The following is a 72089-nucleotide window of genomic DNA, read 5'->3' on the forward strand; positions in this document are numbered from 1 at the left end:
CTCGTTGCTGGAGGATAAAGCCTACTAGGGCTTTACGTAGAGTAGATGCAGAGAGGATCTTTTGAACTGCAAACCTTGGATCATCCTGTAGCTTAACTAAACAAAAGCCTTTGTCCAGGATATGGATGATGGGAGGCTTTTCTCTTCCCGTATTTTCTCTTCATGTTTTCATCCTAGCTCAAGAATTTATTGTAGCCATTAGTCTTCCGAATGAAAAATTCTCTCTCCAGTTTTGATTTTATGATAAATCTGGGGAAGTATATTGCTAACATATGAAAGGATGTATTAAAAGTTGTTTGTATCAAGAAAGAAAATAGCTACAGGCCTTACAATGGAAAGGTGATGATATATTTGTTGTCACCGAGGGAATTGTTGGATCATAGGCACTGCAGATAAAAATCTCATCTAGATCAGAAATGCTATTTCCTCCTTGCAATAGTGAGTTTTACCCAGAATGCTGGATAGTTTCCAAAAAAACAACAACCCTAAACCTGACCGAGAAAAAAACAAAGACCAAACCAAAAGTAAGTGTGTTGAAATTTTGCAAGTATTCTTTTTTATAATAATAATAATAATAATAATAATAATAATAATAATAATAATTCATTCTACTCATTTATTTATTCTAGAATACGTTTCTAGTTACACAAAAGATTAATATATTTCAGGGATCCATTTTAAATGTGATAGGACTATGGCAGGCATGTACAAAGTCCGTCTTGGGGGCTTAATCTGGCCCACCGGTTGGTTTAATCTGGCTCCTGTGGCAGTTTATTTCCCAAAAGCTCAACAACTTCAATCCTAAAAAAGCTCAACAACTTTGGGGTAAAATCCTTAAAAAAAGCTCAACAGCTTCAATCCTAAAATTTGGTTGGCCCTCATGCACGTTCACTTCATCAAATCTGGCCCTCTTTGACAAAAGTTTGGGCACCCCTGGACTATGGGAAAGATGTCTTCTGATCCATCTACTTATTTATATATTAAAACATTGGCACGCCACTTTTCTGGATGTTTGGAGCAGTTTACAATAAATACTTTCAAAAAAATACAGATAAAACAAACACTGAGAACATCCAACATCATATTAAGTAGCCACAGAACCCAAAACCAGTTGCATCGTTTTGAGCAAGAGAAGAAGAGTAGAAGAGTTTGGATTTGATATCCCGCTTTATCACTACCCGAAGGAGTCTCAAAGCAGCTAACATTCTCCTTTCCCTTCCTCCCCCACAACAAACACTCTGTGAGGTGAGTGGGGCTGAGAGACTTCAAAGGAGTGTGACTAGCCCAAGGTCACCCAGCAGCTGCATGTGGAGGAGCGGGGACGCGAACCCGGTTCACCAGATTACGAGTCTACCGCTCTTAACCACTACACCACACTGAAGGAGAAGGAGAAGCCACCAGCCATTGAAACCATATGGCCAACACATTTGCTCTGCCCTCGGCTCCTCCCGACATCCCCCAGTTGCCCTCACAAGCTGGCGCCTCGGCAAGCAAATAACACTAATACAGTGGTACCTTGGTTCTCAAACTTAATCCGTTCCGGAAGTCTGTTCCAAAACCAAAGCGTTCCAAAACCAAGGCGCGCTTTCCCATAGAAAGTAATGCAAAATGGATTAATCCGTTCCAGACTTTTAAGAACAACCCCTAAAACAGCAATTTAACACGAATTTTACTATCTAACGAGACCACATCCATAAAATGAAAGCAATAATCAATGTACTGTACTATAAAAGACAGTATTATTTTTTCTTCTTACCTGCACTGATGATAGTCGTTTGGATGGGGGGCTTTTATCCATTTCCGCAGTCACATAATCAATCAATCATTAGCTGAACTGGGTTCCACACAGTCACGAAAACAAAGTAACTGAAAAAACCTCAAAAACAAAAAACGCAAAATAAATAGCAAAAACAAAAGCACCAAACTTAATGAGTTCTCAAGTCCGTTGGACTTCCGAAATGTTCAAAAACCAAGGCGCAGCTTCTGTATGGTGCAGGCACCCTGGTAACAATAGCCGACAGCCGCATCGGATGTTCAGCTTCCAAAAAACGTCCGAAAACCGGAACACTTACTTCCGGGTTTTCAGCATTTGGGAACCAAGGCGTTTGAGAACCAAGGTTACCACTGTATTGTAAAGTGGAATCAGTTCACACATTCAGCTGCTAGACATTGAGCGATCAACTGCAGAGAAATCGAGTGATACACATGCGCCTGTGAATGAGACCTAAACGTGTCCTACCTTAGGAGCTGAAGCTATGAAAAGCCATGAATGAGGACTTAAAACAAATCATTTTAGGCACCTTTCGCAGCGGGTGTCTGTGGCGGAATAATGCCTGCTGATGATTCAGGTTAATCATGGGTTAACCTATCACTCCCATGTTAGGTAGGTGTTCCCTGGGAGGCGGAGCTAGTTGGCATTCTAAAAGGAGGGGGAACAGCCTTGAAAGGCAGTTGGGGGTTTGGCAGTTGGGGGTGGAGGGTTAGAGAGAGAAAATGCAAGGTTAGGCTTTGGGGAATGGGAGGAAAGGTCATTACCATTGCTAAAGGGATGCAGGAAATATTATAACAAAGCTGAATTACATGAGAAGAAGATTTGTACCAGTAATAACCCGAGACATCCATGTTTTCAAGTTACCTAATAAAGTTAAATGTGCTTAAACGTTCGTTGACTCTGGCAGTGTATCAGTACCTTAAGAGGTGTGACTAAGAGGAGAGAACAAAGCTTTCCTGTGGAAGAGGAAACTGTTTGCTTATTCTCCTGTCATACAGAGGGCTGGACAGTGAAGCCAAGTGTGCCACTTATTTGCCTAAAGGGAAGGCAAACTGCAGTAGTTGGGAACCCTGGTAGGGAGATCCCATAGGTGGCAAGAGGTTTTCAAACGTAGAGGTACCCCAGAGACAACTTCCATATGAACACTGAAGGATTCATCCTAGTTGCCAGTGAAACTTAGGGAGAGTCACTGTTGGGGAAGTATTGAAGGGGAGGGAATAGGATCCCTCACAGTGTCATTGCCAGTTCAGCCTTGAAAAAGAATCCCAAACAGTCATTAGCCTACTTTAATGAAAACTGCCTGTGAAGGCGGCCACTTGTGTATTAAAATCATTATTTTTTTCATAATTTGATACTAATCCAGCATTCTGTTTTTTTAAAAGAGAGGAAGAAAGAAGCAGCTATCATTACTCGGTGATTATATTTTATGCGTTCACAAATGTGCAGAATGACAAAGTGTGTTTTCATGCCGGATTCACTTGTTATGCCCTTGTGCTTTTGTAGTAGTAGAATGGTTTTGTAGTATCCTTTTCAGAAGGAATTAGAGCAATTGCATTTTTTAAAAATAGCATTTCTGCCTAAGAAGCAACCGATAGCAGGGCAGCCACGGCTTTCTACACAAAGGCTGGAGAAATATAATAATCTTAAATGGAAGAAGCAATAATACGATAGTGAGACATTCTGAGTAGCAGGGCTTAAGCTGCTGATTACTGAGGATGCTAATTTCGTGGCAGTGCCAGGATTTTATGTTAATGCTATTGAACAAAAGGCTAAAGCATTTTTTAATTTAAAATTACTGAACTATAAAATTGAAGTATTCGATTAGGTGGACAAAGGGAAAATACGATGTCAAAAGTGCATTTCTGTCACCTTCACTGGAGCTGAACTTTCGAAAGGTGGCACCTCGTTGTACTCAAACAGAATTCTGCCCTTGCTGTTTTGAGTGGTGCCCATAAAAAAATGATTTGTGTTCAGTTATCTGATCCAAAGCATCACCTGTATATGGGTAACATTGTGTGACTCCACCCACGTTTAATGGTGGGTGGCTTTGCGGCCAGACCATGGGGCCTGGGGTGATCCAGCAGGGGTCTGACATTGGCTGTCCTGCTGACACTTGGCTGTGCCAGGCAGCAGTGGAGCAGGACGATCGGGCGCCTAGGGTGGCACATGTGCCCCACACCCAGAGGTGGGGCCAGCCTCCCATGGGGCAAGCCAGGGCAGGACGCTCCGTGGGGCCTCTGAGGAGTCTGCCTGCCTCCTCCCACTCAGCCGCCCTCCAGTTGAGGGAGAGGCGGCGGGTGGACCGTTTGGGGCAGCACAGAGCCTGCAGGAGAGACGCGTGGCTCGGGCACGCTGCAGACCCCGCGGTGAGTGCCGCCCGCCATTTTGTTACCCCCCTCCAAGGTGACACCCGGGGCGGACCACCCCCACTGCCCTCTTCCTCTGCTTCTGGTGCCAGGCTGTCCTCTGGGAGCAGGCTTGGCTGACCAATCAGCACTGGCTGGGCATGCTCCTGGAGGGAATTTAAAGGGCGGCACAGGAAGGCGGCCACCCTCGTCAGTTCTCCCGCCCTCCCACCCTCTAATTTTGCTTTTGCTTGGACCTTTCCATGGACTACGCCAGCCGCCGTTTTTGGGGCCAAGCAGGATTTTTTTCCCACTTGGCAAACTGGCACAGGCCATTTGGTTTTCTTTTCTTTTTTCTTTTTTTTGCAAATAATTTTTTATTAATTTTGACTATGTACAAACCAAAAATTGTAACAATAAATTTTACAAAGAGGAATTGTAAAAAAAATATAAATTATATCACACAAAACATTTAAATTTCAATTCCATGCACTTCCCTTCTTTCATATTATGTCTTCCTTATATCTTACGTCTATATTTCGCACGTCAAGTTCCTTTCCACACATTTAAATTTTCCCCTCTACACCATTCTCTTAATTTTACCAATCCCACTTCAAAATTATATATCTTCCCATGTTACTTATTTTCACCTTCTGACATTATTTATAATACCTTCTTCGTTCTTATACGCCGTGAGTTATATGTCAATATTCACGTCTTGCATATCTTATCCAAGTATTCTGTAAACTTTCCCCATTCTTTTCTAAAAATTTCATCCCCCTGCTGTCTGACTCTCATTGTCATTTTTGCAATTTCCATATATTCTGTGATTTTCTGTTGCCATTGCTGCACAGTTGGTATTGTTTTTTGTTTCCAGACCTGTGCCAGCAGTAGTCTCGCCCCTGTTGTGGCATATAGAAAGAACTTTTGATCACAATTCTTAATTTCTGGCCCTACCATTCCTAGGAGGAATGCCTCTGGTAATTTCTTGAAAGTATATTTAAATATTTTTTTGAGTTCGTTGTAGATATTTTCCCAATACTGCTTTACTAAGTCACATGTCCACCACATATGGAAAAACTCCCCGTCCTTCACCTCACATTTCCATCAATATTTACTTCCTGTTTTGTACAATTTCGCTAGTTTAATTGGCGTGAGATGCCAACGGTACATCATTTTATACAAGTTTTCCTTCAATGATGTACACGCCGTTTATTTCATACTGATGTTCCAAAGTCTTGTCCATTTAGCAAATTCGATGTTATGTCCAATATCCATAGCCCACCTTATCATCACACTCTTAACCTCCTCATCTTTCAAATTCCATTCCAGCAAGTAGTCATAGACCTTAGATAGCGTTTTGGTATTATTTTGGACAACCTCCTTTTCTAACCATGACCTGTCTTGTTTGAAACCTTGCATTTTCTTATCTTTTACAAATACGCTATTCAATTGATGGTACTCTAGCCAGCCTGTTACCCTGTCTTTAATTTCTTCGCATGGCTTTATCGTCAGTGTGTTATTTTCCATTAACAGTAATTCTCCATATGTTAACCAATTAGCTTCCATGTTGGGTTTTTTAATTGTGAAAGCTTCTTGTGGTGACACCCAACCTGGCGTCTTCCCCTCAAACCAAGCTTTATATCGGCTCCAAACCTGGTATAATGGTTTCCTGATTGTGTGGTTTAAGAAACCTTTATGTACCTCTACCTTGTTATACCATAGGTAGGCGTGCCACCGAAATCTATTTTCCACCCCCTCCAAATCTAGTAAATCTGTATTCTTTAATCTAAGCCATTCTCCCAGCCAATCAATACATGCCACCTCGTAATAGATCTTAAGGTCAGGTAACGAAAATCCACCTCTTGTCTTTTTGTCCGTTAATAGTCTAAATGCAATCCTCAGCTTCCTCCCTTGCCAAACGAATTTCAAAATAATCTTCTGCCAGTCTCTAAAATACTTCTGGTTAGTTATGATAGGTATATTTTGGTAAAGAAAAAGTACCTTTGGTAGGATCAATGTCTTAATAGCGGCTATCCTTCCCAGAAAGGATAAATTCAATCTGTGAGGGCAATCTGGCTGTGACATCTGTCACCCCATTGATTGCCAGGGTTGATTTGGCTGATCTGGCTGGCTAGGCGGGTGTCCCCTTCCTCCCTCATCGCTCCATGTGCGTCCCTCCCGAAGCTGCGTGCTCGGTGGAAGAGGACGACCATCCCAGATAGAAGGAGTGTACCGTTCTTCGGTCAAGGGTATACGATAGCTGCGCTCCCCTGCTAGAACCTCCATTTGGTTTTCACCTACCTAATAGCAATCATCACAACTTTGTGAGGTTATGGCCAAGCCTTTGTTTGGTTGGAGGGGAGGTTGTACCCTCTGCCTGCCCCTCTTTGTTAAGGGTGTGCTGCTAAATTAATCCGGAGAGACTGGCTTCTGTCCGATGCCCAGATGGGGGCTAGGGCCATACTACTCCCTCCAATGGGGACCCCTGAGGGGAGTATCCCTATTTGATGTGGGTCATAGGGCTCCCCCTAATGGTGGTATACCCTTAGATGCTCGCCCAGCAGACGGACAGGAATGAAATAGTCTGGCTCCATCCAATGCATATGCCAAACCGCTCACATCTGTAACCAATAAAGTTGCAGACTATTTGGACCCATAAACCAAACACCATTGTCTCTGTGTTTACTCATCGCCTAGGGAACTGCGGGTCACAGGGTCTTGACACATAAATGTCATCTCAACATCATAGTAAGTACTTTACATATCTTGGTACAGCAGTACCTCAGGTTACATACGCTTCAGGTTACATACTCCACTAACCCAGAAATAACGCTTCAGGTTAAGAACTTTGCTTCAGGATAAGAACAGAAATCGTGCTCTGGCGGCACAGCGGCGGCAGGAGGCCCCATTAGCTAAAGAGGTGCTTCAGGTTAAGAACAGTTTCAGGTTAAGAACGGACCTTCGGAACGAATGAAGTTCTTAACCCGAGGTACCACTGTATAGGTGTGTTATATAAATAACAAGTATATTAACAATCTGTGGGCCGGGAAAGCGGGAATATCATCCATTGATGTGGAGAACATGGTCCCATAGCCTGCCACAGGTACACCAAATGTGAAAGAGGTGGAATTATCCACAAACAGGCCTTAAATTTATTCTGAATGCTCTCTGGTTCTCTTGATTTCTTATGATTGTGATACTACCATAAACCTTTATAATCATACCCTCCAACATTTGTCAGATGAAAATAGGGACATTCTACCCTACACCAGGAAGCTTCTCCTGTGTTTGATCTCTCCACACACATTTACGCCATGTACACATCTACATTGGTCAGACCCTTGAGCCAATTGTAGCCTCTCCACCTCACCTACCTCGCAAGATTGTTGTAAAGAAAAAAAATGAAAGGGATCATATACAATACCTTCCATGGATAAATGGAAGGTAATAAAATTTTAGCTGTAAGCTTTCTTGAATAAGGGAAAAAGATGGGTAATAATAATAATAATAATAATAATAATAATAATAATAATACTGTGAAAATGATCAGGAACATACAAGAGACTAAATCCTATTGAACTCAGTGGGGCTTACCTCTGAGTAAAAATGCTTAGGATTGTAGTGTAAGACTTCACAGTCTTTACCCAGTTATCTGGGAGTAAGCTCCATTGAATGCAGTGGGACTTACTTCAGAGTAGACATGTAAAGACTTGCAGTATAAGGCTCAATTAAACACCACACATTTCCTTTAAAAATTGCTGACTTCTGAATCATTGGAATTAAGGAATCTAAAGCGGATTCGTTACATTTTCCATCATATTTACTCAGAATTGATTTCCGCCATGTTCAATAGGGCTAACTCCCAGGTAAGGCTATGTTAGGGCTGCCATATCCAAAATACTGAAGTTGGCAGAAATTTCAGGGCAGAAATTGGGGAAATGCCCGGGAAAATCCGGACGTATGGTAGCCTATGTCAGCAGTGCCATTTTTGCCGTTTTCCCATAAAAATAGCTCCAAAACTGCATTTATTTTTTGTGATTTCACCCATAAAGCTCAACAACTTTTCTGCCCAGATTTTCACTGTTTGAAATACAGCAACCTTAGGCTATGTAGAAATCCAGACCATTCATTCATGCTCTATTGGGACTGCCAGTTGGTTTCTCTCTTTATTCATTGGTTTATCAAAATCTTTTTTCCAATTGCTTTCATACCTACCAGAGACTTGATAGTACTACTGCACACAAAGTTGTAACATCATATTTGAAGATACAATTTTCCCCCAGCTTTCTGTTTCAAAGCTGATTGAATATTTTTTTTCCTCATACTTCCATTCTCTTTTCCCTCTCCCTTGAGGTCCAAATGAACAAAGGACCTCTGAAATGAGCTGGATACATGTTGCATCCCAAGAGCTAGTGTCAGATGTAGAGGTTTAGATGTAATTAAATTAGCCAGCACAAAGATAAAGGATGCAGAACGGAACTGGTGGCATTTATATCAAGAACAGGGTGGCTTCTCTCTTATGTATTAGCAAACTGTAGAACACATCCCACTTGGATGAATTCTTGCAGTTCATTAAAACACAGTTGCATTGAACGTTAACCTGTGCAAAGCAGGTTATTGGGCCAAGAAGAAACCAGAGCTGTCTTTCCCATAGGGCTTAGTGGTGCATTGTGCCAGGGTGCCGGCCTCTCAGGGGCACCCCAGCCAGTGGGGGAGATGTACAGCTTTGCTGGTGGCCTACCCTTTCCCTGCGCACCCACCAGCTGCGCCCCGCCAACCATAACGCTGGCGGGCAAGCAACTTCCCTCCCAAGCCTCCCAAGCCTCTGCGGGGATCGCTCTCCTCCTGAGGAGGCTTGGGAGGGGCGCAACTTCACCCCCAAGCCTCTGCGAGGATCGCTCTCCTCCCGAGGAGGCTTGGGAGGGGCACAACTTCACCCCCAAGCCTCTGCAGGGATTGCTCTCCCGCAGTGGCATGGGCGAGAGTTGCGCCCCCCCAGATGGCTGGCAGTGCCACTGTTGTTGTTGTTCAGTCGTTCAGTCGTGTCCGACTCTTCGTGACCCCATGGACCAGAGCACGCCAGGCACCCCTATCCTCCACTGCCTCCCGCAGTTTGGCCAAACTCATGCTAGTCGCTTCGAGAACACTGTCCAACCATCTCACCCTCTGTCGTCCCCTTCTCCTTGTGCCCTCCATCTTTCCCAACACCAGGGTCTTTTCCAGGGAGTCTTCTCTTCTCATGAGGTGGCCAAAGTACTATCCGTGGTAATTTGGGGGGCGCTGGGCAGATATTTGCACCCCGGCACCGCATCTGCTAAAGATGGCACTGGAAGAAACTCAGCATCATTTTGCTTTGGGGTGGGTAGCTTAAAGTGCTTGAGGTGGTAGAAGTTATGACATCAACATGGTAAATAAGCCTTTTTTTGGGGGGGGGAATGCGCTATATTCTGATCCATCACTTTGATAATGCCCAGTCTCCAGTCACTGCAGTGCTAAACATCCCTGGTGTAGCCTGATGCTGCTGGTGTTGCTGAGACTCATATATTCTTATTTATTAAATATGTATACTCAGTCAGATGGGCGGCGTAAATGATAATAATGATATATCATAATCATCATCATAATTACTACCTTTCATCTGAAGTTCACGGGGTGGTTCACAACATAAAAAGGCAAAATGAGAACACAAAATACGTAATAAGAACCAGAACCAAAACAAAACCAATAAGCCCCACTCACAAACAAATTTCAAAAGGACACATGCTAGCAATTAGTAAGACAGATTTCACTCTTACGTGACAGTGCCCATAAATTTTGGTGGCTCCTTTGTTAAATGTCCTGATTCAGTAGAGGACAGTAAAGCTCACCTGTCAAGGAAGTGTTCAGGTTTTTTAATGGAAATATTCATGGAAGGCTTGACTGCTGGATGGTTTGGGGGAGAAGGTGTCCATGAAAACCCCCTTTCAAATATGCTCCCCCCCTCACGAATATCATCAAGCCTAGGGCATCCCCATCAGGGATCACAGAGACAGTGCGAAAACGAGTAATTCACAGCATCCTGTAGTCAATCAGATGGGCAGAGCAATATTGGCTGGGCAGGAGAGAGACATGAATGAGTGGCATCGCAGTCATTGCATCTGCAGCCCCACCAGTCATGCCAGCCAAGATGGAAGGCAGAGTGGGCAGGCAAAACACTGGAGCTGGCTCACCGACCAGACCCACGTTGGGCCTCATGTTGCCAAGTGATGGCAATGGAGGTGACTCAAGATCCAGTGGATCCTGGGCTGATCTAGTCCCTCCCCACCCACAGAACACTCCATTTGGGGGCTTTCCATGGACTACCACTTGTAGGAATCCTGCTGGCAGTACTTCTGCCCACCTGTACTTTCAGTGAGCAGAACAGGCAGCTCCATGCTGATGGCGTGACGTTGGCATCACTCCATGGACAGAGGCTGGGTGCAGGGGCGTCGCTAGGGGGGGGCGCTGGGGGCGGTACGCCCCCGGGCGACAGGGGCCACAAGCGGCGGGTGGGGGCGACAAGCGGCGGGTGGGGGCGACAAGCGGCGGGTGGGGCGACAAGCGGCGCCCCTCCCGCCACTCCCCAGGCAACGCCGGTCACCCCGGGAGCAGCAGCGCTGCACGGATGGGGTGCTCCCTCGGCCGTGCGCTGTTGCTCCTGGGGCGACCGGAGCGAGCGGCGGCGCATGGGGGTGACAAGCGGCAGCCCCTCCCGCCATTCCCAAGCGCTGCCGCTCCCTCCGTCACCCCAGGAGCAACAGCGCACGGCCGAGGGAGCACCCCGTCCGTGCAGCGCTGCTGCTCCCGGGGTGACCGGCAGCGTGGGGAGTGGCAGGAGGGGCCGGCGCTTGTCAGCCCCACGCGCTGCCGCTGGCTCCGTCCCCCCCGGGAGCAGCAGCGCACAGTGTGTGCGGTGCTGCTGCTCCTGGGGCAACGGAGCGAACGGCGGCACGTGGGGGTGGCAGGAGGCAGCCCCTCCCACCATTCCCACGCGCTGCCGCTCCCTCCGTCACCCTGGGAGCGGCAGCGCACGGCCCGACGACGGAGTGCGCCTGCGCGCGCAGGCGCACTCTGTCATCGGATCGCCGCTTCCACAGCCTCCTTTTGAGCCGGAGAGCTTAAAAGCGAGCTCTTCGGCTTAAAAGAGGGCTGCAGAAGCGGCGCCGGCACCCCCGGAAACGCCCTGGGGGCGGAGCGTCATGACGTCACAATGTGATGTCACGACGCCCCGCCCCCCGGGCGTTTCCTTTGCCGCCCCGGGTACCGCGGAGCCTTACTCCGCCACTGGCTGGGTGGAGGGAGGCCTCTGGTGGATCAGTGGTTCAGATTACAGTCTATGCAATGATGATGGCATGTTCTCTATTCATGGACACCAAAATGGAAAGACTCCATCTGGAAATGTGGCATGTCCCACCTAGCTGTAGCTTCTTACAGATGTCTGAGTTGCAGTTATCTGTGATAAAGTAAGTCCAGAACTACAATTACCAATGTATGGAGCAGAGGTGGGAAACCCTCTAGATCAGGGGTCAGCAAGGCTTAACGGCCATGGGCTGGATCACTCCCACAGAGATCCTCCGTGGGCCGGGCCGGCGCAGTGCGATGCTGGAAATTGCGTCTGCGCATGTCCATGGCACCAGAAATCGCTTCTGCGCATGCCCAGACACTGAAAATTGTGCCTGCGCAGAAGCAATTTTCAGTGTCTGGGCATGGCCAGACACGATTTCCGGCACCACTCTGCGAGTCCCCGCACCATGCTGTGCTGGTTTAGCGCAGCATGCAGGGGACTCACAGAGCAGGCAGCTCGGTTCGGTGGTGGCTCGTGGGCTAGTAAAATGGTCTTCGTGGGCCGCATCCAGCCCATGGGCTGCACATTGCCGACCCTTGCTCTAGATGTTGTTGGATTCCCATCAGCCTCAGCTACTGTTGGCAAAAGTCAAGGATGATGGGAGTTGTAGTCCAACAACACCTGGTTCCCAATCCCTGCTATAGAACATTTCTGAATTAGTGAAGACCTGTACTCATACACACACACACACACACACACACACACTATATAATTAAGGATACGAAAGAATGTATAGCATTATAGCAGGGCTTTAAACCTTATTCCTTTATAATGAAATATTTCACTTCAGCTGGCTCAGCAGTTTACCTTCAGACAAGGGCAGGGAGGGGGGAGTTTAAATTATCCGGGTTCATGAATGGGTGAAAGACTGGAGCCATTCTTTTCATTCTAGTGAAACATTTACAGTGCCCCCGGAAAACATATTCTTGTTAAACGAGATCAAGGGAAAATTGGTGTCAGGCCTTTAAACCCAGCTGAGCTTCCCCAGCGGAAATGGCAAATAGCTCCAGCTGGACTGCGAATGAGCTTCGGGTCATCAGCTGACAGAACAATGCCACGCCAAGCTCGACGGGCCATTCCGTAAACTACTCTGTTCCTAAGCACGAGTATAGACTAGGCTCCTCCTTCCCAGAAAGAACGTCCTATATAACAAGGGAAAGAAAGCCCAGTCTGGCCCAGGAGGAAAAGCTGCAGAGAACTTGCTTGCTTGTTTTGGACCCGCCACAAAGACCTTTGTTCCAACTGCCTTGGGACTGCAGTGCTATCATTGTTGAAGTAAGAGTAGTGAAAACACAGCTAAGAAGCTGAAATCATATATATGACGGACACCCTTCTTTGGAAATTAAACCAATGTCCAGGCTTTAACATTCAAAAACTTTACTTGCAGAAATTTACAGTTATAGATGAATTAAAACCTAATATTTACAGTCACATGCTTCACCAAGCATGGGCTTGCTGTCTCTTCTTCTAACTTTCAAACAGCTGTATTTTCCTCCCTTTCCAGCTCAGTACTCAGCCTTCTGTATCTCAATTCGGCCATGCCCTGCAGTTCCTAGGAGAGATTTCCACTTTTACCTTCTCCTCCAGCTTTGCTCTATTTCAAGCAGAGAAGAAGCACTCTGACACTCTATTCAACATGGCAGTGTTCACAGTGGATTCTAAAAACCGTCACCTTGCTTCACGTAAAATGCAGCCTCTCCTTCACTGCATACCTTCCATGTGACCAACGTTAGCCAGTCACATGAGAGCTCTAGAATTCAGTCACCAACCAATCAAATTTAAACACATAGTAATGCATACAAACATTTACAATTTCAGGGAAATGTGAGTTGTAGTTGTGAAGCAGTCTTGAGTGGGGGGATGAGGTAAGATGGGGGGGGGCTGATCCTGACCTTCTGTGCTGCAGTCCCAACAAAAATTATGGGCAAATTGAATTCACACAATCAATGCCATATCTAGTTTGACTGTAAGGACCAGAAGGTAGCGGCACGGCTTCTAGCAAAGCAAGGACAACGCAAGGAAAAATGAACTTGGCCATTGCTTATCACTTTGGGCTGGGGTTTATAAAACTGGTATTCATCCTCTGCAGTTTCCCTTCATACATGTTCCCTTCAGGGAACCTTAGTCTACAGCAGAGCCACCAACTCCATGGGGTTCAGGCCTCTATAACCCCCCAATGTCCGCTGGGATGGGACTCAGTCTCCCCCAATCTTCAGGGGGCTGAGAAGGCCTGGTGGTAAGTCTCCCCAGCCCGTGCGGTGTCTCCCGATGGCACACAACCTGGCAGGATGTCACCCCCGGCCGTGAGATGTCTCCCAATGTGATGCAGCCTGGCAGGAAGTCGCATCAGGAGAAGGTCGGATCAGCCTCTCCCAATGCAGCAGTGACGTCAACACGCCCAATGTTGTGTGCAACTTGATGCCTACTGGCCAAATGCAGCCCTCCAGGCCACTCTGTCTAGTCCTTGGGATGCTCTCTGTCCCAGGACCCTTATCTGTTAGCAGGAGTGTCCTACTCTCGTGTAGGACCCTGGCAGAGACACATGTCTGGCTGGCATGTTCTCTCCCTCCTGGTCGTTCGTTTGGGAGCTTCAAAAGCTTTCTTCTGCCTGAACATCACAGCGACTGATACCAAGAAGTCTTCACAGCATGCGTAAACAGACCTCAGCAACTCAGCATTGTGGCTAATCTATTTTATTTACATATAAACACACACGGAGCGCTGCAACATGGCTCCCTCTCTCTCTAGCATCAGACAGCAAAGAGAAAGGACAATAGTCCCACTTCACGGAACACAGTAACACAAGCATCTCCGTCACTTCCCATTCTGTGGAATGAAAACACATACCGTCATGTGATAGACAACAATCCCATGACTGCAGACACGGGGAATGAATCTCCAACATTATCAACCACCTCAAGAGCTTTTCCCTGGTTGGAATGCTTCCTGAAACTATGCTGATACTTCTCGCTTAACTAGATTGAGAGGGATTTTGGGGGGGGCGGAGGGAGGGGGGATAAAAAAACTTCTGATTTTAGCACAGCTGGGATGGAGCCTACTGTATAAAGATAAGAGTCACATACATTGTTCCTCTTCCCTTTGCCTCTGCCCCTGCTCAACACTAGCACAAGGCTCCTGGAAGGTTACTTACAAAGGAATGTGGCCTGTGTGCTTAAAAATGTCCCCTACATTAGGTTTATGGTGTGGCCTGTCCTGGTATCAGCTCAGATGAAGGGTGGGTTAAAATAACATTTTGGAAAGCCTCACAATTGTGGGTGCAAAAGTAAATCCCTGCTCAGTTGCACACACAATTGTAAGGCTTTCCTAGCCAAAATGTTACCATTGGCTATGAACTACCTGTGATGTCACAAAAGCACATGGCAGCTGATTGGATATAAAGGTGGGCCTTCTTCCTCAGCAGAACTCAGTGGGCAACAGCTGTGACATTCAGCATTGCTCAGTCTTCTTCCATCTTCAGGAGGCAAACTGGCAGACGGAGGTGACCATCTAATCAGGTAACTTCATTTGCTGAGCAGAATTGCGGCTTGAAGGCAGCTGATATCCATGGTCGGAAGCTGGCCAATGTCTAGTGATGGACCTAGTGGAGAGTGGCAGATGTTGGTGGATGGAAGCTGGTGGAGTTTGCATTTAGAAACTGGTAGATTCTTCAAGGCTGAAATAGGCTGATGTTTGTGGATGGAAGCTAGTTGAAACTCGCCTTCGGAAGCTGGCCAGAAGCTGGTGGCTATTTGGGGGTTGAAGGCTGGTAATGAATGGAGAGGAATGAATGAATGTGCCTTTTGGTGTTCTTCATAGGTGTTGGCTGGTGTATGCCTGTGGGAGATTTCAAATGGTGTTTGTATGTGCATGAATATGATATGTGAAAGGAATCAAGTGGATATTTATGAATAGGTGAAGACTGTGAAAGTGGACAGGATGAAGTTAGTGGATGAAGTCTCCAGGCTGAAGCCGGTGGAGGTGGCTGGGTGATGTTGTTGGATGGTAGTCACCTCGCTCATTGTCTTTGCCTTTCCCACCAAGGGATGTCTGAAGGTGGTGAGATTTTCTCAAGACCACCCCGAAAGCAAAGAAGAGAACTTAAGCGAGTCAGGTTACATTTCTCAACAAATGGCTTTCTAAACACACCTAGCTGTAGCACCCACTCTATCTTTTTATTCAAAGACAGATAATAGAAGATGAAATACCTGAGCTTTATGGTGTGCCCCTCCCATACCAGTAAACATGAAGGGTGGGGTGAGTGAGAAATAAATAATAAACACATTTGTGCTGAGGTGCCCCACAACTGTCTGGCCTGGGCAGGTTGTGCTGATGTCCCTCCAGCTGTTGCCATTGGCTGCCATCTGCTTGTGATGTCACAAAAGGACATGGTGGCTGAGGGGAAAGAGTGATGTGACATCACTGGCTGCCTACTGTAGGTCTCAGGCTTGGGCCCTGAAATCTGAGGTGCTCCTGACCTGGCAATCCTATTTCCACATGTGTCTTGGATTTTTAGTTCATAGGCCTGAAGACAGAACTTAGGGCTCTCTTTGGAATGATGGGGATCACTTTGGGATACGATATTTGCCTGTCAGGTGGGATAAGAATACAACTGAATACGTTAAATGGACAAAAATGGTTTTCGCATGCTGCAGAAAGTGCTGAGACAGCAAGTGTTTTCATAGCGCTTATGCCAGTTTCAAAATGAGAACATCAGCACCTGCCATATTGGTGACATGCATGTGTTCCACATAAGGGGACAGAACATGGTTTTGTTCTTTGTTTTTGTTTTAATTGCATCAGGGGACAGAACATTGTTTTTTTCTAATTGCACTTCTTTTTTAACTATGTCATTTTAAATTGTGATTGATATTAATGCTGTATTCTTAGTTTTAGATTTTATGATTTATGTGGGAATTGTTTTCCATTTGGTTGTGTACTTTTTGATGTGTTTTATTTGTTGTTTACGACTTTTGTTATGTTGGTAATTATGTATATCTCTTGTCATGTTGTAAGCCGCCTTGAGCACTGTTTTAACTATGGAAAGGCGGCATACAAATAAAATGGTGGTACTGATGATGATCTATTTATAAGGACACTTTCTCCACTCAAGAAAATGAAATTCGCAACCAAGTTAATTAGTGATGGAGAGGTGATGGTTTATTAATACATACCTTTTAGCTAAATTGATTGTCAGGGCTGGATTTAGGTTTGATGAGGCCCTAAGCTACTGAAGGCAATGGGGCCCTTTATATGTCCAGCTGTCCTTTGTCAACAACAAATTGTCACTGTTTTTTTGTGTTGAATATATGCTATATGGTAATTTATGGACCTAATAGGTATCTAAAGCCATTTGCACATAACAAAATATTTACTGTATCAAAGTAGCTGTTGAAAAGAAAAACAGTTAAGAAGAAGTATATTAATAGTGAAATACATTTAAGAAGCATATTAATAGTGATAGTGATATTTTAGGGAGCAGGCTAGCAGGCGGGACCCATTACTTACATCATAGGAGCCAACACAACACAAAACACTGTTGCTGGATGTAGGTTTTATTTTATTTGTTTTTTATCTTATATTTTGGAAATGTACATCCAGGTTTTTTTTCCTTTATTTTTTTTTGGGGGGGGGGCCAAGAGAGTGGGGCCCTAAGCTATAGCTTGTTTAGCTTATACGTAAATCCGGCACTGTTGATTGTCCATGTTCAGAAGTGTGCATTTCAATACAGAAGGATGGGGGCTGCTTTCCTGTCCTGTCCTGCTTGTGAGCCAAAGGCATTTGCCTCACTGTTTTGGAATCAGAAAACTGGGGCAGATGGTCCTTGATCTTATTTAGCAAGGTAAGTTATGTTCTCCTAAAACCTGTGCATTGACTGATGCAGCATATGCTAGTATTTGTTTTTAAGACTTCCTGCCCTATGGGCTGTCTTGCTTCTGTTTGGTTCAGGGTTCAGTACATAGTGCATCTAGGGGACGCGGGTGGTGCTGTGGGTTAAACCACAGAGCCTAGGGCTTACTGATTAATAGGTCGGCGGTTCGAATCCCCATGACAGGGTGAGCTCCCGTTGCTCGGTCCCTGCTCCCGCCCACCTAGCAGTTCGAAAGCACGTCAAAGTGCAAGTAGATAAATAGGTACCGCTCTGGCGGGAAGGTAAACGGCGTTTCCGTGCGCTGCTCTGGTTCACCAGAAGCGGCTTAGTCATGCCGGCCACATGACCGGAAGCTGTACGCCGGCTCCCTCAGCCAGTAATGCGAGATGAGTGCCGCAACCCCAGAGTCGGACACGACTGTACCTAATGGTCAGGGGTCCCTTTACCTTTACATAGTACATCTATATCTGATCATTTGTTCTTCCCAGCCCACCAGTACGTTTCCTTGCATTTCTTCGTATCTGCTAATACTCCCCAAGCAATATGCGACACAGTTTGATTTCAGTGGATCTCGCTGGGTCTTCCATTTCTCTTTACAAACAAATAAATCTGTGGTTACAGTTTTATATTTATACTTGGCCATCAACAGTGACTGTGTGTGTGATTTCAATCAGGCTCAGCTGCGTAATTTCCCATTTTAATTCTGTAACACAAATAGTGCTTTCAGTGTGTCTCTGTGTGCAAATATTTGCAGTGGTACCTCGGGTTACGTATGCTTCGGGTTGCGTACTTTTCGGGTTACGAGCTCCGCTAACCCAGAAGCGCAACCCGGTACGCGAGCGATGTGCGCATGCACAGAGCGTTTTTCACATTTCCCCCGTTTTTTCCGGGTTTTTTGGTCTGCGCATGTGCACAACGAATTGTTCGGGTTACGTCCTTTTCGGGTTACATACTGTAACCTGGAATGGATTAAGTACGTAACCCGGGGTACCATTTTGTTTTTGAGGCTTTTTCGGTTAATTTGTTTTTGTGACTGTGTGGAACCCAGTTCAGCTACTGATTGAGTGATTGTGTGGCAGAGGAAATGGATAAAAGCTCCCCCATCCAAACAACGACTATCATCAGTGCAGGTAAGAAGAAAAAATTAATTTACATTTTTATCATCTACAATACTGTCTTATTTATTTTATAGTACCAATACATTGATTACTGCTTTCATTTTATGGATCAATGGTCTCGTTAGATAGTAAGATTCATGTTAAATTGCTCTTTTAGGGGTTGTTTTTAAAAGCCTGGAACGGATTAATCCGTTTTGCATTACTTTCTATGGGAAAGCGCGCCTTGGTTTTGGAACGCCTTGGTTTTGGAACGGACTTCCGGAACGGATTAAGTTTGAGAACCAAGGTACCACTGTACTAGTGTTAGGGACTGACTGGATGTGAAAGAGTGGTGGGAGCCCCCCAGGGAGGGCACAGAAGATGACAACTTTGATCCCAGATCCTGATGGTGGGACATTGAGGAGCAACAAATCTCCTTCCCTCAAAGATCTGATGAGACCATGCACTGGGTAGTGTACAACTATAACTTGTTTGATGAAAGTTCATGTAAGCTCCCTTAAAACCATATGAAGAAGTGAAAGAATATGTAAATAATTGGTTGCAGTACCATCAAATTAATGAAATGTTTAAAAGCAACATGAAAAAGACAGGTTTTAGCGAGAATGAATCAAAATTTGAAGTTGAAATACTAAATAGTGACTTTAAAGTACTTGCTAAGATGTATAAAATGCTGTTGGAATGGAACTTGAAAGATGAAGAAGTAAAGTTGGTGATGATTCATTGGGCAAAAGACTTTGGACATAACATCATGCTAGAGGACTGGGAAAAACTTTGGAAGGAAGGAATGAAATTTACGGCATGCACTTCAATAAAAGGAAATATGTTAAAAATGATGTATAGATGGCATATTACCCCAGTTAAACTAGCAAAGATGTATAAGTCTGATAATAAGTGTTGGAAATGTAAGGAAAATGTCAGTACCTTTTATCATATGTGGTGGGAGTGTAAGAAGGTGAGAATATATTGGGATATGATACATCATGAGTTAAGAAAAATGCTGAAATATAACTTTGTTAAGAAGCCTGAAGCTTTCTTACTAGGTATTGTAGGTACAGACATTGAAAAAAAGGACATTAAACTTTTCCAATACGCAGTGACTGCAGCTAGGATTTTGCTAGCACAACTGATGGAATATGCAGAACTGGATAAAATGACGGGAAGAATCCGGGAACAGCGGGACCAGAAATTCATCAAAGACTGGTTAAAGTTTACGAATTATTTAAAAGACAATTTACCATTGAATACGCTAATAGGACTTCAAGAAGTTTTGTAGTTAATGTGTAGAAATATTATTGTAAGTATGGTAGTTAGAGTAAGCAGGAATTTTATGACAATGTAAGCAATGGTTGATTAAAGAAGTATAATACTAAGATATAATTTTGAAAGCCATGTGGAAGGTCTGAGGGAAGTCATGGCTATGTTAGCCAAAATTGAAAAATGTATGAGAATGTATGTTGGATTTGTTCTGTTGTAGTATAGTATAAAAAATAATAATTATTATTATAAAAAAGAAAGTTCATGTAAGCTCCCTGCAAACAAATCAGAATGAATGCTCATTAAATTGCCAACATTGTCTAATTTTCTTGCAAACAGACAAGGATCGATGCTCAATAAACAGATTGGCTGGTAGAACCCAGTAAACGGAGCTTCCCCACCCCAAGCTGACTGTAGCCTGTGCAGTTTTTATGCAAGCCTATTCCAAAAAAGTACCAGTGAGTTAAATATGTCTTGCCTTCAGGTAAATGTGAGTAATATTGCAGGCTAAGGTTGAAATACTGTATCTACTTATCTGGGGAATAAATCCTATTAAACTCAATGGGACTTCTTTTCTGAGTATATATTCTACAGGATCGCACTGTAAATCACTCTTAGACATTGTATGGGGTTGCATCATAAGTCGCTCTTTGTTCCTGGATCCTGAATTAGCCAAATGTATGATCCAAGCCAAGTGGGGATCACATTGTGAACCTGGTGCCATTATAATGCAGGCAACTCCCCAGGTGTTCCGAGTCACTTTTTCTATTCACCCCACCTCGGTCCTCGAGGTCCGTCTGAGTGGATAATCTCCTTTTATTATAACTAGGGATGACTTAGTAACAGGGTTCTCCTGTCCAGCTGCCGTGGTCTGTTAGATATATATTTTGCTCTGGGCTCTTGGGTTAAGAATACCTCTCAGCTCTATCAGTTCTGGGGCTCTCTCTCATTACATTCCCCCCACTGCGTCAGTTAGCTAAACCCTTTTAGTAACTGTGTAGCCTTACCAAAGTTTCTGCCCTTTTGCCCCTCCTGAGTGAAACTCCAAGACACAAACTATCACCCTGCAGGTCAGTTTTGTCTTTTCCCTGAGTTCACCTCCTCATGAGCATCCATATATCGCTGGACCAAATAAATGCCTCTTTTCTCTTGGCTCAACAGAAACAAGTCTTTATTTATTTCAGAACATCATGGTTCAAGTACTTCAATAGTTCATCAGCTTAGTTACATCTAAAGTATAAACTCTTTCAATGTAACTGACTGATCTTCATCCTATCCTAGCCTAACCACCACTATCCTGGCCCCACACTCCTCTTCTTCCCTGTCTCCACACACACCCTCCCTCTTCTCAACTGCCAAAACGGCTGTTCCCTCCTTTTAAACTGGGGATCGCCCCGCCCCCAAAGGATGAACTGTCTGTCAACATGAAGGTGGCTTAACTCTTTCTGCTCTGGGATGTCATACCTCCTCCACCCTAGGGCCAATCCGTCACAGGATCACATTGTGAACCTGGTGCCATTATAATACAGGCAACTCCCCATTTATGCAGGGGTTACATTCCAAGGCACTGCCTGTGCCAGCTTTCATAGCCAAAGTGTTATCATTGGCTATGAACTACCTGTGATGTCACAAAAGCACATGGCAGCTGATTGGATATAAAGGTGGGTTGTACTAATTGGACCAATTTCATTTATCTGTGGTGGTATTGCTGAGGGGAAGCAAAGCCAATGGAGAGAGATGGCACTAGAGCAGTGTGTGTTTTTTCTGGCGGGATGCAGGGGGGACACATACCCCTAAGCATTCTGTGAATCTAATGGGAGAAGAATCTTTTTTTTTTTTTTAAAAAAAAATCTTCTCTAGCATGGTAAATCGTCAGTTCCGTTGCTACCTCCAATGGCAGACTCATTTCCTGTCACGGTGTTTCCCGAGTCTCAGATGGAAGCGAGCGTTTAATGTGTGAAGCAGTGTGGAATGTGGATGTGTGGTGTTTTGCTGGTGAAAGTTTGGCCTCATTGAGGGGCAGTATTTCAATATGAGCAGGAAGATGTTAGTGCACACAACCTCATGCCAATGTGGAAGTTACTGTGAGCTGTCAGCTGTGTAATATGAGGTAATGCATGTTCTTTGTATTTTTGTCCATTTACAGTATTTATTTTCCCCGATTTGAACTATAAAATGGTGGTTTTTCTTGAGTCAAAATGAGAGTACCCCTAAACACTGCACGAGAGCAATGTTAACACAAATGTATGTATTCATTTAGAAGTTTTGAAAGATACCTTTCAGAGCACACTGCCCTCACAAATAGGCAATTATGTTTGCATTGCTGGAAAATCATTGAAAAGGGAAAGTTCCCTTTCAATGCTGCAACTTGTTTTTGTTTTGTTTTGTTTTTTTTAACAATTCAGCCCTAATTTTGGTGTAGCCCTAATTTTCTATGTTTTCCCCCTCAACGTGAAGAATATCTGGGTGAATTCGTATAATTGCTCAAAGTAAAGATCAATTCTCTTCCGAAGTGTGCAGGTAAACAAAGGCAATAGACGTGAAGGCAAATATTTGCATGCATTTTTGGATTTTAGAGAAAAGCCAGTCACAACAATGGCTACTGCCTCCTCTGCTGTATTACCTTAATGATAAGCTGCTATGGCTTGGTATTTTTTTTAAAAATGCACTCTGGAATTAAAACAGCTGTGCAGTGATGCACAGAATGAGCATTGAAATGTGAAAATTAAACTGTAAGCTTTTACAGAAAGTGGATTTTGCTAAACCCTGGCAAGCTGCAGGTGATTACAAATGGCTCTACTCCCCTCTCACAAACAAATATTTGAATGCACTTAACACTTAATTGCTGACTTCATTCCACTTTCACAGAGTATGCTCATGACTATTCTGAAACAGGCTTGGAACCAATGCCCAGTACCAAGTGACTATTGCTTGGCCAGTGTGGTGTAGTGGTTAAGAGTGGTAGACTCGTAATCTGGTGAACCGGGTTCGCGTCTCTGCTCCTCCACATGCAGCTGCTGGGTGTGACCTTGGGCCAGTCACACTTCTTTGAAGACTCTCAGCCCCACTCACCTCAGAGTGTTTGTTGTGGGGGAGGAAGGGAAAGGAGATTGTTAGCTGCTTTGAGACTCCTTCGGGTAGTGATAAAACAGGATATCAAATCCAAACTCCTCCTCCTCCTCCCCCTCCTCCTCCTCCTCCTCCTCCTCCTCTTCTTCTTCTTCTTCTTCCCTCCTTCGTGCTTACTTCCTTACTTCATTTTATTTGTATGCTGCCTTTCAATATGAAAACATAACATAGCCTATAAAAGCTGTAGCTATTACTATTAGAAGAAGAAGGATTCCAATATTTCAGATTTCAGCATAGGTGTAGGAGCCGTAATATAGCCCATGTCTGATATGGAGGTAAATACAGATAAAGAATATGGATGTGCAGTTAGCATGTAGGTTACGAATAAGCCATCCGTATTTTTCTGTGTATAACATGCCGCCGTGTATAAAATGCCTCCTATTTTGAGTTTCTCCAAATTAAGAAAAGGGGGGAGATTGCCCAGGGTTGTTGAGTTTATTTTAGGGGGGAGATTGCAGAAAATCGCTCACCCACATGCATTGCAAAAACCACCTATTGCCTTCCCCTGGCCGGCAGAAGCCGCCAATCACCCGCCCAATTGTTGCAGCAACAGCCAATCAACACCAGCCCTTGCCACAGCCACCAATAACACGCCCAATAGCCGCTGACAATCTCCAGTTCACAGCAGCAAAAAATCACACGTCCCCCCATGCACTGTCCGTGTATAAGACGACCCCCAGTTTTTAATGTAATTTTTAAATTAAAATAAACCTCGTCTTGTACACGGAAAAGTACGGTAATTACAAATGTAACCAAAAGTAGTCATCCACAGTCAGGAAAAGATCAAAAAGTACACAACAAAATTCAACAATTTGAACGTAACTCATGATATCTAAAATAAAATAAAATTTTGTGTGTGCAAAATTAAATGTGGGGAAGTCATAGAATCATGAGATCTAAAATGATACAAACAATAATATCAATAACAGCAACAACCCACCCCGCAACAACCCCCACCCCTAAAGAACACCCCAGCCCAAATTCATGTAGAAAGAATTTCAGATGCATAATGAACTGATCGATGCTATACTTTGCTCAACAGATGGGGTATGTGGATGTTTTATGCAGCAGTGTCCTCAAACATGATGGGCAAGAAGCACATCTCTAAATGCCTAAGGCCAAGCAGTGGAACCTAAGGTTGACTAGAGATCACATCCACTGCATATTTACAAGGGGTATTACATAATTGTAGAGTTGGAAGGTGACCCCAAGGATCATCTAGTCCAACCCCCTGCAATGCAGGATTATGCAGCTGTCCTTACGGAGATCGAACCTGCAACCTTGGTGTTATCAGCACCACCCTCTAACCAACTGAGCTATGTTATAGTGGATATAATATATTTTAAACGGAAGGAAACGAACAGAAATAATGAAAACTTGGTATGCTTAAGGCACTAACATGGAATGTATCCTGTATTTTAAACCAGTCTTGCAAAGCAGATAGAATAGTAGGCATTATGATCAAAAATATCCTGTTAATTACGTCTGCCTTCCCTCAGTGAGTGTGCTATCACAGTTAGGATTCTTGTGAGTGGCCAATGATGCGCTACAGCACAATCCTAACCATGTCTACCCAGAAGTTAAGTCCAATTGAATTCTTTTGGGCTTCAAGGTAACTAGGGCTAGGATTCCACCCTGAGTTCCTCCCCCTCTCCCATGTAACTTTATGACAGCGACAACATACTTTGGAGGGTTAAAAAGAAGCCTCTTATATATTCTTGGCTACAAAACAAAGTGGATTATCAGTGTCCAATGCAAAAATACTGCTCATATAAGATGGGCGGCAAAAAATGACCATCTGTCATATATTATTTTAGTGTTAACCTCTGCCTCATAAAGTAAGCTCTCCTCGTGTCTCCCGTTGCAATGTAGAACTATTTTCAATTCTGTTCATGCCCTCTGGGCATCAGCATGATTTGGAAACCTAATAAAGAAAGTCATCAAAGAACAACTCATGTGCCCAGAATTTGTATTACTACACTACGGGGAACCCAACTGGTGTGTTATCCTTTGACCATATGTCTTCTAAATCTCCATTTATTGCCAGAAAATCAATACGATCTTTTTTTTCTAGTAGAAAGTTCCACTAAACATGAAATGCTGTACCAAATAGGCATATGGTGCTGAAGTGCTTTCTCCCAGGAAACATCTGTATAGCTCGCCATTAAGGTTATTTTTATTTATTTATTTAGTACTTTCGTATCTTACCTTTCCTCCAATGAATTTAGAATTTAGTGTTTTAGCCTCTCTACGATTCTGCGAGTAGGTTAGGCTATAAGGGTAGGCAATTGTCCAAGGCTACTCGGAGATCCTCATTGAGGAATGCGGTTTTCAAACTTGGTTTCTCACATCCAAACCTAAGGCTGCGATCCTATCCCCATTTACCTGGGAGCATTCTCCTTAGAATTCAACCCCAACTCCAGTCCTGGTTAGAAGAGCAACTGCATAGATCCATTTTCCACTGTGTGGTTTTGTCGTTTTGAGGCTTAAATGATGCATGTGCATTTTGTGAGACTAAAGACGGATAAGGCTAAATTGCAATTGTATGGATGATATGCAGGACATAAAGAAGGGGATGGATAGACTGGAAAGAGAAGTTGCTGAATTGCAACTAATTTGTTGTTGTTGTTGTTGTTGTTGTTGTTGTTGTTCAGCCGTTCAGTTGTGTCCGACTCTTCGTGACCCCATGGACAAGAGCACGCCAGGCACCCCTATTCTCCACTGCCTCCCGCAGTTTGGTCAAACTCATGCTAGTCGCTTCGAGAACACTGTCCAATCATCTCATCCTCTGTCATCCCCTTCTCCTTGTGCCCTCCATCTTTCCCAACATCAGGGTCTTTTCCAGGAAGTCTTCTCTTCTCATGAGGTGGCCAAAGTACTGGAGCCTCAACTTCAACTAATTACCAAACTAATTACCAAACTTAAAACCACGGAGACACCTGGTCTGAACAAAGACATTGGATTCTTATCTCATTATACATGACAAAGCTATCTTTAGCCATCTCACCCCTTGCCTTTTCCTGTAAGCCCAATTGCAGTCGTTAACCGTCATCAATAGGTTTTCCACACCTATCAGCCTATCACCCATTCCCACCACCCTTCTGAGTAATACCCCTCCCCACTCTCTCACTATATATAAAGGTCTGGTGACTTCTGTTTCAGTGTATCTGAAGAAGTGTGCATGCACACGAAAGCTCATACCAAGAAGAAACTTAGTTGGTCTCTAAGGTGCTACTGGAAGGATTTTTTTAAATTTTGTTTTGACTATGGCAGACCAACACAGCTACCTACCTGTAACTGGGGATGGAAGAAGTTCACCTCATGGTGAAAAGAATAGCTGGGTTATGTGTCCCTGGGCTAAGGTGCGTTGAACCCCCTTCTGCAAGAAGAGAGGGATGCTCCCAGGTGAGAGCTGAGAAGACTCACCTTTTCCCGTAGAGGATAAAAGCTAAGATATAGCAGTGACAGAAGTTTTTGTAGTTTCCTATCTCTCTTCTTCTAGCTTCTTTCTTGCTATTACCTCTACTTATGTATCCTTCTGGATACGGAATCTTTGGGTTACAGTCACGGCCAACCTGGAAGTGTATACTTCTGGGTTTCGCTGCACACGCATGCACAGAAGGGCCCTGCACGCCTTGCGCATGTGCAGAAATGCACCCCTATCTACGTAATTTCCAGGGTGCGAATGGACCCCTGGAATGAATTAAGTTCGTATCTGGAGGGTCCACTGTATTCTGTGCGGATTGGTTCGTGGTTTTTTTTTAATTGTACTATGAAAAATTTCAATAAAACTTTTCAAACTCCCCATGGGCGTAGCTGGGGGGCAGTTGCCCCCCCATTAATAAAAATCAATATAAATACATAGCTAACTGAGGTTCTGACCCCCCCCAACAAAAATCCTGGCTACGCCCATAGCCTGCCCCCCAAAGCAATAATTAAGAATGAAAAATGCATCCTTGAGAGCCAGATTCATGAACAGTAAACAGAATTAAGCCAAGTGAGCTGTTAGATCAGGATTTCTGTGGGATATGTAACATGGTAGTAGTACTTTGTAATGGCTTTCTCCCCCATGAATTTGCCTCCCAGGGTGTATGTGCACAGAGGGCATCTATGAAACTCAAGCATATTTTTGCTGCTCTGAAATGAGGAACTGCTGGGGATGAATGAATAATCCAGCAGGGACAATATTAATTTTAATATAGAAGGGGTTTTCCAGCATCTAATCCCTGTGGAGTAGTTCAGCCTTTGAGAGAAGAATCTGTGAGCCATGCCAGTGATCTTCCAGCTGAACGCTGCAGCTTGATCTCTGACTTTCCAGCTGGATCGCCTCTGCAAAATAAGAGAGCTCTTTCACACTTGACTGGCCAGACAACTGTGAAATCGCACTATTCTGAAGGCGCACGTGTTATACAATAGATGTTAAAATGCAAACAATCCCGGAATGATCTCTGGGGTCCAATAATCAGAAGTGCAATTTTGTAAAGGGGAAGATTACGTTCCTCAGTTGCAAGATAAATTGGAAAACTCTGTAAGGAATGAGTGATTGAGAAAGAATGCCAATGAGTGTTCCCCACATCAAACGGGGTGCGCATGTTGCGAGGTTGTGGGGAGGCCCGTTGAATCATGGTGGCAGCTCCGGGCAGTTGGTCTGGCTTCGCCTTCCCCAGGTTGGGTTACCTGTGGACTCCACCTACTCTAGCAGCCACCCAATCCCGGCTAGGGAGGTGTTGCCAGGGGGATTGGCCAGGTAGAGGGAGGGATTATACAGTACACACAATAGAACTTGAGTCATACCTGGGAAGCGGCCATTGGATTCAGAGCTTCCCCACCCTCCACTCCCTCAATTGATGCTTACTTTGCAGGTTTAACCACCTTTTTTCCACAGCCACACAGCCACGCAGGCGCAGCTATGACAAGGTCGCTGTTGAAGGGCCGGAAAGGAATTTCCCTGCATTGGCAGGTTTCGCGTTTCCCGTAGCAATTCGTCACAACTTTGGCAGTTGCAGGCCTTGGGCGGAATCCTATAGTCATTTACAGGATTGGGGGGCGTGGGGCGGTGACCCCCGCCCCCATTGCTGTGGCAATAATAGGGTTCCCGTTAAAGGGGTCTCAGGGGGAGGCATTGACCAAACACCCAGGGTCGTCACTGCCCTCCCCTTGTTTTCTATTTAAGTTACATTATAGTCCAAAGGCTACTCATAAGGAAATAAGGATTTGTTTTAAGTTTTTCATGTGTGCTAAAACTCAGTCTAAGGTTATTTATTATTTCCCTGCTTCTAGACTTTTGGCAGTAAGTGAGAATGAGGGAACAAGTACCGCCGTTGCAGAATCACGAGGAGAAAAAAAGGGATAACCTCTCACCGTCAGTGTAAAACATATGGCTGTGCAGGTCATTTCCGCGAGATCCGTAATTAAAGCTTTCTCAGGGGAGATGACAGAACATTTTAAATACCAATGACTGTTTCCTGAATTGTTTTGGCGATCTTTTCATTTCACTTTAATATTCCTGGGAAATATCATGTCCGAGGCAAGCATGGGACAAATTATTGATAGCTACCTGTCTGCTTACCTGTGTATGGAAAAGGGAAACTTAGCACAGTCATTTAGAGGTGGGATGGGGTTCAGTCAGATGTAATTTTAGACTTACTGCTGATTCCCTCAGGATGAGGCACCTGCTGCTGTGTATAGTGAATGTGACCCCTTGAATGTGTGCGTGTGTGATTTCTGTAATAGACAACAAAAGAGATTAAGGCCGAGTGAGGTCTAAGAGAGGGCAAGAACCAGAATTTTGAACAGATGGCGTACAGGGACCCACTGGCCTGCTGAAAGGCAGGAAGTGCGGAGAAATGGCAGGCAGTAATTAGCAGGAGATGTTAAAAAAAGGAAAGTGTCCATGATCTCCCAGAACATCTGCTGAAAAAGAAAAAAAGGGGGGGGGAAGGAGGCTCTCTGACCCTGATTCTTAATGAGCACAATAAAAAGATACAGTTTAATGACAAAGTGAGCACTGTGGTGTACAGAATTATACAGTAGTGGGTTTTGAAAGTATTTATTTGGTTTGGTTTAAGGAGGGTCTGGGCGCAGTATTGAACACATATATATTCACAACAGGAAGGAAAACACTAGTTGTCTTGTTACAGAGCTGATACGTTTTCTTCTTCTTTAAAGGGGGAAAATGTTGCGTGGCTATATCCCTCCCTCCCAAGTGAATAATGACACAGGACACATTGAATCGAATTAAATGGGCGAAAAGGCCACAACTTTATTGGTTATGGATGTTGAGCGATATTGGCTTAGGCATTGGATCCTAACCACTATATCTGACCCCCAACCCGAGTGTTGGAAGTCCGTGAAGGGTTAACCACCAAGGACAGCACCCCTGATGTTGATCAAGGGGAACTGCCCCCGTGATCACCGTTGGGGCGTGGCTTAGGCCCTAACCTCCCTAGGCTTCAGATGGGACCATGCCCCCGGAAACCTTTAAAGGAATACCCTTCCAATGAGGGGCAGGTGATGGTGCTACCTCCCCTTTTCACCTCTGTTGATGTTATCCAATGCCTAACCGCCAAAACCAAAGTTGTGACAAATTGCTACGAGGTAGGTGAAAAAACCCGATTTGGCTAGTCCAATGGGAAAAAAGTCCTACCCGCCCCCCCCCCCCAGCCAAGTGAGGCGACCAACCAGAGTCCATAGCAAAGTCAATACCTAACCTAAAGGGTGGGTGGGCAGGAGAACCGATGCGGCTGAGGGCAGCAAAAAGAGAGGGGGAAGGATTCCCACCGTCTCCAGTTAAAGGTCTGCTGGCCCCTCCCCTCGGCCGACCGGATTGGTCGGCCGCTGGGGAGAAGCCCCCGGGAATCCTCCAATCGTGCAGGGGCTGTGTATCAGCCCCTGCACGCATGCTCGGGTCGTGATGCCCGCAACGGCACCTCCTGCCGATAGGCGGAAGTGGCTTTATCAGCCTATGAGCGTTTCCAAAGGCTGTGCTAGGGTCTGGTGACTTCTGTTTCAGTGTATCTGAAGAAGTGTGCATGCACACGAAAGCTCATACCAAGAACAAACTTAGTTGGTCTCTAAGGTGCTACTGGAAGGGATTTTTTTTATATTTTTATTTTGTTTTGACTATGGCAGACCAACACGGTTACCTACCTGTAACTGGATCTTTGCATATTTGGGCTTGGGGAAATAATTTGGTCACAGTTTTGGCACGTGGTAGGTTTGCACACAATACTATCCAAATCAGAAGACTTAAAAAAGCCAATTGCTGGAGGCATCGTTTGCTTGAGATCTGGGAAGGTCAGCCTTGGGGCTGGACAGCAAACTGAAGATAATTGCAGAATTGCATGGAGATTCGTTAGTGTATTCTAGATGTGTTGAACCCATTAACAGTCCCTCATCAAAGTAATGTGGAAAACCACAGTTACGGCAATAGTTAAAAATAAGCTAGTAGTTATTATATTTTAGTTCCCAGACACACACACAAAAATGGGTTGATAGCACTGCATAAACTACAGTTGAGCAATGTTAAACAGTGAGGTGTAAGGACATTAGGCTCTATTTGTTTGCTAGAGGAAGTTAAATGAATCGGTGAGGTAAGGATTCTACTAAAGATAATTCTTAACTCCTAGGCAGTGCTCTTTTTTTTTCAGCCGGCACCTCTCACGTTGGCGCCATTGTGGGCTGGTGCTCCCCCTGCTTGCTTCTAGCATTTATGTACTTCAGAGAAGCCCAGAACGAACATTTCAAGTCAAAACAGAAGCTGGCCAGCATGTGTGAGTCTGCACTTTTTAAAAAAAGATCTAGCTCCTAGCTGCCCCCAACCACGATTAGTCAAGCTACAGGGCAGGGCGAATTCATATTTCCTTTTCTTCTATCTGTCTCCCTTGTAGCGGTGAAAGTCTTTAAGCTTTTCAGCCAGGCCCCTACTATTGCACTAGCCATCTTCCTGAATCTAAGAGAACGAGGTAGGTGGGGTCACATTTATTTGACCTGCATCAGAACCAGGGGCAACTTCCAAACCAGTAAGGGAGACAACTTGCTGTAGCTTTTAGCACCTCCTGGGCTGTGAACGCTGCTGTTGTCAAACCAGAATCTGTTCAGGGCTTCCCCGAGTTGCCCGGCGACTTACGGTAACAACTTCACTTGGGTCCTCTCCCCTGGGAATATAAAGGATCTGTTCCCTGATCTCTGGGACAGGGGCGTCGCTGGGGAGGGGCGCTAGGGGCGGTACGCCCCCAGTGACAGGGTGAAAAGTGGCGGGTTGGGGTGACAGGCGGGGGCCCCTCCCACGCGCCGCCGCTCCCTCCGTCACCCCGGGAGCAGCAGCGCTGCACGGACGGGGTGCTCGCTCGGCCGAGCGAGCACCCCGTCCATGCAGCGCTGCTCCTCCCGGGGTGACCGGTGGGGAGTGGGGGGAGGGGCCGCCGCTTGTCACCCCACGCACCGCCGCTCGCTCTGTCGCCGAGGGAGCAGCAGCGCACAGTGTGTGCGGTGCTGCTACTCCCGGGGCGATGGAATGAACGGCGGCACGTGGGGTGACAAGCGGCGGCCCCTCCCACCACTCCCACGCGCCGCCGCTCCCTCCGTCACCCGGGAGCAGCAGCACATGGCCCGCCTCCGTCCAGCCAGTGGCGAAAAAGCCGCTGAAAGAGGGGGCTTTCCCCCTTTCAGCGGCTTTTTTCATCGCTCCGCTCCCTGTCCGCTGTGCTCAGGGAGCGGAGCCCGGGGGGAAAGGACAGGGGCTGGCCCCTCTCCTTTCCCCGGGACGGCTCCGCTCACGGAGCGCAGCGGGAGAGGGGCGGGGCGTCGTTCCGTGCGCATGCGTTATGACGTCATGCGCACGGAGCGACGCCCCGCCCCCATGGGTGCCGCTTGGCTTGCCGCCCCCGGCAGCCCGGCGGCTAGCTACGCGTCTGCTCTGGGACATGTGATCTGGGGCTGATGGGAACTGAAGTCCAACAACATCTGGAATCCCTTAGGGTTCCCAGCCATGCCTTAAGGCAGGCATGGCCAAACTTGGCCCTCCAGCTGTTTTGGGACTACAACTCCTATCATCCCTGGCTAACAGGACCAGTGGTCAGGGATGATGGGAATTGTAGTCCCAAAATAGCTGGAGGGCCAAGTTTGGCCATGCCTGCCTTAAGGAAATGGAGTACATATATCACGCACCCAATCCGTACTGCTTTGTTGCTTTCCCTGGATATCAGAGGATGGCTCTCATTGGAACATCAGCAACACAGTTACCAGCAACACGCAACAGATCCTTCTCAAGTCATCACTGATGATGAGTAACATGACGTCCCCACCATTTCTCCCCTATGTTGAGCAGGTCAGGTGTTTTCCTGGCCATGCGCTCTCTCTCTCTCTCTCTCTCTCCTTCCCTCTCCCTCCCTCCCCCCTCCCTCCCTCCCTTCCTGAATGCATCTGGAAGCACAATGAGATAAACTGCTTCTGGCAGCATAATGAAATGAATTAGACCTTTGACCTAGAGAAGACCGGGAGAGACATATGGGATCTTTGAATTTCCTTTCCTTTCATCCTCACTTGGACATCCTGCTCACCTGATGCAGATCAGCAGATTTAAACACTCTCCTGCATGCTCACACCAGGCTTTCCTTGGCTGGTCCATTTATAGTCTTTGCGAAAGACTATCGAATTTCAGTGAAAGGATGGAGGAGAATTAACTCTAATTAGGAAAGACTGGCTCAGTGAGCCAGGGACCACCCTCTCCTCCAAATTCCACAAAGAGGCAGATCTCTCTCAGTGCTGAAGGAAATGCTGTGATCGCCTGTGTTCCAGAAGCCCAACTTGTTTTAACTAGAAGTCAGAGATTCAATGTCGTTGCTCCCATTCTGTGGACCCCTCTTCCAGCAAAGATTCAACAGGCATCCTCACAGTTGTCTCTTGAAGACCTTTGTATGCCAACAGGCCTATGAAGCTGTTTAAGCTTTTGTAAGATGAGTGGGTTGTATTTATAATTTTTCATATATTTGTATTGTACTGGAATAGTTTGCTATATAATGCCTTGAAAGTTTCATGAAGGGTCGGTCTGTAAATATTAACAACAACAACAACAACAACAACAACAATTATTTGTAACCCGCCCATCTGCCTGTGTTACATTCAGATGTCTTCTAAAAGTGGTGTGGTCCTTTATCTCCTTGACATCTGATGGGAGGGCATTCCACAGGGTGGGCGCCACCACCGAGAAGGCCCTCTGTCTGGTTCCCTGTATCTTCACTTCTCGCTGTGAGGGAACCACCAGAAGGCCTTTGGGAGTGGAGCTTAGTGTCTGGGCTGAACAATGGGACAATAAATAGATAATTGTCAAACTCTTTTTTTTGTATAATCCCTCCAAATTTGTGTTTTTACAATCATGCATTTTGATAAGGAATGCCTGATGAATATAGATGATATTCACCTAAGTCAGGCTACCTCAACCTCAGCCCTCCAAATGTTTTGAGACTACAATTCCCATCAACCCTGACTACTGGTCCTGCTAGCTAGGGATCATGGGAGTTGTAGGCCAAAAACATCTGGAGGGCCGAGGTTGAGGAAGCCTGCCCTAAGTTATACTCAGAGAAGGCCCACAGGAATTTATGAACATGACTCAGTTAAGTCCATTAACTTCAACAGACTTGAGCAAGACTTGAATCTGTAATCTTTGTGAACCCTGACATGAACTGCCTTGGAGCTTCATTATTCACCAGCTTTCGCACTTCCTGAATATTTCAGTGCAGACCTCAGCTTAAAAAGAAATGTCAAAATACATTTTTAGATGTCCTAAACTGTCGCACTGCTACTAAAGGTGTAATAAAGATGCACGTGGCTTCACCATCAGCCATCTTTAGTGCTCGCCCTGTTTGTTTGCCCTGACAAAAGGCTCTGGAGAACTTGAAAACTTGCATGCTTTTCGTGCCATTTTGGTTGACCTAATAAATACTGCTCTACTGTGGATTTTTTAAATTTTTTAAAATGGCATTTTAAAATAGAAATGGGTATTTTGAAAGAAAAGCTGTTTTCTGTTTCGTGTTTTAAATTACACATTAAAATGTGAATTTTTGCATGAATTAAAATAACGCAGATTAATGTGGAAATGGGTGAATGTATGTGGAGGTGAGATGTCGTAGAAATAGACTGATTTGCCCATCCATAGTTTCATCTCAAGTACAATCACTTTGGAGGCAGCTGTTTTGGTGGTCTCTTGAATGACTTCAGTCGTCTTCTGGAGAACTCAGGAGATAACGGACTCTTGCCTCTGTAGAAGAATTTCGGAACTCAAAATGTATTAGGCGAAACAACCAACCATATATTAGGTGGTATTTTTTTGGAGGGGGGTGGGTGGGTATAAATTTTATATTTGTATTTATTGCAAGCCACTTTGTGAGAGCTTGCCCTGAGGCTGGGGTAGAAGTAAGTAAATAAGGTCATCAGATTAAATCATGCCGTTTTATTCAGCGCCTTGTAAGTTTTGCTTCTGTGTATGTGTGTGTGTGTTGAAAGTGGGGCTCCCCTCCCTTTTTTTCATGCTGGCCTGAAGCCACCCTACATGCCGTCTCTGAGCTGAATCCAATATAACCTTTTTAAACACACACACACACACACACACACACACACACACGAAACATTTCCCTCTGAGAAATGGCCCTTTCACTTTAATGAACACAAGCCAATCAGCACCGACTGTGTTAGCACAAGGTAGCGCTTGTTTGTGTTCTGTACTCTGGAGATGCTTAATGAGATTGAGAGTAAAGGAACTGCTCCAGTGGGGCTCCAGCTCATAAGGCAAGGGAGACATGATTTATGCAACGGACGTAGGCGAACATAAAGAAAACAAATTGATTCTATCCTTTCTCGAGCTTATTGGAAAGTTAGTACAATTTATTTCGTTTCATTTATTTTTTTTAAATAAAGGAAACATTACACTTCCGTGAACGAATATTTCGTATCAAGACTTATGAACCATTTAAGATTGTGCATAGCTATGCATACAGAAGCAGGACACGTTGCTTTGGTCTGGGGCGGCCCCACACCATTTGTGACCCACTGATCAACGCGAGTCTTTCATAGATGGTGATATGAAGCATTGCAAACTTGTTAGTTGCTTTTCTCACCGAAGCTCAAAGTGACTTTCAACAAATACAACTGGTGAATGCTGGTTGAGGAGTGAGCGATGGCATTTGGAAGCAGTGAATGCAAAGTGACTGGGGCAGCACGATATGGCCGAGGAGTGCCTAGCAAGGTCTAGTTCAGGCTGATGATGTCATCACTGCAAGACCATGGAATCCCTTTGGCTTGTCCGTCATTCAGCTCGGGGGGGGGGGAACTTACTGCCACTCATCCATCTTCAGAAGCCATCACTGTGGCCATGTATCTCACAGCCCAACAAGCCTTACTCCCTTTTAACAGGCAGGAAGCAAAAAGAGGTTTATCAAGTATCTTGGGAGCTACCATGAAGCTGGCTGGCAGGTGGGCTGTGTTCAGTTTGAGGGGGGTCAGGGTTAAGCCATGGGCTTTTCACCAGCACTCTTGGTGCTGAATGATGAGCATTAATCAGTTTTGACTGGACAACCAGGAATTCATGCAGCCTTAGCAAGAAACACAATGACTAAGCACCATGTAAAAGTCTTTGATATGGAAGACTCTACGCAGGGGTGTCCAAACTTTTTTCAAAGAGGGCCAGATTTGATGAAGTGCGGACCGACCAAAGTTGTTGACCTTTTTTAAGGGTTAAAGTTGTTGACCTTTTTTTTTTCCATTTTACCCCAAAGAATTGAAATAAACTGTTGCAGGGGCCGAATTAGGCCCCCAGGCCACACTTTCGACATGCCTGCTCTATGGTAAGTGAAATGGAAAGTGCAGCTTAATATTATCAGTCTAACAATGTCACCAGGCTTCATTTATTTCTCATGCCCAAGGTGAACCAGAAATGGAATAGAATGGAATCCAATAAAATTTGGTTTCTCAGCACAAAAAAACAATCACCTATCAGCATTTCCTGGGACTTCCTGGCTATCAAAAAAGCCCCCTCCCAATTCATTTCTACAAATATTTGTCAGAACCTACAAATGTGTGCCATTAGGGGTTCAGGATGGCAGTCATAAACACTGTAGAAGGATGTATTTGCTTGCATTCTCAAGGTCAAGGGTACGGATGTTGTAACCATGGGTATCTACAGGACAGGGAAAGGGAGAACCCCTTCAATGAACCATAATTTCTAGAGTCCCTTCTTTCTTTCTTTCTTTCTTTCTTTCTTTCTTTCTTTCTTTCTTTCTTTCTTTCTTTCTAGAGTAACTTTGATGGTAGACAAAATAAACAGGCACTGTTCTCCTCAAACTAACTACTACAAGAGAAATTAGCCTGCTCTCCCCTGACAGTGTTTTACTTTGCGGTTCATCCACCTCCCCCCCCCCCCCGGTCGATGCCTGTAGATTAGACTAAACTTGGGTCTCCAGCTGTTTTGGGATTACAACTCCCATCATCCCTAGCTAGCAGAACCAGTGGTCAGGGATGATGGGAATTGTAGTCCCCAAACAGCTGGAGACCCAAGTTTGGGAAGCCCTGCTAGATGTTGTTGGACAAGAACTCTCATCAAACACATCTAGCATGGCAAATGAGCAGAGTTGTATTCCAGCCACATCTGGAGGACACCCAAACTTTAAATAGATAGATAGTAAAACCAACCAACCAACCAACCAACCAACCCATGTTCACCAGGGTCTCAAAAGCCAGCTCCATGAATGTGCTTCTGAAGGTGTGAACTAACAAACAACTAACAATATGCTCCATTCTGTTGAACATGGTGCCTTATGCATGCAAATACAGTCATACCTTGTGTTACGTTTGCTTCACGTTGCGGCTTTTCAGGTTACGAACACGGCAAACCTGGAAGTGTTTACTTCCGGGTTCGCCCCCGTGCGCACGCGCATGCAAAGCGCGCACGCGCAGTAGCGGCACTCTACTTATGGACTTTTTGGGGTGCGAATGGCACCCTGAAATGGATCGCGTTTTTAAGTAGAGGTACCACTGTAAGACCAGGCTGCTGCTATAGAGGTAGCTTTCTGCCCACCTTTCCAACAGGAGCTGCATTTGTGTGCGAGCTTGTGTGACCTTTTGTCATTTTAAGCATCTTGCGCAATAAACCCAGCTTGAAAAGTGCCCTTGTGAATGGTGAAGAAAGTAAAAATACATGACAGCCGCTTAGAAATTGAACTTGGGCCTCTGTTCTGTTTACATTTGCATTAAGCAGCGGAGGAAAAGGAGGCCCTGTGCCCAGGATAGAAGGGGAACCCCTCTCTTTGGGGAGGCAGTGTAGACACCATGGCTCCGTTTAAACCTCATTATGACATCAATTCATGTTTTCTTAAGTCACAGGTTTGTGGTTCAGAACTGTAATAAGCCCTTTAGAAACAAGCTGCCTTGGAAATGTAACTTAATCCATGCAACTTCCAGGATTAAAAATAATAATAATTATATACTTTCTACACTGGCTTGTTGTGAATAAGTTTGCCCTGTAACTCTTTCATTTCGGTGAAGAACTCACACTTGTTCTTTTAGCTTGATGATTCCTCTGTAATTTAAGGTGATTACATTTAGCAGCCTATTTAATTTGGCTTCTTTGGTTCTGTTCTCTCTCCACTGCCCCCCCTTTTCTGCATTGAGTGGAGAAGTTTGGAGAATGGTTTCCAATCCATTTGCAGACATTCCTTCAAGAGGCTCATTGGGCCGATATCACAGGAATACAGAAAATTGTACCAAGGTTGATTTGATAATTTTATATTCCATCATTTAAATCACTCAAGTCTTGAAGAAAAGGAATCCTTCCAAGAGAAATTATTCTTTATAATTTTCACCATTTGGCTCTCCAACCTCTCTGAGTGTCTTCTTTTCTATATTGTTCTGCCATGAAATAGGAGGGATTGATCACACATCAGATGCACATGTGTGATAAAATGGTCATTTGTACCATTCCTGATTCCCAATGAAATTGTTGGTAAAACTCCTATTAATTTTACTTACTAGACCTCTTTTGAAGCCAATGATCTTGCACAATGACCTTCCATTTGGAAAGTCTACAGTAGATGAATCCTGAATCCCAAAATGAGAGACCATTTCAAGGGTTGGAAGGATCTGTCCATTTCAGTTTCCTCAGTTCCTTATTAGACCGACCTTAAATTCAGTTCTCTACATATCGCAAAGAAATTTTAACATCCTCCTGTAAATTCACCAGATTTTAATGCAAATATCTCCTAATAAGTGGGTGACGCGGTGGTCTAAACCACAGAGCCTGGGGCTTGCCGATCAGAAGGTCGGCGGTTTGAATCCCCATGATGGGGTGAGCTCCCATTGCTCGTTCCCAGCTCCTGCCAACCTAGCAGTTCGAAAGCACGTCAAAGTGCAAGTAGATAAATAGGTACCGCTCCAGCGGGAAGGTAAACGGCATTTCTGTGCACTGCTCTGGTTCGCCAGAAGCAGCTTAGTCATGCTGACCCGGAAAGTGTCTGGGGACGAAACACCAGGTCCCTCAGCCAGTAAAGCGAGATGAGCGCTGCAACCCCAGAGTCGCTGAACTTAACGGTCAGGGGTCCCTTTACCTTTATCTAAGGTATACATTTCTGCAAGCAATTTCCTCTAACAAAATGCAGTTTTGTATGTTTTCCTTAGTACATTCATTTTAGGCACACTCGTGCTTTTTAGATACATTTTTGTAAACATTGCTTGGATGGAAAACTCCATCACAAAACTCAGATGAGTGAGAATTTCAAAGGATGACGTTCTTTTGGTTCTTGTTATTCTTTTGGAAAGTGAAAATTTGATAGATTCACCTCACTCATCCCATTGTGCCAACAGGGGTGCCAACTTGGATAAAATATTGGGGGGGGGCAGATAAGCCAAGGCCCACAAAATTGATCACAAGACACTGCGTACACCCAGGGTCACTGTCTCTCTGGTTGTTTCTTTGACCAACTGTCGTAGGGTACAGGCATTTAGATTCCAGTCATGACTGGATTCTCATAGGAAGCTTACAGAAATGTCAGAAATCATTCCTTGATGGCTAGTTTGTGCACGCAACATGCACAGATATTCAACATACATTTGGCCTTGAGAGCTGAAAGCAATAGCTCTGGCTTGGTGTATTTAAAAAGAAGATCCCTCAGGATGCACGGCTAGGAGCTGCAATGTTGTTGTTTTTACTGCACATTTTATTACAAAATAGCTATACCTACAAATTTCCCCTCTAGAAATTCAACATGATCTATTGAGGACAGTGATGTGCTTGCCGCTTGCAATCTAATAAAAGTCTCTTGTGGAATCCTCTTCCCGTTTTGGCCTAACAGAGCTTAAGTGACATTCAATAACAAGAGATATCATTTACTAAACCAAACAATCACTCTTAATATTTGCTAACTCTTCTTACAGCAAACATTTTGATATCAGACAAATTGGAGACAAATGTGTATGTTTTGTTCTCGAAAAGGAGAGCAAAGTTTGGTGCTGGAGGTAATATGTCACACATTGCAGCCTATTATTTGAGAATCCCAGCTATTATCATCATCATCATTATTATTAAAATGACTGATTTTCTAGACCTCATGATGCTAGAGAAAAGCTCAGAAATAGGTGTCTGGTAACCTTTAGCAACTAGGGTAGGATTTCAAGAACGTGGAGTTTGAGGCGTTGCATGCATTTAGTGCCAACTGCTACTATTATTAACACCCCCATTGGGTACCACTAAGTTTGTTATTGGTATGAGCTTTCTTGTGCATGCACACTTCTTCAGATACACTGAAACAGAAGTCACCAGACCCTTATATATAATGAGAGGGTGGGGAGGGGTATTACTCAGAAGGGTGGTGGGAATGGGTGATTGGCTGATAGGTGTGATAAACCTGTTGGCGACTGTTAACAACTGCAATTGGTCTTACAGGAAAAAAGCAAGGGGTGAGATGGCTAAAAATAGCTTTGTCATGTATAATGAGATAAGAATCCAATGTCTTTGTTCAGACCAGGTCTCTCCATGGTTTTAAGTTTGGTAATAAGTTGCAATTCACTTCAATCCCCCAGGACATTCTATACAAGATCTTGAAGTAGCTGGTTTATTACAAAAGAATTTCAGAAATAGACTGGAAAGAGAAGTTGCTGAATTGCAACTTATTACCAAACTTAAAACCATGGAGAGACCTGAGTAATACCCCTCCCCACCCTCTCACTATATATAAGCTTAGTTGGCCTCTAAGGTGCTACTGTAAGGATTTTTTTAAAAAAAAATTGTTTCGACTACCGCAGACCGACACGGCTACCTACCTGTAATTGGGTCTCACTGTTCTATTTCTATTGCTGGTTCATATGACTAGTTATTGGCATCCTTCTGTCTCGAGAGACAATGAAGCATGCCTCTGGGGGTGAAGTCAAACTGCTGTGTTAGCAGCACCAAAGTGACCACCCTGGGTGCAAGCCTGGGCAGTGTGAATGGAGGTCCTGGGCTGCCCAGATGACCTAACCCACCCTCAGCCTCATGGATGTGGTCCAAAAGAAAGCAGAGCAATACATTTGGTGTGGGAATGTTTAGGAGTGTGGATGAGTATATATTAACTTATATATCTCATCCCAGCTTGAGTTAACTTAGCAGAGTTCCATTCCCTTTCTAAAGCACAGCAGAAAACGGTTGCATAGGGTTGCTAAAGCCTCTATAAGAAATATATATTCCTGGTATATTCCCCTTCTTCCCTCTTAAAAGTAAAGACACAGCACAGTACTGTTTATAAGATATAAAAGAGTTTACTTACAGGCATCCTGAGTTATAATACAGGCTCAGAAAGGCAGGCTGGCTTAGATAAATGTATTTACATGTAGAAGCTAACTCCATAAAGAAGCAGGCTTCACTAGGCCTCTCTTGGCTGGAAGCCAAGAGGGCATTCTGTCCCTGAGATGCTCTTCCTTGAAGAAGCAAATCCAAAAAGAGAGAGATGGGGTCTGGTTCCTGTGGTTTTGTGTAAACCTCCACAGGTGAAACCACACCCATCTCCAGTTACATAGAGGAAGTTGTCTCAGTCCAGGTAAACAGGACGTTAAGGCTGGAGGACTGAGACACCTTCATGTCCACTCTAGCAATGTTGTGTTTTGACTGCTCTGTGTTTAACATCCCACATTTGGCACCAGCTTGACTGTAGGAGTTTCTGGAAGGAGGTGTACAATGAACTGCCCGATTGTCTTAGGAACGCCCCTCCAGATTTGTGTAGGTTTTACTCCTTAGCCTTTGATTCTCTTGAAGATCTCATATAAGGCAGCAGAGGTTTAGGATCACAGTACATTTCTGAGCACAATTCAAAGTGTTGGTGCTGACCTTGAAAGCTCTAAATGGCCCTGGCCCTGTATACCTGAAGGAGCGTCTCCAACCCCATCATTCAGCCTGGATACTGAGGTCCATTTCCAAGGGTCTTCTGGCAGTTCCCTCACTGCGAGAAGTGAAGTTACAGGGAATCAGGCAGAGGGCCTTCTTGGTAGTCTTGCACGCCCTGTGGAACGCCCTCCCATCAGATGTCAAGGAAATAAACAACTATCTGACTTTTAGAAGACATCTGAAGGCAACCCTGTTTAGGGAAGTTTTTAATGACTGATGTTTTAATGTATTTTTAATCTTTTGTTAGAAGCCGCCCAGAGTGGCTGGGGAAACCCAGTCAGATGGGCAGGGTATAAATAAATCACCACCAACAACAACAACATCATCACAGTTTTCATTCTCCTACAGGTAGATAGGCTACCTTCCCAGGTTGATGAGCCCCACATGACCCCCATTTCCCTCTATAGCACACAACCTCTCTGAAAATACATATGGGAGGAAGTACCCACACATCTGACCGATGCCCTGCTTCCAACCAGGACATAATTTTTTTTGGTCTCCATTTGATTATTGCATAGTTTCTTTCATTTCCTTCCAAAGACATCGACACTCAGGTGGTGTCCTGTCCGCTGTTGGCTAGGCTCTGATACAATGAGTTTTGTATAAACAGAAAGGTGAGAATACTTTCAAAATAGCAGCACTGAAGTTACAAATACAACCTTAACTCAAAGGTTAAGTTGGGTAAGAATAAAAAAAGAAAAAGAAAAAAGAAAAATGCCTCCAAATATCACAAGAAAATGAAGTGCAACTTCAATTAAATGCAAAGTAGAAAAATGTAGTCAAGGTAGATAAAATTATTTGTGTATTCTATCAAAATTTGTCAAAGAGCAGATCTGTTTCAACCATATATGACTTGGGGCCCAGATATCCGAAAAATGCACCTACAGTCATACCTCGGTTCTTGAACAGAATGCGTTGTGGGAGTCCATTCGACTTCTGGAACTGTTCGATAACCACAGGAGAGATTTATTCAAGCTGAATTATTCAGTGCCGCAAAAATCCCACTGAAATCAATTGGAGGTAAGGGCACTTAAACTTTCCCTGAACTGAGGCATCCCATTTGTATGGCATGATTAGGGTGTAATGAAATATCACTATTCTGAGCTGCCGAGTGTATTGGATTTGAGACCTGTAGCTGCATTAGAAGCCTGCGTTTTCTTGGATAGCGGGAGAAATTCAGTTTCTGGATCAGTGCCACAGAAAGCCTTGCATTCTGCAGGAATCCATTGTCGTCAAGACAGCTGGTGGTTTATTGTTTGCCTTAATTATCATTGCATTTGTCAATATTCTGAAAGCAGTTGTCATTTATCGCACATAATAATGTGCTAAATTAAAGCAGCCTTGATAAAAATGTAAAATTATCACTGTTGAACATAAGCATATTCTGAACTTCCCAGAGGAATGGATAAAGGGGAATCTGCCAGAAAGATCGCAGAAATTCACCACTCTTTCTGCATCTGCTTAGACTGCAATCCTGTGCACATTTATGGGGCAGTAGAGACATCACCTTGCCGACAAAGGTCCATATAGTTAAAGCTATGGTTTTCCCTGTAGTGATATATGGAAGTTAGAGCTGGTCCATAAAGAAGGCTGATTGCTGAAGAATTGATGGTTTTGAATCATGGTTTGAGTCCCATGGACTGCAAGAAGATCAAACCGATCCATTCTGAAGGAAATCAGGCCTGAGTGCTCACTGGAAGGGCAGATCCTGAAGCTGAGGCTCCAATACTTTGGCCACCTCATGAGAAGAGAAGACTCCCTGGAAAAGACCCTGATGTTGGGAAAGATGGAGGGCACAAGGAGAAGGGGACGACAGAGGACAAGATGGTTGGACAGTGTTCTCGAAGCTACCGACATGAGTCTGACCAAACTGCGGGAGGCAGTGGAAGACAGGAGTGCCTGGTGTGCTCTGGTCCATGAGGGCACGAAGAGTCGGACACGACTAAACAACTAAACAACAACAAGACCCACTGAACGCAATGCCACTTATTTCTAAGAGGCATACATAGGATTGTACTGTAATTATAGGACAGATATTTGCAGCTGTTTATTCCACAGCAATGGGTCTCTGTAGTTAATACTGTAGAATGCACAAAAATATTATCAATCCAAAATATTATCAATCAACCTTCATTGGTATGCACAAAAATATTATAGTTTATCAAACATTGTCTTAAAAGTTTAGTTGATATGTCTTCAAGTCCAGTGAGATATACTAGGAATGGACAGATCTGTCAATTTTGGTTTCTCTGAAGTAATGTAATTTTGTATGCTATTTCCCAGGAATACAGTATATGCACTTTTATGTACACTTTACCACAGAATGTGGATTTTTGTACACATTATTTGGCTGAAGATCTGCACTAGACCAGTTGAGCTTGAGACTCTTAATCTCAGGGTCATGGGTTTGAGCCCCATGTTGGGCAAAATATTTATGCATCCCAGGAGGCTGAACTAGACGACCCTCATGGTCCCTTCCAACTCTACAATTCTATGGTTGTATGGTATAAATTTCGATGGATGGCAGTGTTCTGGTTCTTGCATTGCTTTGGTAAGGGCAAATTAGAGCGGTTCACATTTAAATGTAGACCGAATTGTAGAGAAAATGTAGCGAAAAACAACTACCAGACTTTTAGAAGACATCTGAAGGCAGCCCTGTTTGGGGAAGCTTTTAATATTTGACAGGCTATTGTATTTTAATATTTTGTTGGAATCCGCCCAGAGCCAGATGGGTGGGGTATAAATAAATAAATAAATTATTATTATTATTATTATTATTATTATTAGATTTCTACCCTCTTCCTACAGTGTCCCTATGTGGATTTAGGTGAGCGTTTTATCCTGAAGCCATGTTTGGTTATGACTGCATAGAAAAGTTTTGTGAGGAACTTTGAAGAGTCAGGAGTGAAACCCTCTTTCTCGTGATGCACCAAAGGTTTCTGTTGCAGAGTAACAAACCTTTTTCACACCCAGATTTACAGACAACTGAATGAATGAGCTAGGAGTTGTCCAATCAGTGGACAATAAAGATCCCTGGCAATGAAATGTTACATTCTCCTTTAAAATTTAGAATCCGCTTCCAAAGGCATAGGCGAATGTTGGCAGCCAGGGAGCAAGACGTTTTGCCACCTGAGAAAAATCAGCAAGTCTCTCTCCCCCCCCCCCTTATGCCTGGGGGGGGGACCCCACAAATACTTTTCTTCTGCCTGCTTTTCTCCTGCCCCCAAATACAATAATAACCAACGATTTGCTGCCTTTTAATGACACCCCAAATTGTTGGAGATTCATTCCCCATGTGTAGTCATGGGATTGTTGTCTATCACATGATGGTATGTGTTTTGATTCCACAGGAATGGGATGTGATGAAGACAGGATGTTTGTCTTGCTGTGTTCCCTGAAGTGGGACTATTGTCCTTTGTTCTTTCTCTTTGCTGTCTGATGCTAGAGAGAGAGGGAGCCATGTTTCAGCACTCCGTGTGTATTTATATGTAAATAAAGTAGATTAACCTAAATGCTGAGTTGCTGAGTTCTGTTACGCAACTGTGCAAACCTCTGTGGATCCGTTAGTGTGCTGATGTCTTCTGGCATCAGTCGCTGTGATGTTGGGGCTGAGGAATGCTTTTGAAGCTCCCGAACGATCGCCCAGGAGGAAGGGAACATGCCAGTCGGGCATGTGTCTCTGCCAAGGTCCTATTAATGTGTAGGGCATCCTGACACAAATTAGCTGCCTGAGGTTGCTGCCTCAATTTGTCCGATGGCAAGGCTGGCCTCGACAGTTGGTTATGCTCTAAGCTACATTCTTAGCTCGCGCAGGGTGACACTGTCCAACCGATCTTCTATGTGAACCAAGTATGGACCTTGAACACTTCCCAGAATCCTATGCAAGTACAAATTCCATGGAATACATGCAGAGGTTCTGTTGCGCTGGAAGGTTTGTGTTGAGGCTGAAAGTTCAGAACCTGTTGATTGGCAGCACTAAACAATTGGCGAAATTTCACAGGTGACACCTTCTCCCCCGGTGGGAGGTTCTTACGACGTTGGGGTACTTTTCATTCCTTTCCCAAGGAAGGTTAATGTGAATCCTTGCCAAATGCCAATAAGAGGTGACTTCTTACCTTGAAAGCTCAGGGAGAACAAACAGTGAAGTCTAAAATGCAGGCGAAAGCTTGCTCGTATCGTATTTTTCCACTGCTGGAATCAAGGGTACTCCATTCTCAGATAAAAATAAATTTTGTAGTGGCATATTAATGAATCCTCTCCGAACAATTATCTTTGAATGATGAGGGTAAAAAATAAAAAAATAAAACGGCTCTGTTCTGTTTTGGAGGGATCTTCTGCTCAATTCAACTGTCAAATCAAGCCAAATGTCAGTATAATTGGTTCCAAAGTAGTCCTTAATAAGTCCTTAGTAATCAGTATTTCATCTGTCAATCTAGTTTAGCATGACGGCAAGGTTCATAATTATCAGAAGTTTTAAAGCTGTAGTTAACAGCTTTAAAGGCAGGAGAGCCTATGGAATGCATCAGCAAGCTGTCAAGAGATGGGAAACATTTTAGAATCCGAATGTGCTTTTAACCACTTTGCCGCATAAAAAGGAGCATGCTAAATGTCATCTTCCGAGGCATCTCTCTGATAATTTTGCATGGACCCAACGAGATGTGAGTAATACAATAATTTGCTGCCATTTGACTAAGTGATATGATAATAGTACTGTGCCATTACTTGGAATAGTTCTTATTAAGTGCTTGAAGATTCAATATCAGATGCCCTATTGTTCTACCTAAACAACTTATCCTTCAATTTTATGATATTTTCATCCAATAGGAAGCATATTATAAAATGTTAGCACCGGGGTTACTATAGTAACAGTCATGAATGGAACACAATCGCAGGGTAAATGATGGCAAAAAGAAAACAAACGTCTCTGTGCTGGTATCACAGGTGTCAAGCAGACGGAAGAGATTATTTCCTCGTGGCCTTGAAGTTCCAGGATGTGGAATGCTTCTTGTTTTGAACTGGCTGAGTCCAGATACTGTTTTTTTTTTTTAAAAAAAAAAAAAAAACAACCAAACTCACAGTTGATGGCTTATCAGGTGCTCGGGGGTGATCTATGATGAGGGATTAATGGTAGCCTATTTTACAGGTGTTTTTTTTTAAGTCTTACTGAAATTATGTTGGCAAGTAATTAGGAGAAGTCCTGCATAAGTACTGTTACAAAAGTTGGGTGCCTTCACCTCTCTCTCTGCCAAGTGGTGGCAAGATTCTATGTGGTCTTTTGGAGAGCTGAGACATGGAGGAGACTGAAGCTTTAAGAAATATGGTTTATTCACACCTTCAGTCTGCATGGAGGGAGTCCAGATATTGCAGCATGGTCCTTTCAAGAAGGCCTGTACCACACAGCATTGTAGCCGTGGAGTCCAAGGCATCTCTTCCACCGAGCCTTCAGCCAGCCTACCCAAGATGGATCTCTCTCTCTCTCTTCCTGCTTCTTCTTCCCAGAACTGCTTGCTACCAGACACCCTTTTCCTGTGACCTCAAACACAGTTACCCTGGCAACCTTCCAAACCCTCAGTCTCTGTTCACACCTCTGGGCAAGGGGGAAGGACAGTTCTCTTGCATTGCCAATGGCCCTCAATGACCCGTATTGTTGTTGTTGTTTTTTTAATGGCCCTAGCCTGGCCAGGTTGTTTTGCATAGGCCAGCCCAGGAATTCCTCTGCAACCTTCACATCCCAAATAATCAAAATCCTACCATTTACAGTAGTGCCTCGCTAGACGAAAAACTCTCTAGACGAACGGCATTCGTCTAGCGGAAGCTGCCCTGCAAGACAAAAAAGTCAATGGGGCTGCTTCGCAAGATGAAAAATTGTCGCCTTTTTTCCATTTAGCGGAGCGCGGCTGTCATTGCCGCTTCGCTAGACGAAAAAACCGCTAGACGAAAAAATTCATAGAACGAATTATTTTCGTCTAGCGGGGCACCACTGTATTAATTTCTAGGGTTTAGGTGGTCCCCGCCCCCAAATATATAACAATACCAATGGAACTACTGAGAAGCAGATCCCAAGTGAACCTTATAAAAAAGGTAAAGGTAAAGGACCCCTGACAGTTAAGTCCAGTCGCGAACAAATCTGGGGTTGCGGCACTCATCTCGCTTTACTGGCCAAGGGAGCTGACATTTGTCCGCAGGCAGTTTTTCTGGGTCATGTGGCCAGCATGACTAAGCAGCTTCTGGCGAAACCAGAGCAGCACACGGAAATGCTGTTTACCTTCCCGCCGGAGCGGTACCTATTTATCTACTTGCACTTTGACATGCTTTTGAACTGCTAGGTTGGCAGGAGCTGGAACCAAACAACGGGAGTCATGGGGATTCAAAACACTGACCTTCCGATTGGCAAGCCCTAGGCTCAGTGGTTTAGACCACAGCGTCCCCCGCGTCCCCTTAAATGAACCTTATATTAGTTGGTAATTCCTATCCCCTGCGCATATCCTGAACTTCAGTTTTACTTTCCCCCTAAAGAGTGAATGTCAGCTAGCTTACATTGTGATGTGTTTGTGGTGGCAAAGCCATCCTGCAAACAGCTGGGAAATGGAGAAGAGAGAAGGAATGGGATGGAGAGAGTTAGTCGTGGTCCATATGTTGGAGGAGCCCTTCATCCCCCATCTAAGAATGTTTGAGATGAGGGTTTCCTCCAAAATGAAGACCTTCCACTCCTGATAAGATATGTGGTGCAAACAAGACCTCAGTGTGACTGGAAATCATCATAGACTACTTAGAATCATAGAGTCACCTGGTCCAATCCCTTGCAATGCAGGAATCTCAGCTAAAGTATCCATGACAGATGACCATCCAACCTCTGCTTTAAAACCTCCAAAGAAGGAGAGTCCACAACCTCCTGAGGGAGACCGTTTCATGGTCAAATAGCTCTAACTGTCAGGAAGTTCTTCCTGATGTTGAGCTGGAATCTTTTTTCTTGTAACTTGAAGCCATTAGCTTGAGTCCTATCCTTCAGTGCAGGAGAAAACAAACTTGTTCCCTCATCCATGTGACAGCCCTTGAGATATTTGAAGATGACTACCATGTCTTCTCTCGGTCTCCTCTTTTCCAGGCTAAACATACACAGCTCCTTCCATCATTCTTCATAAGTCTTGGTTTCTAGACCCATGATCATCTTGGTTGCCCTCCTCTGCACACGTTCCAGATAGTCAACATCCTTCTTAAATGGTGGTGCCCAGAATTGGGGACAGGGCAGAATAGAGTGGTAGTATTATTGCCCTTGATCTGGACATGATGCTTCTATTGATACAGCCTAGAATAGCATTAGAGTGGTTTTTTTTAGTGCTGCATCACACTGTTCATTCTTTGAGTTGCATGCTGGGAAGGGAAGGCAACTTATCTGCTCTCCAAATCAGCCCTCAAAGCAGTAGTATTTAATATATTATTTATTCAAAACATATCTTACCACTTTCTCTCAAGAGAGCATTATGAGAACAGAATGCTGTACTAGATAGGCCTTTGGAGAAGGAGAAGGACATTGAATCCAGAAAACATCTCAAAGAATGTAACGCAGAAGAATAGCATAAGAAGAAGTAGAAGAAGAAGAAGAAGAAGAAGAAGAAGAAGAAGTGATTTAAATCGTGATTTAAATCGATTTAAATCAAATCCACCCTGTCTAGAAGACAAGTGTGCGATTCCCTATACCTTAAACTCAATATCAGGGTTGGCATTCATACTTGGCATCCTTTTTAAATTTTTTATTAATAATTTAGAAGAAGAAGAGTTTGGATTTGATATCCCGCTTCATCACTACCCGGAGGAGTCTCAAAGCGGCTAACATTCTCCTTTCCCTTCCTCCCCCACAACAAACACTCTGTGAGGTGAGTGAGGCTGAGAGACTTCAGAGAAGTGTGACTAGCCCAAGATCACCCAGCAGCTGCATGTGGAGGAGCGGAGACGCGAAGCCGGTTCACCAGATTACGAGTCTACCACTCTTAACCACTACACCACACTGGCTCTCTTTTCAAGTACAGGTGGTGGTTTCCCCCCTCCCCTGCCCCTTGCCAAAAGTGTTGGATTGTTAACAGTGTATATATTTCCATGTACTAGTCTCCCCCCCCCCACCCCAGGTATCAATGCATTAATCAACAAAAATGATGAGTGTTTTGGAGAAGATGATCCTCTTATATTTCTGAATTGACATGGAGAATTTATCACAAGCTTTTAAGACTTCAAAAGGAAAAATCAATATTAATCCCCCTGCTGAAAGCCAGAAACATTCATTTTGTCAATGGGCCTAATCTACCTTATTTGACTAGTGCTGCTGTAAACAGGAAAGGATCATTAATATCTATGAGGAGAGATGATCAGATGTCTATTCAGGCATCCTTGTCTAAAGAGGCAGTTTGCATTTATGTATATTACAGAGTTGGCAAGGACTCTCGTAAGGGGCTTACAGCTTTGCCAACACACCCTGAAAGACGACTCGAGAGGCAGGGTAATGGTGAAAGGGTCGCATTTATTCAAATATAGGAATAGAAGATCTGCCAAACGACGACCAAACTGTGCAAGTATGGGCAGGCGGGTTTGAATTAATGTATTTGAATTCCCTCCAACTCCACTGAGCACGTGAATGGCTGCATTCTGTGCCTCCCCAGCTGGTGATTGGGTGCAAATGATTCTTTCTTGCTAAGTGTGCATGTCAGGCCTAAAGGGCAGCCCCAAGTACCCCTCAAATGGAAGACTGTGGAAGGGGACTCAAAAGTGCTGTAATCCAATTGGGTACTTCTGCCTATGTGATCCCCAAGACCCCTCCCAACCATTCCCCATAAGGCTTAGTTTCCAGGCCTTTGATAATGTTGGTTGCCCTCCTCTGCACATGTTCCAGCTTGTCAACATCCTTCTTAAATGGTGGTGCCCAGAATTTGGACACAGTATTCCATGTGTGGTCTGACCAAGCCAGAATAGAGCAGGTCTGGACACTATACTCAGGGCCGGATTTAGATTTGATGAGGTCCTAAGCTACTGAAGGTAATGGGGCCCTTTATATGTCCAGCTGTCCTTTGTCAACAACAAATCGCCACTGTTTTTTTTGTGTTGTATATATGCTAGATGGTAATTTATGGACCTAATAGGTATCTAAAGCCATTTGCTCGTAACAAAATATGTATTTTGTCAAAGTAATTGTTGAACTGAAATACAATTAAGAAGAAGTAAATTAATAGTGAGTTTTTTGGGGGGGAGCCCCAAGAGAGTGGGGCCCTAAGCTATAGCTTGTTTAGCTTATACGTAAATCCGGCACTGACTATACTTCTGTAGATACAGCCTAGCATATTAGCTGCAGGGAGAATATAATAATTTTCCGACATGACCAAAGCTCCTTTTGTTACTGTTTTTGTTCCTTGGCAAAATTTAGGATGTTGATTCTTACTTTTAAAATTCTTCCAAACCTTTTCCAATCACATTTGTACTCTCTTTCTTTCTTTCAATTGCTGTGATTAGCTTTGTATTATGATGTATTATGCTTGAACAAAACGGTGTGTGTGTTTGTGTGTACATAGACATAACAAACAAACAACAGTTTTCAGTGATAACCCTGTTGTCCTTAACTTACCCTACTGTGTTTATTAGATCCTACTTAAGCTAATAGGATTCTTCCAGGATTTATTTTTCTACCTGCTCGTATGGTTCAGAATGGTGACTGACCTATTCTTTTGACACAGTTCTCAGAAAAGCTGGATGCTAGTCTAGACATATTCATGGAAATTAGGACTTTTGACACTAGACCGAATGGCGTGTGGTCAACCCCATGCCACATTGTATTGTGATGGGTTAACTGTGTTACAAAAAGTCATCAGCACAAAGCATACCTTGCTGTAATGTCCCTTAGTTCAGAGACCTTTATCTCTCAGCCGAATCTTGGAAATGCCATCAAATACTCTTCCTATATGGCTTGGGGATTCTGAAGTTACCTTGATACAGGAAGGCAACTAAGCAAAGGTAATATGGGAAGGAACCTTAGGATATATACAGGACACCTTCTTTACATAGATAGTTCATATCTATGTAAAGTACATGTTGGGGAGACAATTCCACATAGAAGCATTCTGTAACCAACTAACCTTTGAAACTCACAAGTGAGGATGTCAGAAAATTCAGACAAAACTTGAAAGGGAGAAGATATTGCAGATGTTCGCTAATTACTCCCATGTCTTGAGGTCCAGCTCTGAGGGCCTTCTGGCAGTTCCCTCACTGTGAGAAGTGAGGTTACAGGGAACCAGGCAGAGGGCCTTCTCGGTAGTGGCGCCCACCATATGGAACACCCTCCCATCAGATGTCTAGGAAATAAACAGCTATCTGACTTTTAGAAGACATCTGAAAGCAGCCCTGTGCAGGGAAGTTTTTAATGTTTGAAGTTTTATTTTGTTTGTAGTGTTCTGCTGGGAGCCGCCCAGAATGGCTGAGGAAATCCAGCCAGATGGGTGGGGTATAAGTATCAATTAATTAATTATAATAACAAATAATAATAATAACAGATATCCTTGCGCAGGGTTGCCTGTTGGTGCTTGCAACATAATGCTGTAATAAAAGGACTATAAATCTACCAGATGCTCATTAATTCTTATCGGTGAGCTACCAGAAGAGAGAGGGGAAACTCCGTACTTGACATCATGCTCCCACAGGCATTTGGGTGGCTGTGGTGAGAACAGGCTGCTGGGTCAAGTGGACCTGATCCAGCAGACTCTTCTTAGGCTCACTTCTCTTTTGAAGCAGCGCTGGTTATACCTTGAACTGTGTGAACAAGCTTTACTTACAGAAAAGCTCAGATGGGAGACTCTGGTGTATGACTGAAGTCTACAATAATAACCCTATGCATGCCCGTTCAATGGGACTTATGCCTTGCTGCTATCTCGAAAGCCACTGTAGCAGGAGCAAAATGGTCTCCTCACTATATATATATATATATATATATATATATAGTCCTTCATCCAAGGAGTGCAGGTTAGTGCTGAAGGGACTTGATCTGTTTTGCACTCACAATAACCGTGCAAGCCTGATTAGGCTGAGAAAGAATGACTGGCTCAAAGGAAAAAAGTGGGCTTCATCGCTGAGTGGGGATTTGAACCCAGGTTCCCCCCGTCCAAATCCAACACTGTCTCTATGGCACTGCTAGCCATCTTTGCATCAACAAGTAATTTTATCGCTCTTCTGCAACTGGAGAGGAACGTACTGCTAGAGGAAACGTAGGAAACACAAGTCTAAATGAAAGCAAATAACAGAGTTACCAATGGCAAATAATCATTGTGCATGAATCTAATGCATGCTTCTTGTTTTTTCCTGTTGCAAAACTCTTATGTACATTTGGAAGGATTGGTTTTTGTTGTTGTTGTTTTTTAAAAGAAGCAGGCCAGAATAAATCAATGGCATGATCAGTCACTGAAGTATTGGCGGATCCTGTAGCAGTGCTTTGTAGCTGTAGGAGCTGATAAGGTCAGATAAGGACACTGCCAGGAATGGATGAACCATTTCTTCTTACATGCATTAATACCCTCATGACCATTTGGAAATCATGCCACTTCTCAGCTTGGGGAGAGGTCAAGCAAAAGTTATTTCAATCAGGGCAGCTATGGAACTATAATCTCTCTTTCCTGACCTCTAACATCAGCTAATACAACAAGGAAGTGGCCATCTGACAGAAACACAACCTAAAGAATGGATGTTTTCAAAAAGTCCAAAATCACAAACCACAATACCCATTTTTTTTAATGTTTGGAACTGAACTAGTTCGACAACCAGCTATCAGATCGATTATTACTTTTCAAGGAGTGCAAATATCGGAGTCTTAGTTCAGCCTAGCCAGAGACCCTGGCTTTCATTCATTTGAAACCCACTGATGCCGCCGAGACCAGAATCTGCCGAAGTTGAAGTGGTCGGTCTTAAGCAGGTTGTGGATCAACCCGTAATCTTCCTCGTCCTTTGAGTAACCCAGATTAAACATTCAAATCCTTCGAAAGCTTAGACAACTTCTCTGTGAGCCAGTTGGAGGAGAAGGCGAGGGTTATAAGTGACCCTGCAAAGAGATCAGGTCATCTGTCTATGTCTCTAGTAGGGAGACTTCGGGAGGGTAATGCCAGGATTTCCTCTCTCCCCACCCCTCCAGCTGTTAGCACACATTCTGGCTTGCACACATGCACAAGACTCTGGCTAGACAAGCCGCTGCATTTTGGCTGACCTTTCTTTTTTCGTGTTTGCTAGCTAGCTTGCCATGCGAGACACCGAGAGGATTACATAAAGGCAAGCAGCAAACCCCTGTAGTTCTGTGAGGAATTTTATGGCTCGCTGCAAACAAGTGGACTGAGTGCGTTGAATAATACAGAGCTCTGTAAATTGCTAGAATTTTGTTGTTGTTATTTATTAAAGCTGAAGCGTTTATTTGGGCCTGACCCAAGCTTCCTCAACCTCGGCCCTCCAGATGTTTTTGGCCTACAACTCCCATGATCCCTAGCTAGCAGGACCAGTGGTCAGGGATGCTGGGAATTGTAGTCTCAAAACATCTGGAGGGCCGAGGTTGTGGAAGCCTGGCCTAACCTTTGGGAAGTGTGTTAACTGAGCAAACCTCCTATGATTTCACAGAGGACACCAGTTCGAGAGGTTATCATCTTCTTAGGCCCCAATTACCCTGCACATTTAAAGAAGTATCAGAACAGTCATGGCTTCCCCCCCCAAAAAAAAAGAATTCTGGGAACTGTAGTTTGATAAGGGCATACCTTCCAACATTTCTCTGATGAAAATAGAGACACCCTAATCCATAATAATAATAATTTTGCGGCTAATTTGTTTTTGAGACTGTGTGGAACCCAGTATAATTTGTGTTAAATTGCTGTTTTAGGGGTTGTTTTTAACAGCCTGGAACAGATTAATCCATTTTGCATTCCTTTCTATGGGAAAGCGCGCCTCGGTTTTAGAATGCTTTGGAAGTCGAATGGACTTCCGGAATGGATTAAGTTTGAGAACCAAGGTACCACTGTATTTTAATATTAATTTCTCCTAATATAATGTTTATTTATTTCGCTAATGGGGCCTCCCGCTGCGTGCGCAACTCCGGCACACGGTTTCCATTCGCATCCTGGGGCAAAGTTCGCAACCAGGAGCAGCTACTTCCGGGTTAGCGGAGCTTGTAACCTGAAGCGTTTGTAACCAGAAGCGTTCGTAACTCCACTGTACTTGGAGTTTCACTGGTTTCAAGGAGGCAGCAGGACTGCCATCCTATATACTCTTCCCTTCTGCAAACTCAGTGGGAGAGTTAAGTAAAGCATTGATATCAGTGCAGCTTTGTACGTCTTTGATGGAATTCATAGGCAGCCTTGGTTCAGAAAAGAGAGAAAGGGGAACAAGTAGAGGATTGTTGAAAGCAGAGGTTTTTTCGACGTAACTGCTTAATCATGTCACATCTTAAGTCGGCGTGACCCATGGAAATTGCTTCATTCCTTTCACCTATTTGATATATGAGATTGATACTTCAGGCACACAGGATGAAAAGAAATATTACATTAAAACATTAAGGGGAGTTTATTGTTTCATTAAAAATTTAGGAGCCATTGATTCAAATTTCAACGGTGCTACAGAACAGGAGACCTCAGGCTCTACAACTGTAAATGTTTGAGCTGGCGGCGATCAGAAACGATTAAACCCGAGGCAAAGCCTTCCATGCTAAAAGTGCAAATGTTCACACATCGGATTTTATGGGCTAAGTAATGGAACTTTCCATGTTAGATAATAATTTGTAACTAAACAGCTGGGCCTCTTTGGAATTTGCGCATGGACGCCACAGCAGTGTGTTCTGCTCTTGTTTGGTTTCATTTTTTTCTGCACACCTAAGTTGGTGCTGAATTTTGGCAAAGATATACATATACATATACATACAGTCATACCTCATGTTGCGTACGCTCCGTGTTGCGTACATTTGGGATATGCACTCCCACACCCCGGAAGCGTTTTCTGGAGCACGTGGGAGCGTGCACGACCGCCGGATGCGCAGAACACTTCTGCACACTTCGTGCATGCGCAGAAGTGCTCAAATCGTGTGACTTCCGTTTTTTCGGTTTTTTTTTTACGTGTGTTCGAGTTATGCACGCCTGTGTTACACACGGTGACCCAGAATGGATCGCGTGCGTAACCCGGGGTTCCACTGTATATAGTATCTGTAGGTATATACAGTACAGTCGTACCTTGGTTCTCAAACACCTTGGTACTCGTACGTTTTGGCTCCTGAACTCCGAAAACCCGGAAGTAAGTGTTCTGGTTTTCGAATGTTCTTTGGAAGCCGAATGTCTGACACGACTTCCACGGCTTCCGATTAAGTGCAGGAAGCTCCCACAGCCAATCAGAAGCTGCGCCTTGGTTTTTGAACGGTTCTGGGAGTCAAACGGACTCCCAAAACGGATTAAGTTTGACAACCAAGGTACCACTGTACAGAGAGAATGGGTAAGACCTGGAAGACTGTATCATTCCTGCAGACTGTCCTGGGTGCTAATATTGGCAGTTCCTTCACCTCTTGGCAGTTCCTCCGCCTTCAGAAATTCAGGGGTGGTGATACTGGCGCAAGAGAGGGCCTTCTCTGTGGCAGTTTTCTGTCGCTCAAGTTAGATTTTGTTGATGTGAGGAAAGGTCCTGCAGAAGTGAAATGAAACACCATGGAACATTGGAATAACAAAGCTCCTCACTTTTTAATCCAAAAACCCAAGGCAATGGCACAAAGAGACAGATCTCTGACAAAGAGATACTGACTTTTTCAATGGAAAAGGAAAACAGTTTGATAAAATCTGGTGATTTCCACATAATCTGTTTCTGGGATTTAATCACCTGACATCTTGATATCCCTGAGTAGTAATTCCATTCAGTACTTTTTCTTCTTTTTTGGCAATCGCTTGTAGCCAAGTAAGATTGTCTTCCAAAACAGGGTTTTAGCAGTGAGTTCGTAAGTGGCTGTGGAGGCCAATTCTGGATCCACACATCCTTCCACAGTGGGGACATAGGTTTCTGGGTGTGAGTTGATCATGGTGAGGGTTTGCCAAGTGTGCCTTCCTCTTAGCACATTTCTCCCTTTCGTCCTGAGTTTAAGCATCTTCAAAGGCCACGACACCTTTGGTAAATGCTGTTGCGTGTTTAGACATTTTACCTTTCCCCCTAAAATAAATTCACACAGGAGACAGATATTTGGTTTGGTTTTTGGCAGAATTTAGGCCACATCTTTATTGATTACAATCAAGTGAGTGGTTGCATAGGTTCTGGTTCGACTATCTCCCTGCACCCTTGCAGGCAGCGCTGTCCCAGTGCCACATTCATAGGACAGCCAAGGATGAACACCAGAGACAGGAAGGAGCACCAAACAGCTGACCTGATGTCCCCTGGAATCGGCCACTAGCCAGACCCCTTTCGGGGAATGCCAAACCAGTGAGTCCCTCGATTCCTTTACTGGAATATCCTACATTTGCATAGGCCACATCACATGCCACACCTATCACCTCAACCAGAGCCTATCTGCAACTTACAAGTTGTGACTATTTGCTACGCGGCAGGTGAAACCGAAATGGCACCAGCCAATCAGCCAAGTGGGGAAAATTCCTGCCGTGCCCCTGTCCCAACGACAGATGACACATGACGGCATAGCAAGGTCAAGCGCAAGCCCTAAATATAGGGAGAGGTGGGTGGGTGTTCCGATGCGATAGCCCCAAAGAGGAAGCTCAGTAGCCTCACCTGGGCTTATATAGGTCCTACGTTGCTGCACTTTCTCAGCTCCCCATTGGTCAGATTGCACCCCAGCAACCCGGGACCCACCTATCAGGGGTTGTGGCTGATCCAAGATTACCCATCCACAACAGCGGGTCAGGTGGCCAGGTCGCACCGCAATATGTGCCCTCTTTGGTGGAGGACACGCTTTCTCCAATTGGAGCATTCGCAGGCCAGTGTTTCCCAGTTGCTGGTGTCTATACCACATTTTAAAAGATTTGCCTTGAGAGAGTCCTTAAACCTCTTTTGCTGACCACCAGCATTACACTTTCCATTTTTAAGTTAATAGAGTAGTTGCTTTGGAAGACAATAATCAGGCATCCAAACTACACGACCAGTCCAACAAAGTTGATGTTGAAGAATCATTGCTTCGACACTGGTGATCTTTCCTTTTTCCTGTTTAGTGGCATTAGTTCGCCTGTCTTCCCATGTGATACACACACACACACACACACACACACGGGCAGATTTGGGTAATCTTTTGTAACATGGAAGCCTGTGTGAGACCAAAATCTGGCACCCCAAATGGATCCTCTCAATTATGGTTGTTCTCAATTTTGTGCCCCCTTGTTGGCTCGGCACCTGGGGAGATTGGGAGTGGAGCGGATGGAGGCAGCATGCATGGTGTGTTGGGGGGCAAGCAGATAACCCCAGCATGCCCCCTACACATGTGACCTTATCAATGCCTGTTTAGGGGTACCATCTCCATTATTAACCTTTCCAGCACTCAATGTTTGGTTAATGTCAAGTGTGTTAGACCACTTCCAAAGCTACTTAAGAAATGTTTTGGTTGTTTCAGAAACTGTTTAGATTAAGAGCAGAACCGCCATTTTGTCCAATTCCACATACTCCAGTAATTTCACTGTCCATTCTTCCTTTGTCGGTGTTTCTTCTTGTTTCCATTTTTGTGCTATTAAGATTCTCGCCGCAGTCACTGCATATTGGAAAAGTTTTAAGTCCTGTTTTTTAATGTCTGTACCAATAACGCCCAGTAAGAAGGCCTCTGGTTTTTTTTTAGCAAATGTATATTTCAATGACCAGAAATTCATCAAAGACTGGACCAAATTTATAAATTATTTAAAAGACAATGGTATTCAATCAAATACGTTGATAGGATTGCAAGAACCTTTGTAGATTATTGAAGAAATGTCATTGTAAATATAAAATTATAGTGATTAAGTTGGATATGATGATTTAAAGCAATGATTGAGTTAAGAAGTATAGTATAAAGTAATAGATATTAGAAAATCATGTGGAGGGTTTGAGGGAAGTCACAGCCCTAAAAGGCCAAAATGTTAAATGAATGAAAAGATAAATGTAATAGTTTTTTTCAATGTGTGTGTGTGTGTGTGTGTGTATAATAATAATAATAATAATAATAATAATAATATAATGATATTAAAAAAGATTAAGAGCAGAACATCCTCTTTGTCATCTCCCTTTTGCCAGCCTGCATAAGCCTAACAAGAAAAAGGTACATTTCCAAGCAGAAAATAATATTCTCTTACAGGAAGAAGAAATAAAGAATTTCTTGCATATATATTTTTTGTGTGAGTGTATGAAAGGAATAATGGCTGTCGAGTAAAACCTGAGATGAACCTCCTCTTTGCACACGGGGAAACCAAACCTCTGCTGATCCTTACAACTCAATTATCATCTAAACTGCTCATTTCCTCCTTCAATTTGAGATTTATAGAATCTGAATGGGACATGCATTTTTAATGCCGTGGCAGGAATCATAAATGTGGTTGGCCTTGATTACCAGAATGTTAATACAATAAAGACTCTCCGTCCCCTGGAAGGGGAAAAATAAAATTAAGGGAAACTGATACACTGAGAACCCTAATAATGCAGGCAACATTTTTGATATGATTAAAAGCCTTTGGAGGGAGCAAGCCAAGTCCTGAAATATCAGATCCATTTGCAAAATCCTCATGTCGTCTCTCTCCCCACCCTCCCCATTTTTTAAATGATGCAAGAGCAGGTGGTAGCATTTCATTTCAACTAATTAGCCTCTAATTTACTGTAAATATCTTAGAATTCCTTGAACAAGTCTCAGCGGGATCTGAGAGGAAACAATCTACTGGTTCGATACATCTTCCAGAAATACCGTGGGGACGCCGCTAAATACATGAAGCACTGCATTAGTTAATAAATCTGAGCATGCTTTTTAAATATGTGAAAGGCACTTGAAAAATGCAAACTGTATGCTCCTGTTATCTCTTATTCCACTGCCGGTGTGTGACAAAAGCTGCATGCCTGGGGAAAAAAATGATAATGATTTTCTGTGAAATTACGTGTAATTTATGACTCTGTGCGGCTCATTGAGGATGATTATCTGTAATAAATGAGAAAGTAATGGTAGTAATACTATAACAAGTGTTATTGCATAGCTACTATTTGTAATATATTTATTAGATGTATTTATTCCTGTGTGAAATATACAGACTGTTATCTGACCAAATTGTGCTCAGGACCTGTTGAAGTCAAGTGGCTTATGTTAGTCGCATCTCTTGATTTTAATATTCAGCCCCTATCTGTCCCAGCCAGTCTGGCCAATGGAAGGGATGATAGAGGTTGTAGTCCAAGAAGTTCACAGTTGAAACTGAAATGGGCCAAATTAGCCATTATAAGAGAATATGAGAAAGAGAGAGAGTCGCTGCCAGTCTCTGTTTCCTTCCTCTGTCTCCTCACTCTCGCTAGTTCAAGCCATATGCACTTGTGATGGCATCACACTCCTTGTCTCCTCTGGCCAAAGATGAGAGGTGTAGAGATGTCAACCGTGGTTTGTTTTTGTTGTCCCCCTGCCCCATAGGATAAGAAGAAGAAGAGTTTGGATTTGATACCCTGCTTTATCACTACCCGAAGGAGTCTCAGAGCGGATAACATTCTCTTTTCCCTTCCTCGCCCACAACAAACACTCTGTGAGTTGAGTGGGGCTGAGAGACTTCAGAGAACTGTGACTAGCCCAAGGTCACCCAGCAGCTGCATGTGGAGGAACGGGGACACGAACCCGGTTCACCAGATTACCACTCTTAACCACTGCACCAGAAATTACCGCTCTTAACCACTGCACCACAAATTATTGCTTTTAATTTAGTCAAACGTTTTGGTGTGCAATCAACAAAGAGTCCAGAATCTTTTGAGCACATGGTCCAAGTTTCTCCTCTCTTTGCCCCTGTTTATAAAGGCCCCCCACGTTTATTAAAAGAGGAAGGAGGAAGCAGAATTTTTTTTTATTGAAATGCCCTGGGTCTGGAGACAGCCCCACCCCAATGGTGAAGAAGGTCCAGTGATTCTTAACCCTCGGAGTATTAAGGCAGATAACTAGAGTTTAAAATGGCTTGGCTAGAAGGGACTTCATGTCTTTTTGGCTGCTCTAACTGGAAAAGTGGGCTGCTTGAGGTCCAGATCTATGGTGCAATCTTAGGGGAGAGGATTGAAAGCCATAAAGACGGTTAATAATAATAATAATAATAATAATAATAATAATAATAATAATAATATATTATTTATACCCTGCCCATCTGGCTGGGTTTCCCCAGCCACTCTGGGCGGCTTCCAACAGAACATTAAAATGCAATAATCTATAAAACATTAAAAGCCTCCCTAAACAGGGCTGCCTTCAGATGTCTTCTAAAAGTTGTGTGGTCCTTTATCTCCTTGACATCTGATGGGAGGGCATTCCACAGGGTGGGTGTCACCACCGAGAAGGCCCTCTCCCTGGTTTCCTGTAACTTGGCTTCTCGTAGTGAGGGAACCGCCAGAAGGCTATCGGAACTGGAGCTCAGTGTCCAGGAAGAATGATGGGGGTGGAGATGCGTGCCCATCCCAAATTCATGCTGTGCTGGGTTGGGTTTCCTAAGCAAAGTGACCTGGCCAAGGCCCACCAGGAACATGTTATTCCTTGAAAGAGAACTTCCTGAAAATGATTTACAGATAGTATTTAACTCTGAGTAAACTTGCTAAAATGTATAAGACTGAATCAGTTAAGTGTTGGAGATGTAATGAGGCTGAGGGTACGTTTTATTGGTTGTTGCTTTCAGTCTGCAAATTGATTACGTAATGTAATGGCAGCATAATTTATGTAATTATGCAAGTTGATTAACTGTATAATTTTGCTGCAGTGGACAGCAAGATGAATAACATAATTTTTGGTTACAGCACACGAAAGCTCATACCAAGAATGAACTTAGTTGGCTCGAAGCTACTAACATGAGTTTGGCCAAACTGCGAGAGGCAGTGAAGGATAGGCGTGCCTGGCGTGCTCTGGTCCATGGGGTCACGAAGAGTCGGACACATCTGAACGACTGAACAACAACAAAAGGTGCTACTGGAAGGAATTTTTAATTTTATAATTTTTGGTTGAAGACGAATTGTAGCAGAATCGACACAGGGCTGGATGTGAAGAATCCAGAGCAGAATGGGAAACAGTGTCTTGTTGCATCCCTGCTCATAGCCTGAACAATGAATCTTTCAAGACCTTTGTGTTGGACCCATAATCTCTCCGGAGGGTTGAGGGCTGCTCTCAAAAAACAAGGCCCATAATGCTGAGGGAGGGGTGCTCTGGTGGGAGGAGACAATAATGAAAAATAGGGTAGAGGCGTTTCATACAAGCAGAACTCTATCCACTCTTAAAGCTTTTCGGAAGAGTCTTTTGACCCTCCAGAGAAGTGCTGTCGGGGTGAGAAGAAGGCCTCTCACTGAACCAGAAAAGTGCTGGGGATGCAAGGAGGTCGAGGGTATGTTCTTTCATATGTTTTGGACCTGTAAAAGGGTAAAGGAATATTGGGAAATAATTCATAGGGAATTGAAAAAAAATGTTAAAAGTACTTTTCCGAACAAAACAAAACAAAAAACATAAAACCAGAGTCTTTTTTGTTGGAGATAATTCAGATGGAAATTCCCAGGTGTCAAAAAGGGCTATTTATATATGCCACTACTGTGGCCCATGTTTTGTTTGCCCCAAAATGGAAAACGAGTGAGGTCCCAACTAAAGAAGAATGGCAGCTTAAACTGATGGAATATGCGCAGCTTGCAGACTTAACTTATAGAATAAGAGAACAAGAAGAATATATGTTTAAAGAAGATTGGAAAATGTTTATTGAATATATGTTTGAAAATTGTGTATACTTGAAAACGTTGGCAGCTTTAAGATAAATTCAACAGTGTAAATAAGTTTTGATGGATGTAAAAATGGGATACTGAATGGTTTAGTTTATGTAAAATATGCAGAGATCTACAGCATGCAAACTGAACCATGGAAAGAGAAGAAGGGAAATCATTGATATTTTAAGGTTGTTTAAAGGAATATTCTTTAATGTAAAATAGAAACACACACAAATGAAAACAGGGGAAAGATCCATGTAATTGAACCATGTAATGTTCACCAGAAAAGACAGAGTCTAGGAATGGTTCCCTTTCCATTCTTGGTATATCCAGGAAGAGTGTTTGTTTTCAAGGTTTCAAGAAAGAGACAAGAGACATGGAGCAATGGCAGCACCAACTTCAAAATTGGCCCGAAAACTAACATTGCCTGGAGTGTCTCACAACATGGCTCATGCAGATGAATTGTCTTCTTTAACCTTGGCTAGAGAATTGAGTGTGAATTGATGGGTTTTGCTTCTCAACTGCTGTGAACAGTGAACTGCTGTACAAAGATCAATGTCTGTGAGAGGAGGAAACATCTGGAAGACATAGAGAAATGTCAGCTTTTAAGATGGCACTAATCTATTTCTATGTTGGATCCTGTTTAGGCAAAGGTTTTCCTAGCCCAAACTTTGATAGCGGTTGTCATGAGATGATATACTATTTTATTCGTTTATTTACAGCATTTGTATGCCACTCAGTAACAGTGATCTCAATGTGGTTTGCAATAATGAAACGTTGGAGCAAAACCAAGCAATACATAATCTGTAAAACAGCAAACGTCCGGCCAAGTACAGTCCCCATCGAAACGCATATATTAGTGTAGATAACATAAAAGTGCATTACTTTAGGGAAGGTGTATAAAGAAATGTGTATACCAGCAAAATCCCATACAAATATGTGTCTATTAGGAGAAATGTACAGTAAAATTTTGAATTATGGTGCTGGAGGAGACTCTTGAGAGTCCCATGGATTGCAAGAAGATCAAACCTATCCATTCTGAAGGAAATCAGGCCTGAGTGCTCACTGGAAGGGCAGAAGCTGAGGCTCCAATACTTTGGCCACCTCATGAGAAGAGAAGACTCCCTGGAAAAGAACCTGATGTTGGGAAAGATGGAGGGCACAAGGAGAAGGGGACGACAGAGGACAAGATGGTTGGACAGTGTTCTCGAAGCTACCGACATGAGTTTGGCCAAACTGCGGGAGGCAGTGGAGGATAGGGGTGCCTGGCGTGCTCTGGTCCATGGGGTCACGAAGAGTTGGACATGACTGAACGACTGAACAACAACAACACAGTAAACTTCTGGTGAATTTTGGTGAGGGTTTTAAACAAACAAACAAACAAACAAACAAACAAACAAACAAACAAACAACAACAACAACAACAACAAACCTGGAATATGAGAAACTGAGAGAAGCCAAAATTGACTGATTCACCCATCCTTAGTGCCTAGTGAAACTCTCTGAGCAGGTCATTCCATAGTAAGGGTGTCACCCATTCCCCAGTACTCTCCATTGCACCTCACTTGCCGAGGACACCGAGAGCCAAAGGTGCCAACTTACAAGGCAGATGGGGGTGTCATCATCACATGTGTGTGTGATGTCACACACGAGCGCTGAGCGTCCTGAGCGCTGGCTTCTCCTGCTGCTGTTGCTATGGCTGCCGGGGGAAGAGGCCCGGGCTCCTGGCCACATTGCACCGAGTGCCACACGGCCTGAGCACCGCAAATACCACGCGTTGGGTTTCTATTCCTCTCACTGTGCAGATATTGTGTAGGATAGGTTTATCACATGTCTGTGTTATGCATTCCAGCACCGATTGTTGGAATTACGGGAGCGGATGTTTACTGTATTCTGTTTCTGTTTGTTGCTGTTCTTCCTTCTTCGTACTTCTCTCCAAAGAGAGCAGACATTTTTCTTTTGTTCTGCCTTATCTATATATATAAAAATGTAAAAGGTGGATGTTTGTGACCGATCACCTTTCTCCACAACCGCTTGACCGATGCCGTTGAAATTTGGACACAACGTTCCATCGCCATATGGGAGTGTTTGTGCATACTTACATTGTACAGATAGCACACCTTTCACCAGTAAAAATGTGGTTTTATGCAAAACAATATAGCGCCCTCCAATGGACGTAAGAAATATAGTCTACCCTCAAGTATTATGATATTCTACAACTTCAAAATGTCACCTTCTCTTTCCTATCTTTTCAATTTCACACACTAAGCCACAGCAACGCGTGGCCGGGTACAGCTAGTACCTAATAAAGTAGCTTTTAGTGCATACAACCTCAGCCTAGCTCAGTCTGCATTTATCTCTGCTGGACTCTGAACATGTGCTCAGTGTCTGCAAGACATGAGTCATTATAAATTATCAGGGAAGGCTGTCGGAACTCCCTACAGCTGCACGCTGAACGCTGATGGGAGAGATGGGCTGGAAACGTTCTTGTCGTATGCCTGGGGGTCATCCTAGCCCCTGGCCGACCTGACACTGTAGACACAACGTCAAGAAGAGCCAGGGTTGCTTTCTCTGGCAGCCGTAGCTGCTGCAGCAGCAGGAGAAGCCAGCCATGGAAGCTGTGGCTCCATGTTTGGCCTCCTCCTGTTCAGGGCCAGCCACAGATAGGCCTAGGGACGCCGGCTCCTTCGGTCTGAATGCGAGATGAGCGCCACAACCCCATAGTCACCTTTGACTGGACAGGGGTCCTTTACCTTTTTTTTTAAAAAAGTGGTTTTTTTTGCATTTTAATATGTACAGTATACTCTCAACTTGCATTTAGCTTGTGTGGATCCTGTTTAATACACTTGGCAAACAAATAAAGAAAATTAAAAAGGGTCTGGAAAGTAGGGGGGGGGAACCTTTGGGAATCCAACCCACCATTGCACCTAATGCGTTTTGATTATGTATATATAAATTTGTAACTGCTGGTTTTATTTACATTTTTAAAACTGCAATGACTCGGTTACCTAGGGCAGGATTCAGCTAATGAGTCTAGACAGCAGTAGCTTGCACAAGGTTGTCCACTTGTGCAACAGAATTGCACGCCCCGTGCCCCCAAAACTGGCTCAGGTGTGTGTGTGTGTGTGTGAGAATCCCTGGACCAAACTTTGCAGCTGGAGACATGCTTGCCCTACCAGATCAACAACATAGCACAATATCATACCCTCCAACATTTCTCTGATGAAAATAGGGATCTCCTGTTCCATAATAATACTCAAAATTTTATTATTTATACTCTGCCCATCTGACTCGGTTGCCCCAGCCACCCTGGGTAGCTTACAACATATAAAAAAACTTAATAAAGCATTAAACATTTTTTTAAAAAAACTTCAGATGTCTTCTAAAGGTTCTATAGCTACTTATCTCCTTGGCTCAGAGGTCGCGTAACTCCATACTCTCCAACATTCCTCCGATGAAAATAGGGACGTCCTAAGGAAAAGCGGGACATTCTGGGATTGAATTCCTCCCCTAGTTTTTAACTCTGTTATTGATCATTTTAATGTATATTCATATTATGCAAACAGCTTAGAAATGTTTCTACCTTTTTCTTTTTAAGCTGAACAGCCATTCCATTAAATAAATATTCGTGTTTTCAAAGGCTGCGGTCCTAAGCAAGCTTCCTTGACAGTAAGTCCTGCCGAACTCAGCGGGGCCTCTGACTCAACACGCACACAGAACAGGGCTTTGAGGATGCTAAAAACCATTTCTGACCATGCACTGCCTTCAGCCACAAAAGAGGACTCCTCTTCTATTCCAGTTTCACAACCAACGGAGTCCCTTATCCCGGGTTTCCCTGTTTAAGGCATTCTTCTGCAGGCTTATTGCAACGCTGTCTCCAGAAGTCTGGTCTTGTGGGCTGCTGAAAGGCCTCCCAGACTATTTGAAGTGTGCCCATCCTTACATAACTCTACTGCTTTGGCAACCGGAGAAGCCAGCCTTCTTTAGGTTGTAAAAGTGCTGATGAATAGGGGCAGTGAAACAAGAGCAAAAGCTACAGCAGCTGCTATGGGAGGGGAGATTTGACCCGAGTAAACCCTTCGTTCAGTCATTGTTTCAGCATGGCTGACAATCAGGTTATTTAAAGCGGCTAAGTGGTAAGCACATCGGAAATGGTGATGTTGGGGGAGAAAGCGTGTGTGTGTTTGTGTAAAAGGTAAAGGTAAGGGGACCCCTGACCATTAGCTCCAGTCGTGTCTGACTCTGGGGTTGCGGCGCTCATCTTGCTTTATTGGCCGAGGGAGCCGGTGTACAGCTTCCGGGTCATGTGGCCAGCATGACTAAGCTGCTTCTGGCGAACCAGAGCAGCGCAAGGAAACGCCATTTACCTTCCCGCCGGAGCGGTACCTATTTATCTACTTGCACTCTGATGTGCTGTCGAACTGCTAGGTGGGCAGGAGCTGGGACCGAGCAACGGGAGCTCACCCCGTCGTGGGGATTCGAACCGCCGACCTTCCGATCGGCAAGCCCTAGGCCCTGTGGTTTAACCCACAGTGCCACCCGCGTCCCGTGTGTTTATGTAGGGATATATTAGTCTTAATGTTGCCCTCATGGGGCTGGGAAAAGCAGGATGGACTTTTGCGTCATTCGATCTTGCCTAAACACTTCCCCCCTCCCCTCGAAGGGGGAAATACACTTAATGTGATTGAACTGCAAGTCAGTTGCAGGGTATATGACTGGTGGGGTATGGTAGATGATCATTCAGAATGGTTTTCTCATCAGGGGTGCCTAGCATCTGGCTGCAGGCCAGCTGCGAGACCTAAACAGCGCTTGCTTGCAGTATTTTAAGAAGCCTGGGGAAAATAAATAAATAAATAAACGACTGCATAAAAGAAAAAAAATTGCACCCGGAAGCGTATTCTTATGCATCAAATTTGTAGTCCGCCTTTTAACCCAAAGGTTCCCGAGACAGTTCATCACAATGTGTTAAAAGACACACATCCGTAAAAACTCAGGAAACCAAGAGGACAAAAACTTTTTTAAAAAGAATTTTTTTAAAGTTTACAATTTATTTAGGAGACCACTGTAAGCAGATGGAAACATTAGCAGGATTTGAAACTCGCTTGTAATGTGACAAATACTATGGAGGAGAAGGGGACAACAGAGGATGAGATGGTTGGACAGTGTTCTCGAAGCAACTGGCATGAGTTTGGCCAAACTGCAGGAGGCAGTGGAGGATAGGGGTGCCTAGAGTGCTCTGGTTCATGGGGTCACGAAGAGTCGGACACGACTGAACAACTGAACAACAACAACTATGGACAACATGGATTGATATAAAATATGGAATGTGGAATAATATGCAGTTGTAAACGATGACAAGAGGACCCATGGAGGGGATGGGGGGAAGTCTCAAGATTCAGAGTAATCTCAATACGTGGATATGTATTTGGAATGTTATAAATTCATATTTCCAAAAAGAAATAAAAATGATTAAAAGAGGAAGAAGACACACATCCGTAGAAGAACTGTGAAACCAGCCATATCACCCACCCACCCAATATATCAAGAAATCAGAGATTTCCTTCTGAAACGTCCCACACGTTCCTTCAGAATAGGTCTAGGATGTGGTATTCTTATGTCAATCAAAAAGGAGCCTAGGATCTGCAGACTTTGTTACAACAAATATGTGATGCACGCCTGGTGTGAAAAGGATACAGTGGTACCTCGCTAGACGAATGCCTTGCTAGACGAAAAACTTGCTAGACGAAAGGCATTCGCTAGCGAAAGGCTGTCTCGCAAAACGAATTTTCCTATGGGCTTGCCACGCTAGATGAAAAATTTCCGTGATTTTTTCTCCCCGTCAAACCGCTCTTCCCCCATTGGTGCTTCGCAAGACGAAATTTTCGCTATACGACAGCACACACAGAATGAGTTAATTAATTTCATCTTGCGAGGCACCATTGTACTTTGGTTTTTTTTTTTCAAGCCTGGAAAATGCTCCCTCTGTGTGTGTGTGTGTGTGTGTGTGTGTGTGTGTGTCATGGGGGGGGCACCCTAAGACTGAAGCCTTTGCGTACGCAAAGCATCTTGCAGAGCTCCTGCATGTGCGATGCAGAGGCTGGATCAAGGCAACATGCATTAATGATATGTGGATCTCATTACAGGAGGGGGAGAAGCATTCCAAGAAGCTTTTAAAAATGGCACCTCTTTCAGAAAGTCTCATTTCTTGCATTGGTGCAGATGAGCCACAGAGCCATGTGGCCATTTACTGCGGCTATAGCCAACTTAGTTGTGATAATCAGCATGCAGGAGCCCATCAAATGCTTAATGCCAGAGCTAGTTTGGCCCTAAGAGGATGGAAGATGGAGACAAATCTGGTTATGAGCTAGATTGTGGTTCCATGGCTGCTGGCTGAATACTGATGCTCTAACTCCTGACTGCGATGCTGCCGTTTCTTGAAATGTAGCTGATTAATCTGTCTGGAAGCCCAAAAAGGGCACTCAGTGCTGAAAGTCAACAACAGTGGCATTTGGCGGGAGAAGGCTAAAGCTGTAAGCTCACATTGAACTGTCGGCGCAATCCTCTGGCAAACTGCTCGGAACAGCTGTAGTTTTTATTGGCAACCATGGCATCTGCATTAGGAGGAGGGGAACGATGCAAATGTTTTATGCCTTCAGAACGTGTGTGTGTGTTTTTCTTTTTCTTTAAAAAGGACAAGAAATATATTGTTTAAAAATGTATGCACTCCTGAGGGACTCAACTAGAAATACTACTACTACTACTACTAATAATAATAATAATACTCCAGCTGCTACTATAGGCAGCTTCCAAAACATAATAAAACATAAAACATTAAAAACTTCCCAATACAGGGCTGCTTTCAGATGTCTTCTAAAAGTCAGATAGGTGTTTATTTCCTTGATATCTGATGGGAGGGTGTTCCACAGGGTGGGTACTACTACCAAGAAGGCCCTCTGCCTGGTTCCCTGCAACCTCTCTTCTCGCAGTGAGGGAACCGCCAGAAGGCCCTCAGAGCTGGACCTCAGTGTCTGGGCAGAATGATGGGGGTGGAGACGCTCCTTCAGGTATACAGGACCGAGGCCATTTAGGGCTTTAAAGGTCAGCAACAATGCTTGTGTTCGGAAATGTACTCGGAGCCAGTGAAGATCCTTGAAGACTGGTGTAATATGGTCCGGGCGGCTGCTTCCCGTCACCTGTCTAGCTGCCATTTTCTGGATTAGTTGTCGTTTCCAAGTCACCTTGAAAGGTAGCCCCACAAAGAATGCACTGCAGTAGTCCAAGCAGGAGATAACTAGTGCATGTACCACTATGGTAAGACAGTGCACAGGCAGGTAGGGTCTCAGACAAGAAGGCCTTCTGCCTGGTTCCCTGTAACTTCACTTTTTGCAGTGAGGGAACTGCCAGAAGGCCCTCGGAGCTAGAAGCCTGCATTTTGGTTGATAGGTAACAAAGTTAATCCATCATGATCCCCATGAGCTGTCTTACACAAGTTTCATGTAAAGATCTGGAACTTGACCCAGGAGGGCAGACGTTCATTGAATTTCTGTTGTGATGATCTAGTTTGGTGGCCGGTTTGAATTAATCTTTATGATAAGTAGGTCTTTCAAGCTCTGGGTAGTGGTGCCACCACTTCAACCTTGTACAGGACTCCCAACTCATTACAAGACAAGACAGATGTGGCCATGTTCTGATCTTGGGGGTGGGGTGTGGGGTGGGGAGCAGTTTAATGAAAGCTCAACCAATGTGAAGGTGAAATTGCTAAGGGGCAAAATGCAGTTGGGACACAAAAGGGAATATTGTTGTTGTTCAGTCGTTCAGTCGTGTCCGACTCTTCGTGACCCCATGGACCAGAGCACGCCAGGCACGCCTATCCTTCACTGCCTCCCGCAGTTTGGCCAAACTCATGTTAGTAGCTTCGAGAACACTGTCCAACCATCTCATCCTCTGTCGTCCCCTTCTCCTTGTGCCCTCCGTCTTTCCCAACATCAGGGTCTTTTCCAGGGAGTCTTCTCTTCTCATGAGGTGGCCAAAGTACTGGAGCCTCAACTTCCGGATCTGTCCTTCTAGTGAGCACTCAGGGCCGATTTCCTTGAGAATGGATAGGTTTGATCTTCTTGCAGTCCATGGGACTCTCAAGAGTCTCCTCCAGCACCATAATTCAAAAGCATCAATTCTTCGGCGATCAGCCTTCTTGATGGTCCAGCTCTCACTTCCGTACATTACCAGTGGGAAAACCATAGCATCAGAGAAAGCTGGCTAGCTGTGAGGGAGGGGGAGAAACATGCAAAGAATCTTTTAAAATATGGCATCTCTGTCAAAATGTAATAAAGATGACAGCCAACCCTTGTGTGAGTCCTTTGTGGCAATGCGTACTTAATGTTCCTCATGAGTGGATATTTTTAAATATTTCATATAGAACTTAGAATGAACTTTGCCTTTATGTTGCCTGCTAATACTGCTCCTGTAGGATAGAGATAGATACCTGAACCATAATATACAGGTAGAAGGACTTCGATCATAATGATATTCATTTGCAGGTTTTCATCGCACAAATATTATATTACTTTTTTTGAAGTATGGTGCTCATAAAACCTCGGCAGAAATCAGCATGGCCGGAGCCCAAATGACTCAGGAACAGAAGAGCTTCTTACTGCTAAACTTGATCCTCATTGAGTTATGTATAAAGGCAGCCATTTCAAAAATTGCTGCAAAGGTAGCATACAGGTACCTGTATATGTGCATGATGGGGACACGGGTGACCCTGAGGTCTAAACTACTGAGGCTCTTGGGCTTGCCGATCAGCAGGTTGGCGGTTCGAATCCCCGCGACAGGGTGAGCTCCCGTTGCTCTGTCCCAGCTCCTGCCAACCTAGCAGTTCGAAAGCATACCAGTGCAAGTAGATAAATAGGTACTGTCGTGGCAGGAAGGTAAATGGCATTTCTGCGCGCTCTGGTTTCCATCAATGTGTCCCGTTGTGCCAGAAGCAGTTTAGTCATGCTGGCCACATGACCCGGAAAGCTGTGGACAAACACTGGCTCCCTTGGCCTGAAAGCGAGATGAGTGCTACAACCCCATAGTCGCCTTTGACTGGACTTAACCATCCAGGGGTCCTTTACCCTCCTTTTATATGTGCATGGGAGCTAAACACTTTTCTCACCTTACAGTTTAACTCTCCAAAGTTGTGTTCTGACGTCATTTTCCCCTTAGCTGGGCTCCAATACTGGAAGTGTATTTCATTTATTAAAAAAATCAATTTAGTCTGGTAGGAGAGTTGAAAATGATGCCAATATATTTCACATCTGGCAACCAATGCATCCCTTTGGCTTCAGGTAGTACTTATGTAGACAAATCCAAAAAGCCCAGGACGCAAATTTTCATGAACCTCTAGAGGCTAGGGTAGCTCATTTACCAGAAGTACAATGGAAACCTCAGTTTTCAAACGTAATCTGTTCTGGAACACAGTTCGACTTTCGAAATGTTCGAAAACTGAGAGCGGAAGACTCAATAGAATAGGGAAAATCAAAACAAAAGCCATGTTCAGCTTCCAAAAATCGTTCAAAAACCGAAGCAGTTGCTTCCAGGTTTTTGGCGTTTGAGTTCTGAAACTTTCGTCAACGGAGAAGTTCAATAACAGAGGTTCCACTGTACTGCATTTAGCGTTAAGTCTGAAAGTGTATACTCGATTCTGACTAAGCCCCCTAGAGCAAAATATACATCAGGATTACTGCTCCCACAACACACACACACACACACACACACACACACACACACACAGAGAGTTGTGTTTCTCTCTCTGAAACATGAAGTACACTCTGAGCATTTCCTTTTCTTTCATGTTTGATGCTGCTAAATAGAATAAGGTGTGTGTGTGTGTGTGTGTGTGTGTGTGAAGGTTTTATGGTCATATTTCTAGGGGCGGACTAGATTGGGGCGCCTTCCAACTCC

Source organism: Lacerta agilis, chromosome 10 (assembly GCF_009819535.1).
Source record: "Lacerta agilis isolate rLacAgi1 chromosome 10, rLacAgi1.pri, whole genome shotgun sequence".
In the NCBI taxonomy this organism is placed as follows: Eukaryota; Metazoa; Chordata; class Lepidosauria; order Squamata; family Lacertidae; genus Lacerta; species Lacerta agilis.